The sequence below is a fragment of the Lates calcarifer genome, linkage group LG6 (genome assembly GCF_001640805.2).
Source record: "Lates calcarifer isolate ASB-BC8 linkage group LG6, TLL_Latcal_v3, whole genome shotgun sequence".
Taxonomy (NCBI): domain Eukaryota; kingdom Metazoa; phylum Chordata; class Actinopteri; family Centropomidae; genus Lates; species Lates calcarifer.
In genome coordinates this window covers 26,869,941-26,939,912 of record NC_066838.1, presented here as the reverse complement: position 1 = coordinate 26,939,912, position 69,972 = coordinate 26,869,941, and the positions used below count along the sequence as shown (strand labels likewise).

At 40.1% G+C, this 69,972-nt stretch overlaps 6 protein-coding genes and 1 long non-coding RNA gene across 13 annotated transcripts in view; all 7 read left to right on the top strand.

Moving 5' to 3' along the window:
• Positions 1-1,463, top strand: part of LOC108879741 (uncharacterized) — a 3,138-nt gene extending 1,675 nt beyond the window's left edge. The window contains exons 2-3 of the long non-coding RNA XR_001960389.2: positions 1-75; positions 622-1,463. The exon at positions 1-75 is cut by the window's left edge and continues 186 nt beyond it. This is a non-coding gene — a long non-coding RNA (uncharacterized LOC108879741). The remainder of the gene's footprint in view (positions 76-621) is intronic.
• Positions 1,464-3,310: 1,847 nt separating this feature from the next.
• LOC108879739 (uncharacterized) lies at positions 3,311-10,490 on the top strand. Its single transcript, XM_018671133.2, has 7 exons — positions 3,311-4,421; positions 6,666-6,914; positions 7,283-7,318; positions 7,420-7,455; positions 9,512-9,547; positions 9,628-9,672; positions 9,970-10,490. Exons 1-6 carry the CDS (start codon positions 3,918-3,920, stop codon positions 9,649-9,651), a joined length of 885 nt encoding a protein of 294 aa, XP_018526649.1. The 5' UTR covers positions 3,311-3,917; the 3' UTR covers positions 9,652-9,672; positions 9,970-10,490.
• A 2,617-nt stretch (positions 10,491-13,107) lies between these two features.
• On the top strand, positions 13,108-22,288 carry LOC108879742 (polymeric immunoglobulin receptor). Of its 3 annotated transcripts, none has more exons than XM_051071507.1 (9): positions 13,108-13,213; positions 13,998-14,336; positions 15,004-15,321; positions 15,545-15,655; positions 16,029-16,127; positions 16,584-16,621; positions 16,705-16,848; positions 17,437-21,015; positions 21,132-22,288. In XM_051071507.1, exons 1-8 carry the CDS (start codon positions 13,174-13,176, stop codon positions 17,620-17,622), a joined length of 1,275 nt encoding a protein of 424 aa, XP_050927464.1. In that variant the 5' UTR covers positions 13,108-13,173; the 3' UTR covers positions 17,623-21,015; positions 21,132-22,288. The 3 variants fall into 3 exon arrangements, with proteins under 3 accessions (XP_050927464.1, XP_018526651.1, XP_050927463.1); XM_018671135.2 differs by having other exon boundaries at positions 13,110-13,213; positions 13,995-14,336; positions 15,545-15,649; XM_051071506.1 differs by having other exon boundaries at positions 13,110-13,213; positions 13,995-14,336.
• A 3,914-nt stretch (positions 22,289-26,202) lies between these two features.
• LOC108879745 (uncharacterized) lies at positions 26,203-29,838 on the top strand. Its single transcript, XM_018671140.2, has 3 exons — positions 26,203-27,857; positions 28,708-28,749; positions 29,148-29,838. The coding sequence occupies exons 1-3, from the start codon at positions 27,012-27,014 to the stop codon at positions 29,196-29,198; spliced, it is 939 nt and encodes a 312-aa protein (XP_018526656.1). The 5' UTR covers positions 26,203-27,011; the 3' UTR covers positions 29,199-29,838.
• Positions 29,839-39,442: 9,604 nt separating this feature from the next.
• LOC108879743 (uncharacterized) lies at positions 39,443-44,412 on the top strand. Of its 3 annotated transcripts, none has more exons than XM_018671139.2 (5): positions 39,443-39,657; positions 41,009-41,185; positions 42,223-42,498; positions 44,002-44,043; positions 44,216-44,412. In XM_018671139.2, exons 1-5 carry the CDS (start codon positions 39,619-39,621, stop codon positions 44,321-44,323), a joined length of 642 nt encoding a protein of 213 aa, XP_018526655.1. In that variant the 5' UTR covers positions 39,443-39,618; the 3' UTR covers positions 44,324-44,412. The 3 variants fall into 3 exon arrangements, with proteins under 3 accessions (XP_018526655.1, XP_018526654.1, XP_018526653.1); XM_018671138.2 differs by having other exon boundaries at positions 40,931-41,185; XM_018671137.2 differs by lacking the exon at positions 39,443-39,657 and having other exon boundaries at positions 40,678-41,185.
• A 4,034-nt stretch (positions 44,413-48,446) lies between these two features.
• LOC108879746 (protein tyrosine phosphatase non-receptor type 7) lies at positions 48,447-64,185 on the top strand. Of its 3 annotated transcripts, none has more exons than XM_018671143.2 (11): positions 48,447-48,610; positions 55,704-55,862; positions 56,269-56,449; positions 56,620-56,704; positions 56,799-56,878; positions 59,872-60,009; positions 60,469-60,663; positions 61,600-61,793; positions 62,511-62,624; positions 62,702-62,786; positions 63,690-64,185. In XM_018671143.2, the coding sequence occupies exons 2-11, from the start codon at positions 55,756-55,758 to the stop codon at positions 63,780-63,782; spliced, it is 1,272 nt and encodes a 423-aa protein (XP_018526659.1). In that variant the 5' UTR covers positions 48,447-48,610; positions 55,704-55,755; the 3' UTR covers positions 63,783-64,185. The 3 variants fall into 3 exon arrangements, with proteins under 3 accessions (XP_018526659.1, XP_018526660.1, XP_018526658.1); XM_018671144.2 differs by lacking the exon at positions 48,447-48,610 and adding an exon at positions 52,889-53,120; XM_018671142.2 differs by lacking the exon at positions 48,447-48,610 and adding an exon at positions 54,935-55,305.
• Positions 64,186-65,198: 1,013 nt separating this feature from the next.
• LOC108879747 (ADP-ribosylation factor-like protein 8A) overlaps positions 65,199-69,972 on the top strand; it is a 12,255-nt gene continuing 7,481 nt past the window's right edge. Inside the window, exons 1-5 of the mRNA XM_018671146.2 lie at positions 65,199-66,003; positions 68,178-68,258; positions 68,466-68,539; positions 69,112-69,205; positions 69,797-69,864. Of these exons, the coding sequence (XP_018526662.1) occupies positions 65,881-66,003; positions 68,178-68,258; positions 68,466-68,539; positions 69,112-69,205; positions 69,797-69,864 (440 nt within the window). The 5' untranslated portion in view covers positions 65,199-65,880. The remainder of the gene's footprint in view (positions 66,004-68,177; positions 68,259-68,465; positions 68,540-69,111; positions 69,206-69,796; positions 69,865-69,972) is intronic.

Sequence of the window (69,972 nt, the reverse complement as noted above, 5' to 3'; positions counted from 1 at the left end):
AGTGACAAAAATTGGAAAGAATGTTTTGGTGCTGCTGATAAGCTGATTAAAGAAGTTGTAAAGGCAGAAAACCAGGTAAAGAATCGGCACCTGTTTGGTCCATGTTGAGTTTCATGAGTCATTTCCATGTTATCATCACATTCATGTTCTCCTGATGATGAATCATGTTGAGTCCTCTGAGCTCCTCTGTAGCACCATCAGTAGGAAAACTAATGACATTCTCACAAACCTCAGCTGTGTTTTCATCAGTGGTAATCAGCTCAAGTTACGATCTTAAAGAGCCAAACTATTTCTCAAACCTAACTGATATTAACATGCTGGAATTATCACTGTGAGACTGTTGGTGTTCTGCTGCTGATGTTAGCATTTAGCTCACTAGCTAGGAATGTTAGGAAAAACCAAAACACAGAGAGAGGATTCTGTTTGTTCCTTTACCTTTCTACCTTCAAGGTGTTCCTCAGTTTCTCTTTATGTCACCAGTATGTATGAATTTCAAAAACAGTTCATTGTCTAGTAACTTATTATTGTCAACTTCATGTGTTATTGTCTCCAAATATTAACGCTGTATTTATTCTGTTCAATGTGAGATTCTGTCTGACTGATGTTGTGTTTTTCTGACAGACACAATCTGCAGCCACCGGGAATACTGATGAAGATTTAGAAATGCAGGCCCTATCAACATAATGAGCCGAGGACATCAAATACTGTGCAGTAACAAGCAGCATTTGATAGTTTCATTTCCACAACATACTGTTGAGAAATGTTGGATGACTATAATTCACCTGTACATATATGAAGCTTTAATCTGTAATGATGCTGTTTCTCATTGGACACTGACTGTGGAAAATTACCAGTTTAAAGAAATGTTTCCATCCTGGTTCATGTTTTCATGACCTTCAGCTCCCAGTTTTCTACCAGTCAGTTTAATGCTGTGAATAAAGGCTTAATGTTCATCATATTATCATCCAACAATGAAAAGCTCTGAAGCTCTCTGTGATAACTTGGTACAACAGCAACTCTGTGAACAGGAAGGTGAGAATCTGCAGCTGTCAGTGTCTGAACAGTGAGCGCTCCCTGCTGTTTAAAAATCTTCATCACAGGTGAAGAACTGTCCAGGAATTTTAAGTTAAATGCTGTAATACATTTTATAGTGGGCACAACTACACTGGTAAAAATTCAAAGTTGATATTTCTACCATTACGTTTTTTTACCATTACATTACAAGAGTTTTATTGATGTTGTTTGCAAACTGATCCATAAATATTACAGAGTGAAAAAACCATGAGCTGTGTGTTTTTAGCTTGAGGAACTTGAAGAACTCTTTTTAATTTCTATTGTAATGATTTTAAAACTTTGTCTTATGTTACTTTTACATTTACTTTACATTTTTATTCTATACTTTTACATTTTATCTAATATTATATGTAAAGTGTGTTACACCAATAAACTCACCTTGATTTTAATGTGTAGTTTAACATTTTCACTCTAGAGTTTAGTGACAATTACTGATTAAACTGTTTATTAAAATCTAATTTTAATGTGATGAGAGCAGAGTCTGGAGGCCTGGCTGCCTGATGAGAAAAGATTTCTGAAACCAAACTGAAACAAAATCCAAAACCACAAAAACCAAAGTAAAGTTGAGATGAGAACAAACTCATTGAAATGCTGGACAGGTCACAGTCTCAGTTTCTTTTGGAGGACAAGGAGAGTCAGGTTTCTGCTGCTGTTTAAGCTATCACTGGTATTTCAATACATGATATATGTGATGAATGTGAGTCAGTTTGTTTGGTGGAAGAGTTTTAAGGTTCACTCTCTGAAAGTCGACCTTCTCCTCCAGAGGTGTATCAGCTGATGTGTTCAGTGGAAAGACTGGTACAGACATTTCAGCCTGAACCTTTAATCACTGATGTTATTCCTCTAAATTACTCAGTAACATCCGGCACACTCCCTGATCACCCACAGCTGTACACAGGTGTGCCTACAAACATCCTCAACAGAAAATATTCTAATCACTGTGAAAAGCCACAATATAAACTTCACTTACACATCAGCTGTCACTCTACAGCTGCTACACACTTTGTGACAGTGTAAATGTATCTTCATGTACAGCCTCAAAATGTCCAGAAATGGTCATAATAAAACTGTTAGCTGTTAACAATCCCACAATGCAATGATCACTGACAGATAACAAAGTACAGTAAACCCCACTTGCCTGCCCTCAGTAATTAAGTGATGTTTTTTATCCTGACTGACTTTAGGAGGTTCTGCAGCTCCTCAGAACTCAGTCACAAGTTCATCCAAAGCTTTAGGTCAGATCAGGTGGTTTTCCTTCAGAGTTACAACCTGTTTAGTGTCAAATGGACTGTTTGTGTTTTCCTGTTGAGTAGCAGGTGAAGGATGGTAGTAAAAAGAAGGAAAGTATCCTCCTGATCTGACTGATGTGGAGAGGTGAAGCCTGATATTAACTTCAATACACATTTGACAGAAGGACTGAGGGTTTCATCTCCATCACTTCTGTTAAAAGCACTTTAGGATTTTTCAATGGTCAGTCTGAACAGGAGGCAGCCATGTAATTTATAGAAATGTTATTTGAAAATATGACACAGGCCATTTTCACCGTGGGAACTTTCCAGAGACCAAGAATGTTTCGAGTAACTCAGGAATTAAACCTGTGTTTCAACCACAGGAACCAGGAACTACATTTGGTTCCTGTGAGGTTCCTGGCTTGATTAAGAAAAGATCTGAGGCCTTCTAACCCTGACTGCCATATTCTTCTTCTTCTTTTTCTTCTTCTTCTTCTTCTTTTCAGAGCATTAAAACAACCGGCTGTTTTCTGTATGAACAATCAGTCTGAACAACAGGCTCAGTTAGCCTGTAAATCTGCAGGGAGCATCACTGACGAGGACAGAGCTAACATCACTGAACTGAAAAACAGGTCATGGGTGAGTGTTATTCCTTCTCTAACCTGTAGAAATGTCAGAAGAACACAGTGATGTGATGATATAACCATTTCAATGTTTTTTCTTTCTGCTCTTTGGTATCATTTGTGTGCTGCTGCTGTTCTTTTGCTTTTCTTTTACAACTTGTGCATCAGCATTTCATCTTACCAAGCTTCAAACCAACTAGGCCATTACTTTCAAGGAAACCAAGCAAGCAAACAAAAAGCTGTTCACACTGTGTGCACTTCAGAGTGGGAGGTGTCAGCACCTGCAAGATGTGACAGTGTTCAGCCGGTTGACCACAATCATTTGTGGTCTATTCTGTCACGTCAGTGAGAGAGAGTAAGAGTAAGAAGTCAAGTCAAATTTTATTTATATAGCGCCAATTTACAACAGAAGTTATCTTGAGGCACTGTACATATAGAGCAGGTCTAGACCGTACTCTTTATCTTATAAAATTTACAGAGAGAAACCCAACAGATCCACCATGAGCAGCATTAGGAGACTGTGGCAAGGAAAAACTTCCTTTAAGAGGCAGAAACCTCGAGCAGAACCGGACTCAGGGTGGGCGGCCATCTGCCTCAACCGGTTGGGTTTAGTAGTGGCTGCTCTCTTGGTTTAGTTTAGTTTTTAAATTAGGTCACTAGTAGAAAAAACCTTTGCAGTTTATTTTCTAGACCAGTGCTAGAACCAGAGCCATTCAGTTGTTGCATTGCATTTGTGTTCATGGGAGAACATTTTCAGAAGAGAGAAGAAGCAAAACTATCACAGGAAAGAGAGGATTTCCAGTCCTTCATGTGTAGAGAGAACGTGACAACAAGCAAGTAGAAATGAAAAAAAAAACTCCACACTACTTACAGTTCAAACTCCACCCTCCAGCTCTCTGCTATAAACTGAAATAGTATAGTTTCCTCTCAGTACATGTAGAGATTAGATTACAAGCAGCAGCTCTCAACAGGTATTGACTTGGCTCCAGAGATGTCATCGTTTCCTTCAAATTTAGATGCCAAACAGCTCAGCACCTATGTTGCAGTTATAGTGATTTTTGTTTACAATAATGTGCTTCATCAGGATATAGAGTGCGCTTGCAACAGGCAAAAACAAACTCTTGACTGTTGGTTATATGTGACTCTGCCATTTTTTATTTTATCTGTTTTACAACTCTGGATGAAAAAGTCATTTAGTAGAATCTGGAAATATATATGCACCAGTCAGCGCACCGGTCCGTGCACCTGTAAAACGGAATGTATACAGGGATGCAGAAAGAGATTTAGCAGATTTTTCTGGCTTTTATCGTATGACATGTTCAGGGCAATTTTCATAGGTATGCTGTGGGTTATGTCTTTGCTCATCGATGGAGACTGGTATGTTTGCTGTTACAACGATCAGTCAGAAAAATATCCACAGTTAGCCTGCAAAGAGAAGAACAACAGAACAGCTGTGGAACAAGAAATCATTGCTAGACTGAAGAACAAGTCCAGGGTGAGTTTTTCTTTCTTTATAAACATCATTCCAGTCTGTGTTATTTCACTGTTACTGTTAACATCAGATTAGCCTGTTTATCTGGGACATAAATGTTCTGTTTCAAGGAAGCTGCTGTGATGATTAATAAATCATTGATGTATTGAAGCCCATTTAGACAGAGCCTGGGGCATAGGGAGTATAGGCAAATGCTAATGGCGCCGTCCATCCAGGGGGCGCCACAAATGGGGGAAGAAAAAAAGTGTAACTTTCACTGTTCTTACACTCAAACTCAGTCGTGGCCCTAACCAATCTGGTGCCCTAGGCAAGATTTTAGGTGGCGCCCCCCTTACATCAGTAAATTCCACTGCCAATTTACATTCACTCACATGAGAAACTGATTTGTAGAGGGACCACTAACTAGTACTAACTAGCACTAACTAGTTTTAACAGAGCTGGCCTGGGGCATAGGCAGTATAGGCAAATGCTAAGGGCATCGTCCATCCAGGGGGCACCACAAATGGGAGAAAAAAGTCTAACTTTTACTATTCTTATCCTGAAACTAGTTGGTGCAATTATTTCCTAAGATGAAAAAATAAGTCCATATTAATTTAACTGAACGGCAAAGACTATTAAATAATAGTAATAATAATAATACTTTCATAAGCCTCCTCCCTTGGGCTGATTAGACTGTGCCTGCTCTCTGGTTGAGTTTTCTGACATGACCCTAGAAAGTGTTATCAACAAAAGAGGAGGATAAACGTAACAGAGAGAGAGTTAACAGAGACAAAGATAATGTGATGAAATGATTTGTCTGTTGCATTGCATTAGTTATCTAGCAGAGTGTAGCGTTAGCTTGCTAACTTGCTTTTGAACAATAGTAACCTTTAGCCTAACATGCTATACTTGCTAATCAATGAATAGCTAGTTTTAATGTCACTTAATGTTACTGCAGCTGAGCGTTATGGAAAATAGTAATGTAGGTTACTTCTCCCACCTTACATTCCTCAGGGAAATTTGTAAAGAGTAGATGTATTCAGCAGGTGTACATTTGTCTACATTTTATTGACATCTGGTTAGCTAATGTTTGCCCTGCTTGTAATAGTCAATCAAAATGCTACTCCTTTTCCACCCTTTTATATCATAGTTGTTAGCCTAGTTCAATTCAATTCAATTCAATTTTATTTATATAGCGCCATATCACAACAACAGTCATCTCAAGGCACTTTTCATATAGAGCAGGTCTAGACCGTACTCTTTAAAATAGGTATTTACAGAGAGAGACCCAACAAATCCCACCAAGAGCAAGCACTAGGCGACAGTGGCAAGGAAAAACTTCCTTTAAGAGGCAGAAACCTCGAGCAGAACCGGACTCAGGGTGGGCGGCCATCTGCCTCGACCGGTTGGGTTAAGAAGGAGAGAGAGAGGGGGAGAGGGGGGAGAGGGGGTTGTTTGCTGTTACAGTTCATTCTGTCTTAGGTGTGTTTATAGTGTTAAACTTTACATCAGTGTTAAAGTGCACATCATTAATGTTAATACTTCATCACTTAGCATTCCCATATGCAATAATATACTGCAGTTTACTTCTTCTTTGCATTTTGCTAATCAGCATTTCACTGTAATGACAATAACATTGAATCTAATCTAATTTGCATCAGAAGAAAATCCATTGTATATTATCCATGTACAGTACAGTGAACATCATGCATCTCTTAGGTTTTTCATTTTTATTCTTGGAATCATCTTTTTAATTATTAGACTGTAACACCCAATGGTGTCACACACTCCTCTTCTCTCTTCAGATGTTTAGATATTTAAATCCCACTCCTGGTCCATCTACAAATATTAGTTTCTTGTGTGAGTGAATGTAAATTGGCAGTGGAATTTAAGGGGGGCACCAACTAGAATCTTGCCTAGGGCGCCAGATTGGTTAGGGCCGGGACTGCATTAAAGCCAATATGATAAGAAAAAGTGTGTGAAAAAGACACTGCTAAGTGATTATATCTTTTCATTTTCATTTTTTCATCACATTGGCAGAGATGGGTTTCCACATTAATGAATAATAGATCTATTAATAGGAACAACCATTTGGTTTCCAGGTTGAGGAAACTCAACCTTCAACTAAAAAGCTCAAACTGAGTCCAGTGTTCTTGGAGAGGTGTTACATGAAATTCTCCTGGATCTTAATCTCAAGATGACAGAAAAAAATGACTGAAATCAACTTCTGTGCTGACAATAAAACCATCTTTGTTTCCTCTTTTTCAGCGTATTGGCATGTCTATGCTCCTCTGTTCCATCATAGTGGTTGCTTTCATGGCATGTGTATGGAAAACATGTCGCAACAGAAAAGTTCTTTATTACAAAAATATTTTGAAGGAGGGGGAAAAGAAACTGAAAGCTCATTTGGTAAAAAAAGCAACTGAAAAACTGGACCAATTGAATGACGGAGAGTGGGAAAATTATTTTAATAATGGCATGGACCTGATTGAAGAAATTGAAAAGAAAGAAAACCAGGTAAAGAGAAAGCACATGAGCTTAATAAGTCTTTGTCATTTTCTTTTCACTTTGATTCATTGACATGAAATACTCAAACATTCATGTTACCCTGGTGATGAATGGACATTCCCAGAAACCTTAGCTGTATTTTCATCAGTGGTAAATAAGTTGCCATGTCAAAGTGCCAAACTAAGATGGTGATCATACCTGAGAAATAGGATGCTGGAATAATCACTGTGAGACTGTTGGTGTTCTGCTGCTAATGTTAGCATTTAGCTCACTAAACAGGAATGACAGAGGAAAAACCAAAACACAGAGAGGATTCTGTTTGTTCCTTTACCTTTCTGAGAATAAAACCATCACTCACTGTGTGACTTTGTTTGCAGAACACTGAAGGTACTAATAATGGTGGGCAATCAGGGGTAAGTCTATCCATCCATCCATCCATTCACGCATCCATCCATATGGACTGAGGACATTTCTGAGAGTGAAAACATCACTCACTGTGTGACTTTGTTTGCAGAACACTGGAGGTGCTAATAATGATGGACAATCAGGGGTAAGTCTATCCATCGATCCATCTATCCATATGGACTGAGGATATTTCTGAGAGTAAAAACATCACTCACTGTGTGACTTTGTTTTCAGGAGGCCACTAAAAAAAAAGGAAAAAAAAAGAAAAAAAAATGGCTTGTGTTCTCCTTATATACCTCTCTGGACTGTGGTATTCCACACTTATTTGATCTTTTCATTGGCTTGTAATATCACCCCATTAGAACATTGTTTAAGCTTATATGCCATCCTTGGTCATCTTATCACATTACACCATTAGCTCTTCCCTAAAATGCTACTGTTGCTGGAAAGGCCCTAAAAACATGTTTTGGACACAGTCCTGCTTTTCTTTAACACAGTCTCTCTGTATTTTACACCATTATTTCCCAGTTCTTCCTTGTAATATTTATTTTTAATTATATGTTTTCCTTCACACATACGAGGGTCATTCAATAAAAAAGGTGACTTTTTCGGTATAAGGACTTCTAATACAGATAGAAGCTTACTTTTTTTTATTTTTCAACGTAGTCTCCCAGCACTGTCACACACTTTTCCCATCTGTGCACAAGCTTCCGTATTCCCTCAGCGTAAAAATCTTTGGACTGATGTCTCAGCCAGTCGCTCACAACACTTTTGACTTCATCGTCACTTACAAACTTTGTGCCTCTCGTGAACGCTTTGAAGGGAACAAACAGGTGAAAGTCTGAAGGGGCAAGGTCTGGGCTATAAGGGGGATGAGGGAGCAGTTCCCAGCCCAGCTCATTGATGGTCTGCACCGTTTGGGCTGCTGTGTGAGGCCTTGCATTGTCATGATGCAAGATGACACTTTTTGACTGATGACCCCTGCGTTTGTTCTTTATGTCTTTCTTGACCTGCCTCAGCAGTTCACAGTAGTTAGCACTGTTCACAGTGCTTCCTTTTTCAAGGAATGAAATGGTGATTGGGCCTTGCATATCCCAAAAAACGGTGAGCATCACCTTCCTAGTGGACCGCTGGGACTTGAACTTCTTCTTCACTGGAGAGCCTACGTGCTTCCACTCCATGGACTGCCGTTTAGACTCAGGCTCATAGTGCCAAACCCATGTCTCGTCACATGTGACCACCTTCTTCAGAAACTCATCATCATCCTTCTCATAGCGGGAAAGACACTGCTGGGACAACTCGACCCTCCTCCGTTTGTGCTCTGCAGTAAGCATCTTTGGCACCCACCGGCAGCTGACCTTCGAGTAGCCAAGGTCATCATGGACAATTTTGTGTGCTGTCCCAACAGATAAGCTCAAAGTCCTTGCAATGTCATCCACTGTCACCCTTCTGTCAGACTGAATGAGGTCATTGACTGATTCAATCACCTCAGGAGACCTCACTTCTGTAGGTCTCCCAGGCCTGCCTTCATCCTCAACACTGCTCCGTCCTTCTTTAAACAATTTAGCCCACTTGTAGACATTTTTTTGGCTGAAACACGTGGCACCATACACAGTTGACATTCTCCTATGAACTTCAACGGGTTTGCACCCTTCAGCAACCAAAAACTTGATAACTGACCGCTGTTCAATCCTGGAGCATGCTTTTTGGTCGGCCATCTTTGTTAATCGCCAAAACACTCAAAGTTTTTTTTAATCTGCAAAAGAAATTAAATCCATGTGAAAAAAAAGTAAAACAAAAAAAAATTTAAAAAAGTAAGCCTCTATCTGTATTAAAAGTCCTTATACTGAAAAATTCACCTTATTTGTTAAATGACCCTCGTACATATGCTTATTCCATACATGATATACATTGCATGCAGTGAACACTATCAACTATTAAATGTGGCGACTTTTAACATACATCATTATTACTTCAAATCAAATCACATGATGACTAATAATGTCATATTCATACAGCATATTCTTAATTCTATTCATCTGCAGCATTGCTCAGTTAATTCAATATATCTCCTCATTCTTTCTGCTCATCACATATCTGTTGAAAAATTATACTATACCATCCATCCATCCATCCATCCATATGGACTGAGGAAATTTATGAAAATAAAAAAATCACTCACTGTGTGACTTTGTTTGCAGGATACAGGAAGCTCTCTTAATGAAGGGGGACAGGAGGTAAGTCCATCCATCCATCCATGTGAATTGAGGAAGTTTCTGAAAATGAAAAATCATTAATTGTGTGACTTTGTTTGCAGGAGACTGGAAATCCTTATCAGTGATTTTCATGGTTTAGACAAAAGGTAGATCCATCCATCCCTATCCATTCATCTAAGTATCTATGATTCCAGACCAACCTGTGGTCTGTGCAACACTTACAAGTTCAATTTCTATATGAAAAAAACAATGATAGAAAAAAGGAGAATTGAATTCAATTAAATAAAATTGTATTCTTAATTTATCAGATCATATATAAATATATCATAATAAAATAACAATGTGTATGAATTTAAAAAAAGTTTACACCTCTGTAAATTAATATTGTCAACTTAATGTGTTATTGTCGCCAAATATTAACTCTGTATTTATTCTGTGATCAGTTGCAGTTCTCACAATCTACACCAGAAAAAGAGGAGATGCAACCACTACTAAAAAGGAACAGTTTCCTTTCATTTACCCATCCACAGCATCACCTGTACGAAGCTTTAAAGTGTGATGATGCTGTTTCACTGACTGTAGAAAACTGTTGTGATGACTGATTTAAAGGTTTCTGTTTTCTCGGCTGAGCCTGTGACCTTCAGCTCCCAGTTTATTTTTAAGTCAGTCTAATGCTGTGAATAAAGGCTTAACTTTCATCAAATTATCATCCAAAGGTGAGAAGATCTGAAGCTCTCTGTGATAACTTGGACACAAAGATTTTTTTTACCATAAAACAGAGAGTTTTGTTGACCATGATCTTGTTTTCCAACATTAAAGAGAGCACAAAAGAACTCTCCACAAAACAGTTTTTTTTTAAACTTTTATAGTATTTTTCTTTTTTTGTTATTTTCCATTGAACTCTTTTTAATTTCTTTCTCTGTTACTTTTATATTTTGTTTTGATGCATTTTATATTCTAAGTAAAGCACAGTGAAATTTGAGAAACAAATAACTGTGTCTTGCCTTTAATGTAAAATAGGTTTTGTCTTTTTAACTTTACTAGAGCAATTACTACTGATTAAAAGTTGATTTTGATAGAAATTCTTTGTGTGATAAGAGCAGAGTCTGGAGAAAAAACTAAGAGACCTGGCTGCCCAGTGAGAAAAGATTTCAACAAGGTTGAAAACTTAAACAAAAACCAAATTAAGGTCTCTGTGCGGCAGGTTGTCATTATAATGCTGTCATGGTTTGAGTTTCTCTTGGAGGACAGGGGGAGTCAGGTTTCTGCTGGTGTTTGGGCTGTCATTGGTGTTTCAATATATGATTTAAATCATCTTGTTATCATAGACATTTTTCATTCACTTCATTAAATTAGTGGCATGATTTTTCTGTAGATGGAAACGTGATGAATGTAAGTCAGTTTTGAGATTTGAGTCTGTGGTGGAAGACTTTTAGTTTAAGCTTTGCTCTCTGAAAGGCTTCAGCTGGTAAACCACACTCTGCTCTACACAGACAGCTTCTAAGAAAGGTTATACTAAGTTCAGAAGTTCATGACCTTAACAGCATCCTGCTCTCTAAAGGGAAACATGAACTAAATCTATGCATAGAAGATAATAGGTACTATATTAGACATATGTCTAATACCTGGAACTGAAATGCATATATCTCACTTATAAACATAAAGTATGTTTAAAGGTGAATAATGCAATGATAAAACTTAAAAACGTCTAAATTTATTTTATTCATATCCATATGCCTCAAAATATCCTGTAATGGTAAGAATACAGCACATTCAGAAAGTATTCAGATCCCTTCAATTTTCTCATATTTTGTTAAGTTGTAGCCTCATGCTAAAGTTAAAAAAAAAAAAACAACAACATTTCTTTCCTTCATCATTCTACACTCAATGCCACAATCACAAAAAGAAAACAAGAGGATTTTTGCAAAAGGAAAAACTGAAATATCACATTGACATAAGTCTTCAAACCCTTTGCTTTGACACTTGAAATTCAGCTCAGGTTCCTCCCATTCCTCCTCTTGATCATCTTTGAGATGTTGCTACACCTTGACTGGAGTCCACCTGTGGTAAATTTAATTGATTGGACATGATTTTGAAAGATACACACCTGTTTCTATAAAGTCTCACAGCTGATGATGCATATCATAAGGAGGTGCACATGATGGAGGGTGGGGATCTGGCTCTTCTCAGTTTGCAGAGGAAGTAGAGGCGCTGCTGAGCTTTCTTGGCCAGTGATGCTGTGTTGATCGTCCAGATCGTCCTCTGTGATGTGCACACCCAGGAACCGGGTGCTGCTCACCATCTCCACAGTAGCACTGTTGATGGTCAGAGGGGCATGCTGGGTGTGCTCTCCTGAAGTCCACAACAATCTCCTTCGTCTTCTCCACGTTCAGAGAGAGATTGTTGTCTTTGCAATTAACATGAAACCACAACATAACTAAATGTTTTTAAAAGGCGTCTGAATAATTTCCAAATGCATTGTAAAATTGGCTGCTAACAATCCCATTTGACTCTGTGAAAAAGCCGTGAAAAATCAACTCCATCCAACCACATTATATACAGTATATATTATATGAGCACATACTGTGGTTCACCACCAGAGGTCACTGCTCCATCAGTTTTGATGCAGTTGTCTCACCAGGAGCTGCTGACTGAGGGTTGGAGGAGACTCTGCAGCAGCTGCAGGCCTGAGGTCTGCTGATCAGCCAGATTCATGAATTTAATCAGGGACCAAATAAATCAATGATATTTAAATGAACCAAAATCTTCCAGCCACAGACCCGTGTCTCCTCTGATAGGTTGGAGAATCAGTCCATGTCTTGACCTCTGCTGTGTCTTTACAGTCAAATCTACTGTTTGACTTCATTTCAACATTTCCTCTGACCTCTGACGTTGAGCTGAGTGAAGTGTAGTAGAGTTTCTTCTTTTTCTGAGTTTCTCCTTTTCTGGACTGTACTGATCCACTCCTGAGGGGATTTCGTATAAGAGGGTTGTCATATGAAATTTAATTCTGGCGATGATCAGACAGTTGATTTTCTGTATTGATGCTAATGTTTTTTCCTGTATTTAACAAAATAAGTCATTTATCAAGTGCCTCGTTTCTTTGCCAGAAATTGGATTAAAATAGTTTAAAATCAATTATTTCATATTTGTGTTATAATTTTCCGCGGTCCATCTTCACATCCTCAGTTTCCTTGTTTAATTTGACCAACAGTCCCACACTCAAATATATTTAGTCTTGAACTCAGAAGCTTAGATCGAGAATTTTATTCAACAGAAGATTTTCCATGATGGTGAGAAAGAAAACAAGAATTTAAAAAAATCTTCATTTCATCACATTCTGTGTAATGCTTCAATGAATGACCTTTGACCTTTGACCAATAAATCTAATCAGTTCATCTTTGAGTTGAAATGATTGCACCAAATCTGAAGAAATTCCCTCAAAGTGTTTGTGAGAGACTGTGTTCATGAGAATTGGATGACCTGAAAACATAATGACCACAGTTGGACTGTGGGGAGGAGAGTATGATGGAGGGGGAGGAGCTGTGTGTGGTGCTGGGAGGAGGGACTCCATCATTTAGAGAAGTGAGAGCTTCCTGTTGAGTCAGTGAAGAAAGAAGAGAGGCAGCAGTGAACCATCAACCAACATGAAAGTCTGTCCCACTCTGATCTGCTTCCTCCTCCTCTGTGAGTACAGTTTGAGTGCTTTCTATCATTCAACATGATGATCACAGCTGGGAGTCACTTTAAAGGACACGTTCACAGTTTTCCAAGTGTGTCCTGAAACATGAGCCTCACATCAGCTTAGGATGGATTTTTCCTCTGAACCAGGACGGTGGACTTAGTCTCTGACTTTAAGAAGGAATCTGTTTCAACAGTTAGAGAGAAGGAAAACTCAGTCAGTCAACATGTGGACCTGTCAGTGCTGTTTCAGGACAGACTTTAAAGAATGTGAACAGGTCCTTTAAACAACAGACTGTATGTCAGGAAGGAAAATGAAGGACTCAGACTCACTGAGTCCTTTCACTTATCTTACTATAACTGCTCAGAGAGAAGTTTAGTTCTATTTTTTATCAACGATGGTTTTATTGGTTTTATTCAGCCACTGATCTAAATCCTCAAAATGTTCTGTTCACTGTCATATGATAAAGAAAAGGGCAGATTTCTGTCTTTGAGAAGCTGGAACCAGCAGATGTTTGGCTTTTTTCTAGAGAAGCAGTTAATTGATGATCAGAGTAACTGCTATTCATTAGTTTTTTGAAGGACTAACAGCAGTTTGCTTTTCGTTGTAATTTGACTCTAACAGAGTTCATGTGTTCTGTAGCTTCACACTGACTGTTGCTGTAGTTTGTAACAGCTTCATAAAATTGTAAATACATCCAACCAGCTCTCATGGCTGCTCATGTTCTTCACTTCACCTGTCAGTGGTGCTCATCAGTTTCTAACTACTGACTCTTGATCTTCTCAGCAGCTCTGCTGGATGGAAACACTGGTCTCATCAATGGAAAAGTCTACTCAGGAATTAAAGGAGAAGACGTCACAGTTAAATGCTCCTTGTCTTCATCTGGACATTTAAAGATCTTCTGTAAGGACAAATGTGAAGCAGACGACGTCCTCATTCAAACAACTGGTAACAGAGCAGAGACAGGCAGATACAGCATCAGATATGAAGGTGGATTTGTTTCAGGAGGAGATCTGTCTGTGACCATCACTCAGCTGACCTCGTCTGACTCAGGACAGTACAGGTGTGGTCTGGGTGAATTTCTATCAACAGCTTCATATGAAGACGTAGAAATCATGGTTGCAGACGGTGAGTTTGATGAAAATGTCTCTGTCTCGTCTCTGAAGAAAAGTTTCACTGTTCACTGACAGCTGCTTGACATGTTTTATCACTGTGAGCTCTGATAAATATTCATTTAACTCCAGCTGATGAATATTAGTGGAACACAGTTTGTGCCTCTGTGTTTTAGACGATCAACAGGTCAAAGGAAAAACTAAGTTTCAGTTGTTGCCAAATAAAAGGAGATCTTCTTGTTTGATCAGTCATTTACTTTTCATGATCAACATGTGTAAAGCTGATTGTTCTGTGTCTGTGTTACAGTGAATGAAATCTGTGTGTGAAGGGTCAGACTGTGATGCACTGAATCTTTGCTGGAAGAATCCACTTAACATCATTGTTGGATTCATTCAGTTCAGTTTCATTTGTTCAGCTTCAAATCACAACCTACATTATCTCATGGTGCTTTACTTTAGATGGAGTGAGGTCAATACTATAGAGAGCAGCTGGACACACTGTTGTATTTCAGACTGGTTGTTAGAATGACGGGTGTAATGGTGTTACTGATAATAACCTACTGATAATAGTAATAATGATTATAATGATAATAGGCTAATAACAGTTATAAATTTTGAGATTGTAATTATTGTGATCAGACTGCATCGTGTTACTAACATGTGACTGTTTGTGTTTCCAACAGCACTGCTGAATGATCCTGCAGAGAAACCTCTCCTCTTTACAAGAACTGGAGGAAACCTCAGAGTTGCATGTTCATTTGCTTTAACTGGAAGTTTTAAGTTCCTCTGTAAGAACAAATGTGAAGGAAAGAACATTCTGGTTGTGACACATGAAGACAAAGCTCAGAAAGACAAATACAGCATCAGATATTTAGAAATATCTGCTACCAAAGTATTTCTTTTGGTGACCATCACCCAGCTGACTGAGTCTGACTCAGGACTGTACAGGTGTAGTCTGGACAGATCATCACACAGAGACTTTACCATCTCTGTCACAGACGGTGAGTTTCTACTGAAATGAAAGAAAATGTTCCTGAAAGTCTTTTTAGGTCTGAGAGAATATTCTGACAGTTCACTGAATATTTCTGACCCAGACACACTGATGATTCAATCAGCAGCTTTTTAGACACAAAACTGATGTTTATAGTTTATACTGTCGTCATGTTTAAGCATCATCTTATTTCTCTTTGTATCAGCATGTTCCTGTGTTTCCATCATTCACAGCTCCGTCCACCTCAGAACCGATCCTGGCTGTCCAACCTGTAACATCAGCACCATCAGCTTTAACTCAAACCACCGACCAGTCTGATGGACAGACTCAGAGACCAGGTGGATGTACATCCACACACTGTGTTTAACAGATGAAGCTCCATCACTGATATAAACAGCACAGATTCTGGTGTACAAACTGTACGTCCTGAGGTCTGACCACACAGGTTTCTAATGTTTGTAATGTAAAGATAAGAGAGTCTCCACTCTATCACGTGTACTTGTTTGCATAGTACAGGGGTTTTGGCACATTCACACTCTCCTGTTGAAATGTCAGAATCATTTCCTCACAGCTATTTTCAGACTTCACTTTTTCTGAGTTCTGTAACAGCTGTAATTCCTGAATGACAGATTTTCTTCCTGGTTCATTTCTGCAGTAAAGACATCAGGAGATGATATGAACCTGTTTTCACTCTACTTTTTAAATCCTAATTTTCAGACAAAACTCTGGTCATCACTCTGACTCTGGTCGTCATCATCATCCTGCTGTCAGTTGCTGTGCTGATATTGTGCAGGAAGAGGGCGTCTAAATCAAAGGGTGAAGCAACAGGAAACACACACACACACACACACACACACACACACAGAGGCAACCATATAAGGAAAACTTCCCCCATTTCAAACAGTTTGTCGTCTCTTTGTATAAAATTAACGTTTGAGACAGACATTAAAAGTTTGTAGCACAAAATGCTACCATGCCCCTCAGAGTCATCACTGTTGAGTCAGCTCACTCCTTATAGCGTCAAAGTTCACAAAAGCACTTGATACTGATGTAAAGAAAACTCTTGATTACACCGTCTTTGCTTGATTACTGAACCAAACAGAGGTCATCGTGTGCTTCAGGTTCTGAAGAACTTTAACTGCCTCCATCAGCTGCTGTAGCTCCAGCTGATGACCGTGCTGACATGTGGTCAAACTACAGTAACTGACTTCCCCTGCAGCTCTGTAGTGGCCTCACAGTGTGATGGTTTAAACTTACTGTTGTATGTTTCAGAACCTCCTGTGGAAACAGAGTACGCTTCAGTCACCGAGGTCAGTTTAAGGAAATTTGAGACATCTGACTGTTTGATAGACCAGCTGATTTTAATACAAACCAAACCTCTCTTCTCCTGCAGCCCGGTCGAGTGTACGAGGAAATCAGAGAGGAGGACAGACAGGGTGTATCTTCAGTTTACAGTTATGCCAAGTACACCCAACCAAACAGAGTGGAAAACAACGATGAGTACAGCCTCGCTACTGTTCCCACCTCTGAGCACAAGGTAAGAAAAAACTGTAACTTCATGGAGCAGCAGCGCCCTCTGCAGCCATGGGTGGTCATTACTCCTGTTGAGCTCTGTGTCTGAGCAGTTCAGTGGTTTTCATGCATAGAAAACACAGAGTATCAATCTCCTGACCAGAACTCAGACTGCCTGAAACACAGCCCAGTGGTATCTATTACCCATGATCCTCTTCTCCCTCTGTAGCAGGAAGTGCTGTGGCTGTAACAAACACACCAATCTCTGTTTCTAACTCTTGATCTTTCCGTCAGTTTCCTGGATATCAGAGATGAACTCTGGTTTTTAACTGATCTACAGTTCAGCTTCACTCTGAACTCTCTGGTCTGATTCCAGCAGTTTAAGCTGCTGACTCTCACTCAGTTAGAGGGAGATCCAACCTGAACAACCACAGTTACACAGAGACTCAACAGGGGTTAAGTCAGAGTACTCGACTATCTAAAAGTCTGAGAGTCTTCTAGCTCATAAACATGGATGCAAGTGATGAATGAATTAACGTTTCATGTAGGAGGAAACTTGTGCTGAAATGTGGCTGCTGACACACTTTAACCTCTGTTCATTTTCTTTTTCCAGGCTGAAGATGACTCCAGTCATCTCAGCTACACTGAGGTGGATTTCTCCAACGGGACCACTGAGTCGTCCAGCAGCGCCCCTCGAGGTAACACCAGTGACGTAGTCTACTCTGAGCCTAAAGAGAGCTCTGATGGCAGCCTCACCAAAGACAATCCTCTGTACTCTGCTGTTACTGCTCATCAGTGATGACTTCAACACTGCTGCTGCTGCATTTACTGCCTCAGTGACCAACAGGAATCTGGCTGAATGAGCAACTGTGAAATGAATGAATGTATATCTCCACGTGTGCTGTTTTTAGCTGTTTACCTCTGCTTTTGCCAAGCTTATCTTATCGCAGTTATTTAAGTATTATTATCACAGTAAGTTATTTTTGTTGAGGTTAAGAAAAATCATTTATGTTTAAAGTTATTGGAGGGGTCGTAGGAGTTCCAGCCTTTCAGTCCTTATAACTGGACTTAGACTTGTGTCTGTACTCTTGGCAAGAGGTCAAACACATTTCCAGTTGGTGTTGGGTTGTCCCTTGTCACAGATCGTGTTTGTGATTTTCATGAACAGAATCTCAAGGTGCAGTCAGGGGGTAAGGTGCAGTTCGGCAACTTCCTTCTCTGCTTTTTGCAGATGATGAGGTTCTGAGGCCATGGTTCTCTGTCAGAAAATGGCAAATTTGTTCCCTTTGTGTTTGGAGCCAGTTTCTGCCTCAGGTGAAGGAGTTTAAGTATCTCAGGGTCTTGCTCATAGTGAGGATAAAATGGAGCTTGAGGCAGACTGGTGCAGCATCTGTAATAATGTGGATATTGTGCTGGAACATTGTAGTGAAGAGGGAGCTGAGCCTGAAGAAAAAGCTTTCAGTTCACTTGTTGATCTACGTTTCAACCCTCTCCTGTGGTCATGAACTCTGGGTAGTGACAGAAAGCAGCTCAGACATCCGGAGGGGGCACATTCAGTCTAAAATAAAATAATGGACTCTACATTGAAGTGCCACATCTCAGTTTTAATTTGAGCAGGTTTATATTAGTATAGCCAGTATTATTTTGGTTGCGGTTATAATAATATAAAGAGTACGGTCTAGACCTGCTCTATATGAAAAGTGCCTTTAGATCATTTCTGTTGTGATTCGGTGATATGTAAATAAAACTGAATTGAATTGAAGTTAAGAACAATTATTTATGTTTAAAGTTACTGGAGGGTTTGCCCATGCAGCCTTCCTGGAGTTAGAGTTGTGTTCATATTCTCAGCAGTCAAACATGCCTCCAGTTGGAGTTGGTCTCCATCAGGGTTGTCCATTGTCACTGAGCCTGTTTGTGATTTTCATTGGCAGAATCTCAAGGTGCTGTCAGAGTGTTCGATTTGGCTTCAGACTCACTTTTGAAGCTACAGTATTTGAAGATGATGTAGTTCTGTTCGTTCCATCAGACCTTCAGCAGGGAGATATCACCCTTCTAACACAGTGTCCTTCTACACATCCCAGTGGTTGTTTAATGAGTGAAACTTACATGTTACTTTAACTAGCAATCAGTCAGAGTTTTATTGCTTCCTGATTGATGTGAATCTCACTGACCTGTGATCTGCAGAGGAGCCACTAGAGGTCACTGCTGGACTGACTGAGGACTGAAGCCATGACTTTCACTGAGGTTTGTATATGAACCAGTTGACTGATCCTTCTTTGATAAAGCATAAATACATGTTGTGGTCCATGCTGATGTGGAAACAGAAGCTTTGTGGTGTATTTTACTAAACCTTTGTTGCTTCTAACTTTTCCTGTACTTTTGTTCATTTTGTTTGATGATGCTTTGATCATATAAGATCAAATAATGATTGTATTTACTGCTCAACAGATTAGCAATGAAAAGGATGGCATGGCGGTGCAGTGGTTAGCACAAGGTTCTTGTTCTGTTTCTGGGTTTGAAGCTTTCTGTATGGAGTTTGTATCTCCCTGTGTCTGAAGGGAATAGATTTGTGTCATATATTGCTGCCCAGCCAGGTTTGGCTTTTTTTTTCTTGTATGATAAGACACAGCTGACTATACCTCTGTAAGTTGTGTGTAGAACTGTAGTATTGTGTGTAGTACTGTATAACTGTAGTGAAAGAGTGTGAATAATTGTCTACACTCATTCCTTCGTGCATTCATATTTTATCTGTGAAATGAACAAAAATAGTTCAGATTTCACAGTAAATGGATGAAATTTACCACAAGGCATCAAACACATTTTCACATCTTCACACTGAAGACCACAGTGCCACAATAATCTCCTGTACATTGCATATCTGAGTGTGGGGTGACACTGTAAGAGGAAGAAGGAGAACAATGAAAGAAGAAGAGAAAACTGCAGCAGAAGCAGGAAAGTATGAGTTCTTGAGCTCCGGTTGAATTATGAGAAAAGAGGATCTTTCAACAAAAATGAAGGCAGACATACAAAAAATCTAAGGAAATTAATCAGACATTTGTGTTTTTCAAATGAATTGCCTTCATTCTTCTTCAGCTTTGGCTAAAAACAAATAAACTTAAACCTAATTCTAACCTGAACCCTACAACCAAGTCTCAACCCTCAAAAATCACTAGGTACCAGCTGAAATGTCCTCACAGTGATGGTTTAAAACTAAAATTTGTCTACATAACCATAGAAAAAGTGTCACACATAAATTCAGTTTTCAGTTTATTAGAAACGCCTAGCTAAAATAAATGCAGTCGTGGGTACAGTTTCAGTTTCTTTTAATCTAAATTTATTTGATGGAAAATTTCCCCACAGACTGCTAACAGCTCAGCTCTCATATGATCCATTTTACAGCCAACAGTGAAGGAGTTACTCAAATCTGTGTTAAGGCTGAAAATACTTGACAACAGTTGATTTTGGTTTTGAGTAAATCAGAGCAGAGACTTTTAGGATCAGTGATTGAGAAACAAAAAAACAAAACAAAACACAAAACCCCAAAATTAAGGTACTGGCAGTTTCAAGTATATATATATATGTGATTTCCCATGCAGTACCACTTCAGCACACACAGCAGATTTCTTTACATACATGCACAAAAAAACCCCCAAAAAAACCAGGAAATGGTTTCGGGGGGTATATATTCAGAGGGTATAAACAGCAGACAGATGCTAACTACACATCAGAGATGGAAAAAGTACTGACAAAATGTACTCCTCGGCACCTCAGCACCTACGCTGCCATCATTGTGATGTTCACGTACAGTATTTTGCTTGACAGGGACTTTGAATGCACTTGCAAACCATTACACTCTGACTGTAATTTATACATGGCTCTGCCGGTGTTCATCATATTTGTCTTAATACTCTGTACAGATAAGTCATTTCAGGCAATCTTTAGATACACATGCTGCTGCGGCTGTCGAGACTGTTGTCACTTCTGGAGGTTTTTTGCGTCTATCCTCTTCCACATTTTCAAGGCAGCTCTTGTTGGTGGACTGTGGACTGCCTTTGTGCTCCTTGATGGAGACTGGTATGTTTGCTGTATGAATGATCACTCTGAAAAACAGGCACAGTTAGCCTGTAAAGCAGTGAGGAACATCACTGATGAGGACCGAATTATCATCGCTGAACTGAAAAATGAGTCCAGGGTGAGTGTTTTTCTGTTCTTTTAACATGTCTTAACCTGTGGGAAAGAACTAAAGAACGCAGTGAAGGTGTAATACTATAATCATTTTTGTTTTTTGTTCTGTGTTTCCTTTTTCAGTTTATTGGCTCCTTTGTGCTCTTTGGTATCACACTTGCAGTGGGCATGGCAGCATTGTTTGGAGGGTGGAAATGCTGTTACCAAGAATTTCTGTTTGACAGTCTGATTTTGGAAGAGGAGGGAGAAGTCATTGAAGAGATTTTGAGGACATCAGCAAAAGAAAAGTTGACTGAAGGAGTTAAGAACAGAATTCGTGCTGGCCAGTGGACAAAGAGTTACTTTGTTGCCAAAGATCTGATTAAAAATGCTGCTACACCAACAATTTCTGAACAATGAGGAGCAACAACAACAGCAAGTGGCCTGAGCAACATAGAGCCAGGTAATGAATCAACAGCTGCAAATGAGTTTTTACCTTCAGTTTCTTTTGTTTGCCTCAAGGTCTAAAGGACAGAAAGACATATGTATTAGATTCTGGCTGGCAGTAGTTGTTTTTTTTTTATCAGCAGTTTCTTAGACATTTTGTAGCATCACTCTATTGTTGTTATGTATTTCAGCAAAAAGAGGTGCTCTGACTCTGTTATTGTAACAATAGAAGCCATGTAAAGCATAGAGCTGCAGCATGAACTGATTAACTGACACCAGATCTAAGATATTTGATGACTATGGCTACATTGCTGTACAAGAAACGTACTGTTTGTTTAAAGCTGGTATTACGAAGTAAAGGTAATAATGTGACCATCTATTCTTTATAGTCATAGGAGACAGAACAACCTCAACATTTTGTCTTTACCCTCCTATCTATACAGGAATAATGTCTCACGTGTAGATAGACATCTGCTGCTTCAGATACATCAAAATTCATTGTTTCTTTGGTCACATTTTAACAGAATTAAGGTGATTTGAGATGAAGATGAGTTTCCAGCTCTACATATACTGAACAAGCTGATCATATGAAATTATTTCATTTTTAACCTTTGAATGTAATCATTTAATTATCATAATAATTAAAGAGACAGCATTAAGAATTAGTAATCTATTCTTATGTTCAAGCTTAATTTTTTTTTCTGTGGTAATAACTCAATTGTATTATTGTGTTTGAATTTGTTTTGTATACCCATTCAGGTTTGTAAAGATTTATTATGTTACTTCTATGTTGCAACAGTCACGGCTGCACTTGTTGAAAATTAATTAATTCTGCAAATAAAACTTTGATTTCAGTCAGGCCTTATCTGATTTTATGATTATTGTGAAATATGGTAACACAGTTATCCCCTCTGTGTAGGGGCCAAAGTAAGATGGCTTCTACCTGTGTCTCATGCTCAAGGTCTAACAAAGACCTGAAAAAGTGACAGACATAATAGTATAAAACCTCTCACAGTAATTACAGTATGTTGAGAAAAAAGGCTGAAATATTCACCTGAGATGGACAGATGATTACTTAAATCTGTTTGATTGCTGATTGTTGGACAATGTCTCACTGTGTCTCTGATCACCATGGACTTTGTGAGTCAAGGCATGCTCACCTGCTAATACTGTACCCTCAGTACACTTTTATTGAGGGTTAGCCTCCGTTTAGCTTCGGGTTTGCATATTGCCAAAGCAACTTACATCACATAACTGAGTTATTGTAACAGTCCACTTGATTTTATTTTGTCTGAGACAAAAGTCAGGATAAACTCTATAATAATTTTGAATTATTATAACTTCAGACACTTTGCACGTCATATGATTTTAAAACAAGTTTTATAGACTATACTTTAATGTTCAACAGTTTATACTCAGTCATGACAGTAATTCTTATCAGTTTCTGCTTCATTAGAAAGTTTTCAAAACCACAGCACATAAGGTGATTATTTAAATCAATTTATCATCAAACCTAAGATCTCAGAGCTGGAACTACAAAATTTAAAAAAGACATAAAATGTAATTCAGGCCTGATTGATGATGAGTACAGTCTAGACCTGCTCTTTATGAAAAGTGCCTTGAGATGACTTCTGTTGTTTGTTGTTGGCACTATATAAATAAATTGAATTGAATTGAATTGAATTGAATTGAATTGAATTGAACAGGATCAGAATCAGAAACAGACTTGTTGTCAGTGGGAAAAGTGCTGCTGCAGCACATTTTCGTGTGTTATATTCCATCACATTATCAAGGCAGTTTTAGTTGCACTGCTGTGGGTTGTATCTGTGTTACTGGATGGAGACTGGTTTGTTTGCTGTGGGAATGATGGGTCAAGAAAAACCTCACAGATGAGGAGCGAGTGATCATCGGTGATCTGAAAAACTGTTCAAAGGTGAGTCTGTTTCCACCTTTATTTCACTGTGGTCTTATTCTACAGATCAGTCTGTGTTTTATCATGAAGAACACAGTACTGCTGTGATAATGGTCTTTTTCCCTTCTTTTTCAGGTTATTGGCTGTATTTCGTTCTTTGTTATAATTATTGTGGCGGCCGTAATTACATTGTTTGGACAGAGGGCGTACTGTAAAAAAGAAATGACTCCCTGTAAAAAAAAAGAGGAGAAAAATGAACTAAAAGAGATTATGAGGAGATCTGCAAAAAAAACAGCTGACTGAAGAAATCAAGAACAAACTAAAAGGTGAACAGTGGGAGGAGTGTTTTAATGTTGCTGAAACACTGATTAAAGATTCGACCAAACCAGAATATTGTGGTGAACAACAGCCAACGAATCAACAAGGAGAGCAACAACCAAGTGAACAAACTGCAGGTCCATCAGGAGTCCAGGTAAAGAATCCCATCAGTTCCATGTTAACTTTTGAAACACCACCTCCAGTCAACAGCTGATTAACTGATTCATCACAAATATTGAGCTTTAATCAGAGACTGGAGAATGTCTTGTATCACTGCTGTTTGTTTGTTCACATTTAAATTTACCACATTTCCACTTTCTCTGTCTGTAACATTAGTGAGTTTAATTCTGTGTTCATTCATCTCTGTATTAAATGTATTCATTTAACTCTTAGATATTGAACATGATAATCACTGTTATAAAGACTCCATGAGGGTAAATCCTCAGGAAACTTGATCCAGAGTTTTTCTCAGTGTAAATCTCTCTTTACATTGACATCCACTCTGTGTAAATCATGTGGAGGAGGATTCATGTTAGAGGTGTGCGTGTGTCCTGATGACACAGCTCACTGATGATTCCTGATTAATTTCTAATCATATATTTCTGATATTTTTTGTTTTTTTTTCTCAGTGTGCAGAATAAAGTTTAAAGACAAACTGTGTGTGTGTGTGTGTGTGTGTGTGTGTGTGTGTGTGTGTGTGTGCGTGTGTGTGACTCTTCCTCAGCAGCAGTGATGGAGACTCTGTTCACTCACTTCAGTTTAGAGGCTCTGACTCTGTAACAGAGGCTGTTCACATGTTTCCACGTCCTGAGCTCCGATGCTCATCAGATCACATGATACTCATCTCTATACTGCCCCCTCGTGGCCTAAGGTTAGAAATGTGAGGTTGTATTTCCTCCAGGTTTCCTGTAATGACTGTGGATAAGAAACCAAGGTGGTGAAGTGTCAGTGAATTATTTTCTGTAGTTTCTGTAGTGAAACACTCTGCAACCTGAGTTTTGATATAAATAAATTCTTTCTTATCACCGCCCGGTGTGGACGTTAAGTGACCCAAATCGAACGCACCCAGATGTTCGGTCGACAGGTGCATGCTGGGTGACGGTGGAGCGTTCAGCGGTGGTGTGTGTGTGGGTTCTGACTGTGTAAACTCAGGGTCTAAGCGGGACCAGAGAGTCTGAGCTGGATCACATTCTCCTGAGAGGATGAAGCAGAGCGGGAAGCTGCAGGTACCGGTCACACAGGTGAGTCACTGACGCTCTCAGCTCAGCAGCACGTGCACTGCACCGCGAGTAACAACTGAGGACACTGACTCTGTCTGTGTGTTTATGTTGATTTATTTAGTTGTATATGTGGTTGGACGTGTTTCAGCCTTATACTTCACAACTATTTACCAGTTACATCAAATTTAACTTCAGCAGAATGAAAAGCACAAGGAGCAGTGGTGGTGTTCAGCTGAGTGTGAAGCAGCTGGGATCAGAGTCAGCATCTTCACGTTTGAGGACATGGTTCTCTGCCAGAAAACGGTGACAAAACTTTTCATTTACTGGTTGATCTACGAACAGAACAGAACAGGAGGTCCGTGGTTCGATCCCCGGCTCCTCCAGTCCATGTCATTTTCCAGGTATATCTGGACTCCTTAGTGTTGTCTTTACAGTGCGTTAGAGTTCAAATTAGATTTCACTATTTGAAAGGCTCAATTTACACAAATATAACAACATAAATATGTAAGACGTGGACATTTTCATTCATGCTGAAACTAACAAACTAATATTACAGAATTGAAATCATTAAAATCAATTAAAAGCTTCAGCACATTCAATCTGAAATAAAACAGTGGGTTCTACTTTAAAGAGCAGAGTCTCTGCTTTAATTTTAGCCAGTTTACATCAGTATAGCAATTCATATAATCAGTCAGGATTTTATTGGTTCCTGATTCATGAGTCTCACTGACCTGTGATCTACAGAGGAGCCACTAGAGGTCACTGCTCTGGTTTGTAGATGAAGCAGCTGATTGATTCTTCTTTGTTCAAGCGTAAACACTTTACAGCTCATCTTGATGAGGTCAGACATGACGTCAAGTGAGATCTGCATATGAACCAATTCTTTTATACCAATGCTAATCAACAGTCTTGCTTACTTATGAGTAAGATGAACTATGATGAGTAGATGTAAACCCTCCTTGACTGTCATTATGGTAACAGATGGATGGTTGTGTTCCACTCTGAAAAGAGTTGACCACATGTTGTATTAAGTGTCAGATATAAAAGCTTTTATTGATTAAGAGAAGCTGGTGACACTACACAGTTGTGCTGTTTCCACTGTACACTTGATTTTATTTGTATCTGATCATCAGCCCATAAAGCTCCATCATCCAGGTCTGATCCACCAATGGAAAAAGACCTCAGCATGATGGAAAAACAGCAGGTGTTCAGCGGTGTGTTCAGGTGTTTGTGTATCGCGTGCAGGTTCAGATTTCTGGTGATAACGCTGTGCAGCTTGTGCAGTTGTGCAAAGGAGGAAAGGCAAGTCATCAGGAAATTTTTATATTTCAACCTTCAGCTCTCAGCAGATGCAAACTGGCAGCCAAAGATGCCGGGAATCTTCCCTCTCATTGTGATTTTTAGTTACAGTGTACTACACTGTGCTTACAAAGAACAAATCACTGACTGCATGTCAAGTCACTGGATTTGGATTTTAAATGTCTTCAAGTGTATTAATTGCAGTGTCAAGTGAACAAACTAAGTAGTCACAAAACAAATTTAGTAGGATAGTTTACCCAATTTTTGGCATTAATTGACTGTGCATTGATAAATATGGTTGCACTCAGTGCATCTTCACACTTATAACCTTCAAACAGCTTCTGTCTCAGTATCTGAGGCTGATCTTAGACACATCTGATCACCAACCAATGTCGTGGAATTCTGTGAGAAAAAGATAGATAGATAGATAGATAGATAGATAAGAACTTCATTGATCCTTTAGGGAGGTTCTGTTCAGGAAATTCAAATATGCTGATTATTTAAATGAATTTACCATCAGGACTAAGACCTCACAGCTACAACCAGTCTCCATTTTTGAGTTTTGGATTTATGATCAAAAGTTTTAAACAGGAACAAAGAAAGAGGAAATTAAAACCATTTGAGGCCTGATTGACCAATGAAACAAGAACTCAGTGTGATGGGAAACCAATAAGATTTCAGGTTTTGATGTATCACCTGCAGGTCGAGATTTCTGGTGATAACACTTTGCAGTTGATTTCCAGCCAAGCAGGAGAGGCGTGGTGACTCCTCAACGCATGTTTAACTTTCACAGTCTGACTCTCAGCAGATACAAACTGTCCACCAAAGATGAGGGAGTACCTGGGGAATTTTCCCTCTACAAACTTCAGCATCTGCGCCACAGTCATTCTGATTTTTACTTATAATGTTTTGCTTGAGAGAGACATGGAATGCACTTGTGAAAAACAAACCCTCGACTGCGGTTTATACATGGGTCTGCCTTGTTTCATCATATTGGTTTTAATACTCTGGATGGACAAGACATTTCAGAGAACCTGCAGATATTCATGTACCTCTCAGAGCCAGAATCAGGATTGGAGGCAGTGCTGTAAAGGTTGCTGCTCTTGCACATTTTGTTGTGTTATTGTTCATCACATTATCAAGGCAGTTTTTGTTGGTGCTCTGTGGGTTGTATTTGTGTTTTTAGATGGAGACTGGTTTGTTTGTTGTGGGAATTATGGGTCTGATCAACAGTTAGCGTGTAAAGACAAGAAAAACCTCACAGCTGAGGAACGAGTGATCATCGCTGAACTGAAAAACTCTTCAAAGGTTATTGGCTCCACTTTACTCGTTGTTATCATTATATTAGCAGCCATTATACCATTGTTGAAGTGGAAGAAATGCTGTGAAAAAATATCAACCCATTGTGACAGAAGAACTCTGTACAACAAACTGATTTTAGAGGAGGAGGAAAATGAAATGACAGAGATTTTGAGGAGATCTGCAAAAAAACAGCTGACTGAAGGAATTGAGAACCAACTAAAAGGTGAACAGTGGGAGGAGTGTTTTAATGTTGCTGCAACACTGATTAAAGACTCGACCAAACCAGAATATTGTGGTGAACAACAGCAGCCAACAGGTCCACAAGGAGAGCAACAACAACATGAACCAACTGCAGGTCCATCAGGAGTCCAGGTAAAGAATCAGCACCTGTCAGTTCCATGTTAAACTTCCTGAATCTTCTTCTGTCTTTTTCATCAGGATTTTAAAGAGCACTGTGAGTTATTCAGACTGTCAGATGTTACAGTTTCTGTCTCTACAGACATGAACAGCTGGGACTAGTTCTTGATCAGTTTCTGTCAGTCAGACACCAAAATATCTGCTCATTTACTGACTCAGTTTCCTAAAACTTGGAGGGAAACCAAAACTCTGACCAGTGTATCATATGTTGTTATCACATCAGTTTTATTTAAATTTCATTCTTGGTATGAGAACACATTTGTGGTTAGTATCAGAACAGACCACTGACTTTAACACAGACTAACTACAGGAGGAGTTAGTCTCTAGGAGTCCTAGAGGAAAAATCCAGGGCTGAATTTCAGTATTCTGAGGTTCTCTCTTGTTTTACTATGGTTTCTGTTACTCTCTACACTATGCACTCAACATTTACTTCATACTGAGAAGTTAAAGTTGTTATTGTCAGATATGTATCTGTGCATGACCTTTAGTCAAATATTCCAGTTATTTTCATTTTATTCTAATTAAATAACAAGACGTAGATCAAGACCACTGTGAGCAGTCACCTATGCTAAGCTAGCTGTAGATAGATCATTCTGCCTGTGTGAAATACAGAATGTGGAAAAAACAAGTACTGAGTGGAAAGTCACAGTTGAAGCAGCTGGACAGAGTGATGAAAGTGAAGTAAGGAATGCTCTTAATTACTTCTGTTGTTCAGTAAAGTAATGTGATTACTTTGTCAGTGAGTAATTGATTAGAATTATGGAGTTTCTAAACTTTTTAATCACAGTGTGAAATGTCTCTGCAGGAAGGAGCAGAGGGAGTAGGAGGCAGTTCCAGTGAGGAACAGGTAAATACATCCACTGATCTCTCTGGTTCAAGTTAAAGCAGCTTTAAATTTTACTTGTCTTACTGAACTGTTTTTAAAAATCAAACATCATTCAGTCCATCAAACAATGTCTTTAATCTTCTTCATGTTTCTAGTCACTGCTGTTCAGTGCCAAATCTGAAAACATTATAGTCATTTAATAAACTGATTAAAAATTAAAAGTCATTGTCATTTCATTTATTTGGATTTATATCGAAAAGAATAGAACAATAATGTATTTAAAATACATTATTTTATTTGTTATTTATGTATCTGTTGTTTTATATTGACCACTTTGAGCCCCCGTACTTTAGTCGTGAACAAAAGTCTGTATACAGAGTTTGACAGTTTCTTCCTTTGTATTTTTTTTCTTTAAACAGAGTCTCCTGAGGAACAAACAGAGGTTAAGAAACGATGATTCTAATGTTTAAACTTTAACATAATTCCACCTCCAGTCAACAGCTGTTTAACTGATTCATCACAAATATCACTGCTGTTTGTTTGTTCACATTTAAAACTGTTTCCACTTTCTCTGTCTGTAACATTAGTGAAGAGTTTAATTTTGTTGTTATTCATTTCTATATTAAGACTTTGTTCATTTAACTCTTAGATACTGAACATGATAATCACTGTTATAAAGACTCCATGAGGGTAAATCCTCAGGAAACTTGATCCAGAGTTAGTTTTTCTCAGTGTAAATCTCTCTTTATATTGACATCCACTCTGTGTAAATCATGTGGAGGAGGCTTCATGTTAGAGGTGTGTGTGTGTCCTAATGACACAGCTCAGTCCTCATCATCATGTCTGTCTACGTCTGTGACTGAGGATCAGTAGCTCTGTGATGGAGACGCTATTTCTAAATGAGCTCAGAAAGAACTCGGACTTGTTCCTGAACAGCCACAAACACTGATGATTTTTCTATGAGCTGAAAACAACAGATTCACTGTTAAAACTGTAGAAACAGACTGATGATAGTTAGCTAGTTTCCTGTAGCTTTGATTAATTTGTAATCATATATTTCTGATTGTGATGTTTTTCTCTCGGTGTGCAGAATAAAGTTTAAAGACAAACTGTGTGTGTGTGTGTGTGTGTGTGTGTGTGACTCTTCCTCAGCAGCAGCAGTGATGGAGAGTAACTCTGTTCATTGATTCACTTCAGTTTAGAGGCTCTGACTCTGTAACAGAGGCTGTTCACATGTTTCCACGTCCTGGTTTAAGATGAGAGGAGTTTTAAAAAGTGAGATGTAAATAAATTGACTTTCTTACTCACCGCCCAGTGGGCACATTAAGTGACGTTTATACATGAAGTGACGTGTGTAACAACTATGCAAACTATCTCTGTGTGAATGCATGTGTTTATATTGATTTATTTACTTGTGCAGGTTTTGGATGCAATGAAAAGTTGAAAGAACTGAATTTTGCAGACATCTAAATCACACGTGATTTAACCACATCTCAATAGTTAATATTGGACACGTTTCAAATTAATTACACCATGTTTACCATGCTGAACATCCTCAGCAGAATGACAAATGAACACAAGTGACAAAAACTAAAGGCATCATTTACAACAGTCAGAAATAAGTCAAATACCCTGAATCTGACACCTGGAGTTGTTCTTAATAGACTATGGACCAGGGGAAAGTCCTCTAGATTGATGGAACACCACTTTTACAGTGTCTGCTTTAAACCATACATTTTGTGGATTGTACCATGGAGCGAGTCATCTCTGATTGTCTACATTCTTTTTCAGAGATGTTGAGTGTTCTCATGATGGGAATTGTTGGGTCTCTCTCTGTGAAAATTATAAAGAGTATAAAGAGAACAGTCTAGACCTGCTGTATATTAAAATGCCTAGAGATAACTTCTGTTGTCATTTTATTGACTTGACTTGCAGTGTTTGCAGTGAGGCTGAGGATCTGAGATAGAAAGTGAGATTCACAATAAACCAGTTGGTCTACATTCCAACTTTCACCTATTGTTATTACCCAAAGGAAAGGTTGCAGGTTTTTACCCACAAACGCCGGTAAAAACATAACCTCCTTGGTGGAGGTAATAAACAGACTCCACCCTGTGGCCACAAAATTCTTCAGAACAGAAAATGAAAGTATTCTAAAATGGGAGAGGACAGCATGTTCTCTTCCAAGCTTGAGCAAACACTTTATCACTCCTTTTCAAAGTGTAATGCAGAGTCATGTAAAGTCTGTATGTAAAGGCACATGCCTGTGTAATATATTTGTTGGGTCTGTTTCTGCATTTCTCCTTTTCTGAACAGCATTTGCTGTCACACCTAATGAATATGGAAATTTGCCACTTTCCTTTCCCCCACATGTAACAGAAAACAGTAAAAGTAAAACACAACTGGTGAGGTCGAGGCTACTCTATACTAGCAAATAATTCCTATATCTAAATCAGTATTATAGCCTTGTAGTTGAGTTTCTTTCCCATCTTTAGTCAAAAGTGTGCTCTGTAAGTTTGAGTTGAGTACAGAAAGGGTCCTTTATGTACATATGTGGATATGCTCGACTTCACTTCTCTAGCATTTATTCAAAATATCATAGCTTCTTGTTTTCAACTGTCTTAATGTGTTAACTAGTTACTTTTGCTGTTGGTAATTTTCCCTTTAACACTGAAATGTGGACAACAAAGAAACAAGGGTTAACAGTAACTGTCCCTAAGCGATAGAAAGTGAGATTCACAATAAACCAGTTGGTCTACATTCCAACTTTCACCTATTGTTATTACCCAAAGGAAAGGTTGCAGGTATGACCAAATGGAGAGTTCAGAAAACACTGAATAGAATTTCTGTAACATCTTTTCACATCTCTCAGATTTTCCTGCAAATATTGTGAAACTCTGTACATGTTATTGCAATTTCCATATTGAATTTTACATTTTTACCTGTGTTCATACTGGTCCATAGATTGGGAGCATGTCAGACAAATAGGCTGCTGCAAGACCAGGAAGTGGTTCAAAGACAAGGGAAAGAATTTAAGAGAATAATCCAATATTGATGTTCTTATCTGGTGAGAGCATTTGATTTACAAATGTTATCTTGTATTGTGTATCATGTAGAAGTTTAGAATTCAAATCACTCACCGCGCAGAGCTGTTACTGACTGGAAACAGAGTCTGTCTGAGGCTGAACATGAAGTTTCAGCAGCTTCAATATGGCGAGCAAAAATTTTCCACTGTGTGTCTTGCAGGGTCATAAGGACATTTAATATTCAGAACATTTTAAACTATGCTCCTGTGGTATGTTTTACATAAAGGAACAGTGGCATTAGTAATTAAACCTACTCTGGCCACAAAACTCTTCAGAACAGAAAATGAAAATATTCTAAATTGGTAATGACAACGTGATCTCTTCCAAGACTCTATGATAATAATTTCATAGGAGAGTTTCTGTCATCTGCTAAAATCATTCAGATTCAGACACTGCAATTTAGAAATCAAGAACAAAATACGTGGTTTAAATGGTGAAGAATGGGAGGAATGTTTTAATGTTGCTGCAACACTGATTAAAGATTTGACCAAACCAAAAGTTTATGAAAAACAAGAACAAAAGCAAAGGGGTCAGCAAGGAGAGCAACAAGAAACACTGCAACATTTGGCACAACAACATGAACTAAGTGCAGGTCCATCAGGAGCCCAGGTAAGGATTGAGCACCATTTTAAACTTTTGAAATCTTCCTTTTAAAGAGCACTGGGAGTTATTCAGAGCTCAACCCTGATAATAATATCTGTGCATCAGACCATCACTGTCTTCATTAAGTCAGTTTCCTAAAACTCTGGAGAAAAACCAAAACTCTTAACTATTCATAACACGTTGTAAAGATTCACCAAAGTCATCTGTTTTATTTGAATTTCATTCTCAATGTGAAAAGATTTTTGTCAGTAACAGAACAGAGCACAGTAAAAAAAAAAAAAAAAAAAAAAAAAAAAAATGTCTTAAAGATCCTCAGTCTCTTCATTTGTGTGACTGACATATGATCTACACAGTCACCACTAGAGGTCACTGCTCCTTCAGTTTTCACACACTCACAGGGCAGTTTCGTCTCATCAGACCGAGCTGACTTTGACCCAGTTCCACTGTCAGAGCTGTTTTTAATGTCATGCGGCTAAGCATTGTGGGTAATACCCCTCAAAGTCTGCACTGACCATGGTGCAGATGATGAATATTATTACTGAAGCATTAAGACACAAGCAAGATGTTGATGATAAAATCATCTTAAATACATTGTAGTTTACATTGATCATATTTTGTGTGAAAAAACATACAACAGATGTTGTTATTATTATTGTGACTCACTAATCTCTTTATCTGTTGAGCTTCATGTCTCCTTTTGGGGAGCGACTGAGTCAGAGTCTCAACACCAAATATCAGCTCTGCACAGTATTCTGTGTTCACAGACAGAAATCTGTTTCACTCACCTTTACTGCAGCACTATTGACGGAAACAAATTAAACAAACAAGGAAAAAAAGAGGAAAAAGGTGAGTAAGATTACGGTGATACTTTACACAATATACCACGGATTGAGCTTTAATCTGTGATTATTCTGTGTGTCACTGGACAGACTGTGGAAGATCCTGTTTCTTTGCTTTGCCTATATAATGGGTGTAATGACAGTTTCCAAGAAATGTTGTTAATTTAGTTTATATTCTCTGTGTGGAGACTGCAGTCTTCTAATAATCCAGGAATGAAAAGTCTCTGATAAGTTGACACATTAATAAGACAGCAGTCTCTTCAGACACAGACAGATCTGTTTTCACTCTGACAGGCTCAAATCACATCAGTTAGCTCAGCTGCATGTTTTGGGCTTACTTCACATACTTCATGTACTTCTCTCTCACACACTGCACATAAGAGCAATATGACAAATCACAAACACATCAGCAACACATTATTGTCCTGTCCACTGTTACCTCAAAGGAAATAAAGTGGCCAATCACTGATGTCTTCCTCAAGCTAAATCAAAAACTGTATTCTGTCAGTCAGTTTATTAGTGTCTGGCAGCTAAGGCTAATGCTAACTATACAGATAGTCTACTGTTCTCAAAACATGCTGGAAAACCTGGATCCAGTTCCAGCTAATGATGCTAATTCCACACAGAGATCAGACTCTACAGCTTCAGAGGCAGAAATACCTGCAGAAAGAGACAGAAGAGGAGAGAGAGATGAAAGAGCACAAAACTACAAGAACTACAGTAATGCATTTATGGGATATGAATATGTGCAGATAGAGAAAGAAAGAAGTGGTTCAGGCCTGATCCAGACCTAACTGTGTTTCTGCCTCCTGGACCCAAACTGGGAGAAGGTTCCACAGTAGAGGAGCCTGATAGCTGAAGGCTCTGCCTCCCATTCTAATGCAACTGGGAACCACCTGTAAACCAGCATTCTGGGAGCACAATGTCCTGGTGGGATTGTAGGGAACTGTAAGGTCTTTAAGATACGTAGGATGGGGCCTGACCATTAGGAGCTTTGTAGGTGAGGAGGAGGATTTGATATTCTATTGTTATATGCAGACTCTATGCAGGCTTTTGATTAGATTTTGGGAATGATCCGGATCGTTGTCTGGATCCAGGAATTTAAAGAATTCTTTACAAAATTCCAGGATCCAAACAATGATCTGGATCACTCCCAAAATCTAATCAATTGGTCCTTGTGTCATTTCTGACCTTCCCTGAAAATTTCATCAAAATCTGTTCAGAACTTTTTGTGTAAAGTTGCTAACAGACAAACAAACAAACAAACAAACAAACAAACCCACAAACGCCGGTAAAAACATAACCTCCTTGGTGGAGGTAATAAACAGACTCCACCCTGTGGCCACAAAATTCTTCAGAACAGAAAATGAAAGTATTCTAAAATGGGAGAGGACAGCATGTTCTCTTCCAAGCTTGAGCAAACACTTTATCACTCCTTTTCAAAGTGTAATGCAGAGTCATGTAAAGTCTGTATGTAAAGGCACATGCCTGTGTAATATATTTGTTGGGTCTGTTTCTGCATTTCTCCTTTTCTGAACAGCATTTGCTGTCACACCTAATGAATATGGAAATTTGCCACTTTCCTTTCCCCCACATGTAACAGAAAACAGTAAAAGTAAAACACAACTGGTGAGGTCGAGGCTACTCTATACTAGCAAATAATTCCTATATCTAAATCAGTATTATAGCCTTGTAGTTGAGTTTCTTTCCCATCTTTAGTCAAAAGTGTGCTCTGTAAGTTTGAGTTGAGTACAGAAAGGGTCCTTTATGTACATATGTGGATATGCTCGACTTCACTTCTCTAGCATTTATTCAAAATATCATAGCTTCTTGTTTTCAACTGTCTTAATGTGTTAACTAGTTACTTTTGCTGTTGGTAATTTTCCCTTTAACACTGAAATGTGGACAACAAAGAAACAAGGGTTAACAGTAACTGTCCCTAAGCGACGCTGTAAGAAGTAAAGTGATCAGACCCACAAGGAGACAGTGAGGATTTCATTGGTCAGCGTCATACCTGGAATTCTATTGATTGGTCGTTTCAGACATGTTAAAGCTTCAGAATAACTCTTTTAAAAAGGTTCTTGGAGAACAAGAATGATCCAGTGCTAGTGTTGATCAGACACTTGGTTTTTTGTATTAATTACTGGTGTACAAGTTAAGTTGCATCAGTGGTGTAACTTTATCAGATAGTCACAGACATTCTTGTTAATAGGGCCGGTCCTGCTGTTGGTTTCATATCAGGCTCAGCAACTACTCTCTCAGACTTGGATTGGGTTCAGAAAGACTTTTGTGGTTCATGTGAAAAACACATTGTCATTTCATGTTTGAAAAGAAGTGGGAAGAAGTCTACACTCGTATATTCCCACCCCCTTTCCATATTTCAGTATAATTCATCTATTTGTGTATTCAGCTTCCTGATAAAATGCAATATTATATATATATATATATATATATATATATAGGTATGTGAACATACAAAATACGAACATGGAAAATCTGTGACAAGATACCAGTGAACAGCTGGTGATCTTAAACACAGTCTTTTATACTAAAGATAAACCATTTCTTTATATTTCAATTTAAATTGTTTCATGTTTGTGCATTATTTTTTGCTTTAAACATTACTTGTGCAGATTGACATGCCACTAGTGACTTAGTGTGATCTTGACATCCAGCCTTATGAATGTATCATATTGCTCTCTTTTGAAGTGTGATCAATGAGTGTAAACCAGTTTTATAATTATTGCCCCAAACCTGTGCAAAGTGAGATATGGAAGAACTAGTGAACAGTATAGAATGTGTAGTGCTCTGTGATCCAAATCCAGTTTTGCTCTGTTTAGTACTGCAATTCTCTTTGAAACTATTTTTGTTCATGTTTAATGTGAGATTTCCAACTAATTTAATCATCCATTATGACCCCAAGAATTCTGATTTCCCTGACTTTTTCAGTATCCATGCCATCAAATAAAACTGATTTTAACTTTTGATACTTGGCATAAGTCATTAATGTGAAGAATGAATAATTTAAGTCTCTCACAATTGTTTTCCTTCCATCCCTCAGGTGTTTGTGTATCAGGTATTTTACCTCCTAAATTAGGTCCAACATTCACAAAGAATTCATTGAGATTGTTAACAACATCATTCATATTATAGTTTTCTTTATCGTCCACATAAAAAACAGGGGTAACTATCTTGTCTTACTCCATTTTTACCACCTTATTCAGTATTCTCCATATTTCTTTCATGTTATTTTTGTTATTATCCAATAGTTTACTATAGTATTCTCTCCTACTTGCCATTTTTAAATATTAAACATTGTTTTCTTCTTAATCTTTCATACAGAACAATTTTTATCATATAAATCTTTAAATATCTGCAAGAATGTATCATATGCACTGTTGACATTGTTATCGTTATGTATAATGTCCACATTTTGCACCAATAAATCACTTTTGAGTGCACTTAGTGACTCCTCTGATTTCACTTTTATGTACTCTGTTTTTTGTTACATCTGGTTGATGAGTTCTGTAGTTTGTATCATACACTGTAAATACAGGCAGATGGTCACTGATGTCACTGAGTAATGCTAACTGTCTTCACTAAAATGTCATTTGTGATGATATTATCGATAAGAGTTTCACAGTGGGAAGTTATTCTGGTGGGTCTGGTCATAGCTGGGTACAAGTTCATACTGTGTATTGTATTGATAAAATCATTAGTCATGCTATGATTATTTGGTTTGAGCAAATCCATGTTGAAGACTCCACATATAAAAATCGTTTTATGACTTCTTGTTGTGAACATTCCCTCCATCCAGTCCTTAAACAATTCAATACTGGACCCTGGTATCCTATATAGACAGCATTTTATTTTTGTCATTAAAGTTTTCTGTTGTTATGCTCTCCAATATGCTATCAACAGTAAGTGACAGTTTGTCCAACACCCTGAATTTCAAGTTTTTGTCCACATATACAGCTACACCTCCTCCACCTTTGTTTTTCCAATCAAGACAGTCAAGACATTAATTCTCTTCAGTTTCTGAAATGTTCACAGTGTAATGTCTCAGTGTTCCTGACACTGAAGCACAGCACAAAATAATGATAATAATACTAAAGTGAAAACATGGTCACACCATGATAAGTCAAAGAATTTCGTCTTTAACGATCCTTCCTCCTGTTCAGCACAGTTCTGTTAGCTGGAGCTCTGGTTCAGTCATTTTGATTATGCTGCCATCTCCTGGTTCATCACAAGACCTCAAACTAAAGGTTAAAAAGAAAAAAACAGATAAGGGTTTTATTGCAGGACCATCTACGAACTCATCTGGATCCTGCTAATTTGATACATTAAGATGTTACTCACGTATGAAATTGTTTAAAATATAAAAATAAAATTCATTATCTTTCCCTGCTAAGAGACAATCAGAGCTGATTAACAAGAGGCAGCTCTACACATTTCAGATGTTTGTGATACTTCAAATCTGAAACTGAGTGTTTGACAGAAAACATTTAAAGAGTGTTTGGTAGCATATTCAATCAGAAGTTTTTATGACCCAGCATTACAACAGAGGTTCTCACAGATGTGTTGCAGCTGTTGCTTTGCTTTCACCTTCTGTTCAGTTCCTCCTGAACCAGCTCCATGAGGTTTCAGTCTGGAGACTGAGCTGCTCATCATCATGTGAAGCCTTCGTCTGCTTCTGTTCTTCTACTATTTCAGTTCATTATCCTGCTGTAGGACAAACCTCTGACCAGCCGGTCTGTCTTCCTCTGTCACAGGAAACAAACCACTGGCTGTGTTTTATACACGTGTGTGCCGGCTGTTATTATATTTGTCCTGATTCTCTGCATGGACAGAGGGTTTCAGAGAACCTGGAAGTATTTGTGTTTGTCTCTGTGTGACACTCAGAAGGTTAAAGGTCGTGGCTCTTGTATATTTTTGTGGGTTATAATCCGTCAAAACACCAAGGCAGTTGTAGTTGGTCTGCTGTGGGTTATCTCTCTGTTACTGGATGGAGACTGGTTTGTTTGTTGTGAGAATGATGGGTCTGAACAACAGGCACAGTTAGCCTGCAAAGACAAGGAAGACATCACTGCTGAGGAACGAGTGATCATCACTGAACTGAAAAACTATTCAAAGGTGAGTCAGTCTGTTTCCACCTTTATTTCACTGTGGTCTTATTCTACAGATCAGTCTGTAGATCATCATGAAATTATGTCATAATATAATGGTCTTTGATTCTTCTTTTTCAGGTTTCAGGTTGCTCTTTGGTATCATTGTAGTCGTCGCTCTAATGTCATCGTTCGGATGGTGTGAACGAAAAGCAAGCGACAGAAGAATTCAGTTCGACAAACTGATCTTAAAAGAGGAGGAAGGTGTACTGGAAGAGATCTTGACTCAATCTGCAAGAGAAAAGTTGGCTGAAGAAGTCAAGAGTAAATTACATGGTGAACACTGGGAGGAGTGTTTTAACACTGATTAAAAGTTCAGTCAAACCAACAGTTTGTGAGCAACAAGAGCAACAGGAACATCAGCTGGAAGAACAAGAGGATCGCAACTAGATCAACCAGAGGCAGGTCCATCAGGATCCTCACCATCAGGCTGAACCCTGACAGACTCCAACATCAGGGTCTGAGGCTGAGCTAAACGCTAACATCAGCATGCTAACATGTTGATGTCTGACAGGTATAATGTTACCATGCTCACCATCCTAATGCAGGATGTCAGCATTAGCTTAAATATGAATGCCCTTGGTTCTGCAGGTCTTTGGCTATAAACCAAAGTAATGGGTGAATTAAAGTGTCGACCACATGATGGCGCCAGATGAACAGTTAGAGGAACTGAAGACACAACAACAAATATACAATTAAAACTGAGTAGAAAAAAATAGTTTTACATGATTTTGATTTTGATGTGTTGATTTGCATTTTTTTCTCATTGTGCAGAATAAACTTTAAAGACAAACTGTGTGTCTGACTCTTCCTCAGCAGCAGCAGCTCTGATGGAGGTCACTGTTCTGTTCTGTTGAAGGTTCTGGTTCTGTGATGGAGTGACAGACTGTGGATCCGGTGTTGTTGCTTTGTGGAATCTGAGCTTTGAAACGTGTGATATAAATAAATTCTTTCTTATCACCGCCCGGTGGGGACGTTAAGTGACACAAATCGAACACACCCAGATGTTTGGCCGACAGGTGCATGCTGGGTGACGGTGGAGCGTTCAGCTGTGGTGTGTGTGTGTGTGTGTGTGTGTGTGTGTGTGTGTGTGTGTGTGTGTGTGTGTGTGTGTGTGTTGGGGGGGTCTGCTTGTGTAAACTCAGGGTCTGAGCGGGACCAGAGAGGAGAGTCTGAGCTGGGTCACATTCTCCTGAGAGGATGAAGCAGAGCGGGAAACTGCAGGTACCGGTCACACAGGTGAGTCACTGACGCTCTCAGCTCAGCGGCACGTGCACTGCACCGCGAGTAACAACTGAGGACACTGACTCTGTCTGTGTGTTTATGTTGATTTATTTACCTGTATATGTTTTCTTCTTCTCTGAGTGTTTCTGGCTGCAATGAAAAGCTGAATTTTACAGACACATGAACACGCAAGAATCCTGAATCTGACACCGTATGGAGTATTTTATTTTGAAAGCCATCTGTCTGACTTTATGTGATCCCAATTCTTTGTTTTGACAATAAGACATTTTTTAAAACTAGATTTTTTAGGGTTCACAGATTGATAGAAATTGACTGGTGGGGAGACCAGTTATTAACCTCTTGTGGGATTGTTAACATCTTTAAAGTTGTTGACGTCACATGTGGGTCATTGACTCGTGGTGTGAATGGGTGTTAAGCTGCCTGAGGAGGCATCTTCAGGCTGTGTTCTTCAGATGTAGGTGGACTGCTGAGTCCTGACCTGAGGAGTCGGTTCTCCTCTGTTTGGTTCCTCCGGTGTCCCTAAGGTCTTAAAGGTGGACCAGCTTCTGTCCGACAGTGTGAGAGGGATGTTGGGTTTGTTTAAGATCCTCCTTGGTTTTTCAAACACTCCATGCAACACAGGGAATGAAAATGTTTGATCCAGACACATCCAGACCACTTCTACTGTCTCATGTTGGTCTACTGTATTCTGTTCCCAGACGATTCTCAAGAACGATACTTACCAACATACTTAATTGCATCTGTTCATCTCACATCTGTTTAGATTAATCTTCACTACCTGTTTTACTGTCATGACTAAATCTTTCTGGCATCGTCATCACATGTATCTCAGATTGCTGCATTTTCTCAGAAGCATTTTGTGTCTGATACAGAACCAGAGTTTAACCACTTAGCCACATCAGCTGCAGTGCATTTTACCTAATGTACTTCCCGTTTGCTTAATGCACTTCCCAGCCTCTTTCGTAATAAAAAAAAGAGGACTGCGTGGTTTCATGTCGATATATATTTCATAGGCTGTTGGCTGCAAGTCACTGCAGACAAAAACTTTCCTCCAAAGATGCTGGCCCTCGCCGGACCACTGCAGAAGCTCATCGGCCAGGTCAAAGACAACGCCAACGCCTTTGTTTTCAGCACTCTGATTTTTTCTTACCACATATTTGAGAATGAATTTCCATGCTCCTGTAAACCACAGAGTGATTACTGCATGGTCTATATGATCATGCCGTGTCTTATCATCGTTATCCTGATGCTTGCAACCGACTTGCAGTTTCAGAGAGCGTGGAAATACACAACGTCGAAGGGCTCGTGTCACTTTGGTTGTGTTTTGTTCCGTCGCACTGTCAAGGCTTTCTGTGTGGGACTGCTGTGGGTTGCGTCTGTGCTCATCGATGCAGAGTGGTACGTTTGCTGTCACAACCACAATCCCAGAGAGGATGCAGAATTACAGTGTAAAACCAAGGCTGAGATCACATCTGGACTGAGACCTGTCTTCACCATCGCTGAGATGAAGACCAATTCAAGGGTAAGAGACTTTTGTACTTAATACTGTAGAGGAGAGATCGTTTTACAGTGCTCTTATCCCACTGTCTTGGAGAGCCAAAGTAATGATGTCATTTCCTGTCTTCCAGTATCTTCTGTAACTCAATGCAGTCTCTCATTAAGTATTTCTTTACCGTCCCTTTTCTGAGGCTCCACTACAGCACCGGTTATCAAGTCTATCAAATTAATGGTGAATACTCTGAGCATGTTTTATTTACAGTATTAGATCTGTATGTATCATATCATCAGAGAAAAACTGTTGAAAGTTTTCATTTAGGATTTTCATATTGTTCATTGTATCAAAATGCTTTATTTGTCTTTTTCTTTATTTGTCTTTTACTGGAAAATGTAAAGAATGTGACACATAAGTGCACAACAACTCATTTCACACCTAAAAACAAATCTAAAAATTGACCAGAAACATCTCTATATATCATTACCAGACTCCATTGACAAAAACAGCAATTTTACTGGGAGCTGCTGGAATACCACTGCCTCCATCTGTTAGTGTGTCTGTGTTACTGTGTGACTCTCGGTGGTAAAAGAAGTAATCCCATACTTTACTGAAGTAAAAGTACCACACTGTAACACAAACACACTAACAGATGGAGGCAGTGGTATTCCAGCAGCTCCCAGTAAAATACCTGTCAGTGTAGTCTGGTAGTGATATATAGAAATGTTTCTATTTAAACTAGAAGGATCTGACTGTTTCATTCTGTAGGAATCCTGTCCATAATGCTGTCAGACACTTGAATAAATGAAGAATAACAAATAAGGCCCAGGTTCAAAAGTACTATTTTGTCTTGTCATTTTACGTTGCAACAGTGAGTTGAAGTAAAACCAGAAGTTGTGGATTCCGTTACCGAAGATCACGGAGGCTAGACAGGAAGTGACATCATGACTATCCATAGAAGTGAATGGGAAGTGAATGGGAGACAGATCAAATACTGGAGGGCTGTAAATGTAATGTGTCTTTACCTTGTTGCAGTGATAACCTGCCCTTTAATGCTTGTTTTTCAGATGTATGGCATTTCTTTACTCTTCGGCATCACGTTTGTTGGTACCTTTTTGTTGTCGACCTGGACAATCTGCGCTGATAGCTGCTGTCTGAAATGTTGCAAGAGAGAGATTCTGGTGCACGAGCTGATGCTGGAAGTGGGCGATGATGCTGTGTCAGAGACTATAAAAGAAAAACAAAAAGAGATCATAACTAGAAAAGTCAAAGACCACATAGATGATGGGAAGTGGGAAGAATGTTTGGATCTGGTTGAAGACTTAATTGACCCGATAAACCAGGTAATTCAAAAACCTCTTCATCATTGTTGTGATTTTCAGCTTTAATTAATGGACTTATTTGCAGTTTTTGAAGCCAGGTGCCACAGTCACTGTCTACCAACTGCAAAACCTCATCACACCTCGCCAAAACCAGTGTTTCTATTGAAAAGTACTTGAGTGATTCAAGGCCATTGGCTCAGTGTCAGGAGAGCTATTTCTGCCTAAGTGCCAGCTGTGCCTGATCAATTTTTTATGACCCTGATCTCAGATTTACCATCTGTAGCAGTCTACATTCAGAACACCAAATTTTTCAAGAGCAACTTATCCAAATTCTGAAGGCTCTGATCAAAAGCTATAAAGTGAATGGACTTCAATTAATGATCTGATGTGAATGAAGGTTTAACTGGAGGATGTGACTCCTGAAATGGACATAACATGATCCTCTAGAGAGAAGACGTCTCACTCTGTTGGACTTTTATCAACCTCCACGCTATTTCTTGTATCAACTATTGTCATGATGCAACATATATATGATTTGTATTTATTTAATGCAAAAAAGCATCAACACAGTGGAAACACTTATTGATTTCATAAATTTCAGGCTCATGTGGCCTGCAGCTTTTTGAAGGACAATAACACATATTGTTTCATTTCCAGTTGATTCCAGGGTATCACGCCCTCATGTGGCCCAACAGGTGCACTACACCCAATACATTAGACTTAGAAAGACTTTATTATTGATCCCTTTGGGATGACTCCCTCAGGGAAATTATGTTTCCAGCAGCTTATACAGACAGACACATGTAAAAAATTAGAGAGCTACTGGAGAGGCAGCCGTCTCCAACAGCGCCAGACTATGTACTTACAATACATTTAGTGGTCTGCCCCTGGTCTTTACAGGGGAAAAAGGGCACTTGAACATCCCAGCATTATATGTGTGTGTGATGTAAAATCTTGTATAAAATTGTTTTTAACTGCAATCAGCATAACTACCAGTATTAGTTAGGAGCTAAAACAATGAAAGTTTGACTTAAATCAGAAAAAAAGAAAATGTCTGAAACTGAAAACTTTGTGTTTTACAGAGTAGATATGGCTCCGGTAGAGCAACTGGGAATCCTTCTACAACTGTAATTGAAAGTCTGAATGTGTCAGTCTCATGTGTTTGTTTAAAGTGATATGATATGAATGATAATTTATCACTTATCTTAACATGGAAATGTCAGAAATGACTTATAAATCACCTGAGCAAGGATCGTGACATGTAGTGTAAAGTGTAAACTGCAGACAACAGTCTCACTGTTTCCACTGTGACTGTAATCTACACAGAGGGCACTAGAGGTCACTGCTGCATTAGTTTTTACTCTAACCTGCCTCCAGTGACACCTAAACCTCCTCAGTGTGTTTCTCCTCCTGATCTACAGTGGTTCTGTTCACACTTGTTTCTGGACTGTTCTTCACATTTCATTTTATATCTTTTTTTACTCCACAACATGTATCTGACTGGATTCACTTGTTATCTTACAGGTTCACAGTTCAACATCTACAGGATATCAGAGCACTCGGGAGGTATGCCTCAACTTTAAAAATCTTCTCAGCAGATACAGTAATATGATTTTTAACAGACAGGATCCATTTTCTACTACCAGCACCTTTACCGTTAATACTTAACATCTGGATTTGAAGGAAGGGTTTTAGGAATGTTGTATGAAAATACCTCTGTTTTTCCCCCCAAACACAGAGCCAGTACAAGGACAGCAGCCAGCAAAGGGAGCAAGAACAAATTCCATTGTCTCCAATCCAGCCACAAAATGACATTTTACCTGAACCAGCCGGTCACGGAGAATGATTGAATGATTGTCAACGCTGATGTAAATGTTCACGTGTCAAAAAGAGTCATTAAGTATCACAACATCATATTAACATCATATTTTCAAACCTGTACGTTTGTCTTTTATTCATTGAATTGAATTATTTAGTTTGACCACACTGAAAAATAAACTTGATTGTAGCTTCTGCTAACTCACGAAAGAAGATCATTGACTGCTTGGGGCCCAACCAAAAAAGATGCAAACCAGAAAACCACATAATAGAGGAAGATCTTTAGGATGGTCACGATTTCATGAAAAACTTCATATAAGAACATGCATTTATGTCCAAAAGTTGTAGTACTTTGAGAAATTAAAGTCTTAAATCACAGATTCCCAGAGCCAAAGATGAAGCCTTCACAACAAAAAGGTGTCATGCGATACACAGAAAAGCAGCAAACATTCACATTTAAGAAGCTGAAAACAAATTTCTGTCATATTATCGTTTATCATCACACTGCATGAAGATCTGATTAAAATGATTTTGACAACTATTGCTGATTAATTTTTTATCAATAGACTAATGGATAAAACAAGTAATAGAATTCAGTCACTGCAATTCAACACAATTCCTCCAAAAAGTCGTCTTTGGCGACACCCTGTGGCCAAAACCGTGAACTACATGAAAAAAACTATAAAATTCTCCTGTTTTCAGTAAGTTTATTCCTACTGTCTCTAAATCTGTGGTGTAAACTGACATTTTATTTCTCTGCTTCTGTTAGGAGAAAACTTTTTAGAACAAATCAGTCTTTATTTGAGTGTGATGCTTATTAACTCTAAAATTACTGACTTAAATCTAAAAGATCTAAATACCCAATTGAGATCCTCCGTTCACTGGTGGTGCCGTTTTTTATGTTCATAAAAACCTCGTGCGATTTGAAGATTGACTAGTTTCAGGCCAGAAACTGTTCCCTAACCCTACCCCCCTCCACACAAACCCATTGTTTCCACAGCAACGATCGATAACACCAGCTGACAAGTGACAAGAAGACGAAAACAACTCAATTTGTGGTTTGTCAACATTGTTGTGTCAGTCAGAAACAAGAGGGGAAATAGTCTCTACAGACCACAGTAAACCTCTGATTTCATCACTGAAATTTCTGAAACAACTGCTACAATCTAAAACGTAAACAATATTATTTTTTAAATATTAAAAATACAGGAAAGAAAAGCTGTTGCCCACGTAGACCATAAATAAGTGATGCATAGAAAACATATATGAAAAGATATTGACATGTTGGTGCAGGCTTAAGTACAACAGTAATGCAGATAATTATGCTCTGATCATAAACGTGCAGTATCGCTCTAAAATCACTAAAAAAATGAGTGGACTCAGGTGCAGATCCAGTACTTGAGACACTGGTTCTAATCCAAGTTCTTTATCTCCTCTTCACTCTCATTCACTTCACCTCTCACTCGCTCTTTCATCAGATTTTTTCATCATCACCCTCTCCGTTATCTCTTCTTTTCTCTCTCTTATCTCTCTCCCCTCTGACTTCCTGTCTGCTCACAGCTGCCAACCACTCTTCCTCTTTTCTGCATCCCCACTCTTTTCTTCTCTCTCTCCATCCTCACTCCGCGTCCCATTATCACACAGTTGACGGTATAAACGTTCCCTTTGTCATTAGTGGATGAATTAAAGTATTTCAGTAGTGAGTCTACAGTGAATTGTTTTCCATCCTGGTGCTGAATTACCATAGAAACTAATGAAACAACTTCACAGGGAGCCACTGAAGTCAACAGCACTGCGTCTGCTGCAGCTCACTCAGACTCCCCAGTCTAATTCATTCAGTCATTTCGCCTTTATTGTTCATGAGGGAAATTTGGTTTGCAGACAGAGTTTTAGAGTAAAACCACACACTGAAAATACACAGCGGTTAATCGCACAACGTACAGAATATCATACAGGTAAATGATGGTGAATAAGAGCAGACAGGGAGTGTAGAGCAATAAAAAGTCACTCATAAATGCAAAACAGAAAGTAGTTATCGAGACACGAGAGGCTGTGTAATTTCATGTGCAAATGAAGCTGAGTAATTGCAGTGGGGATAAACGAGTCCCTGCTTCTTTTACTGAACAACATTCATGTTTTCAGTCTTTGTGAAGGAAAAACTCATTTTCTGAAGGGAAGTGGACAGTGGAAGGATAGAGGGTTCATATGCTGCACAGGCAGTGATGCTATAGAAGGCATACCTGACCTCTGTTTACACATCGAGCATCTGTACGACCTGCTGAATATTGTGTACCCTCATCCCGCCAAAACAACTCTGACCTGTCAGGGCATTGATTGTAGACCACTGAGGTTGTCCTGTGGTGTCTGGCACCAGGCCTTTGGGTGGGGCCTCCATGGACCTGGCCTGTTCTGGATCATCCCACAGATGCTGGGTCAGATTGGGATCTTGGGGAGTTTAAAGGCCTGGTCAACACCGTGGGCTCTTTGTCGTGTTCCTCAAGGCATTTCTGCAGTTTCTGTGGTGTGGTGGGAGCGTCCTGCTGGGGGAGGCCCCTGCCATTGGGGAGTGCTGTTGCCATGGGAGGGGGCTTCTTCTTTCCAGACAAATGAAGGACCCAAGGTTTAGCAGCAGAACAATGTTATTCACTTCACCTGTCAGTGTATAAATATGGTCACACACTGTATATTCCCTCCTTCCTTTGTATGTTTTCCTCTCTTTCAGGTATGTACCCACAGTGATTGTGGCTCTGAGCGCTGCTGGGTGACCTGAACGCTGTTAACGTCCTGCTCAAGCTCCGTCACAGGAGCTTATTGTGGTGAGGCAACTTGCAGGTGAGTACTGGTGACAAAAAATCTGTAATAATGTTCTGTATTTATAAAAACAAAAAATATTAATAGAGATGAAAACATATGAACCACAAGTACATGACAAATTAAAATCCTAAAGTCAATTAGAAACATTCTGAACTGTCCAAAAGTCTTTTCGAGTCTTTCAACAAGCCGACCTTTGACTTCCCCCACTTGGCTCATGTTATGTCTGTACAAACCTTTAGGAAGGACAGATGGCATCAGGAGAGAACTGGTTGGATACTACAGGTATGGACAAAACAAGTGTATGATGACACAGGTACGCTGTTGTTTTGTCAATGCTAACAAATTCATTGTTGGTTAAAAACACAAAGGTTCTAAGTGCTGTGTGGATTGCAAACTTTGTGTCTTGCTAGCTCTTTGTTGCTAGCATCACAAAGCTACAAGCAGCTAGAATGTTAATGTTACCATAAAACTTGACTTAACAGTTAACCATTCACAAAGACGTAGTTATGAAGACATGATGGTATAACAACATATACTAGACACAACATGTTAAATGTGAAGTCTGAGGTTAATTACATAAGTTGTCATTGTGTCATCCTGGTCTGCCATCTTGTGTAATCCTTACTGTCTTTGTTCTCCTTCAAAGAGCAGCGTGTCGTCCACTTTGATTTGAAAAACATTAGATTTTAACCTCATATGAACATACTGATGTCTTAAGGGTTGGGAAATCAACAAAACACTACATAAAGAACAAAGTGGCTAACAGGCGCTAACAGGCCCAAACACCAACAGCAGTTTTTTAATCAGTTTTTCAGCAGCACAGAAATGGTGCCTCACAGCTTTCAACAATCACCTAAAGTTCCCCACGGTGTCATTATCCTCTCATCTGATACAGAGCAAGAGTGCTGTGGTGAACAGTGGTGCCTGTTCTATTAATTTTATTTCTATGGTGACTGCTAATAACGCTAGCAGGTTAGCCTTCCTGACTACGTCCCGGTAGGATTGAATCCTGCTGCTGTTCATCTGACAGCTGCAGAGAAAAAGACGTGGAAAATCAGTTTATACAGCCCCACTGTGAAACACTGCTGATGGCTCAACACACACACACACACACACACACAAACACACACAGACACACATAAACACACACCAACACAGCAGAATAAATACACAGATACACAGTGTCGAAGCCCGTGGCGTGCAGTCTAAAGGGGACCCATAACCTTGGATGAGGGGAATAGAAAGTGTATGTGTGCGCGAAAAAGAGTGTGTGTGTGTGTGTGTTTGTGTGATAATGAGAGAGTGGGTGGGTGCAGAGAAGGAAGTGGCGGAGAAGGTAGAAGTAAAGACAGAGCGACAGAAAGCAACAGCAACAGATGAGAGAAAAGGAAGAAGAGAAGAGAGACGAGGACCAGAAAGAAGAAAAGAGGAAGAGGAGGAGGCCGAAAACGAAGAAGGGAAAGACGGGAGGAAGGATCGAGGGAGCCAAACACAAAAGAAGGTGAGGAAGAGGGGTGATGAAAACTTGAGAGATAAGTTTGAATGAATGAGTGGATCAGTTGACAGACGGAGAGGGAGACGTTTATCACAGCTCTCTGTGATGAACATGATCATAATGTGATGTTAATGTTGTTCAATGAGTTGTTTTTACAACAGACAAGTTTTCATTTTTACTCTCCAGAAGGTCATCACCACTTCATCATCACCCCTTCATCATTATGGAAAATGATAGTGTTTTATAATGATGACGGTGATAAAAGAGATTCTTTACCACAGCAGTTCTTTAAAGTACAAACTGTAAATAACAGTCTAACTTTTAGAGATCATGTGAGATACAGTGGTGTGATGCAACTTGGTACATTTACTCAAATACTGTACTTAAATACAGTTTAAAGGTAGTTGCACCTGAGTGTTTCCCTTTCAGGTTACTTTATTCCTCTTCTCTGACTGAAAGTAACTTTTTAGAATAAGATTTTTCTACACAAAATAATTCTTATATGATCGTCTTATATGTGAAATGGTTTTTTAATATTTCAAATTTCATCTTGAAATATTAAAATACTGCTCACGTGTTAACAGATGAGTAAACTGATAATCCAGTAATAGATAGATAATATGCCCTGATGTTTTGTATATTGAGTACTTTTACCTTTGATACTTTAAGTTGATGTTGCTAATACTACAAGTAAACTGTACGTTTACTTAAAACCTTGAATCCAGGACCTTTACTTGGAATGGAGTATTTTTATGCTGCTAGTTTTCCTTAAGTATGAGATTTGAATACTTCTACCACTGATTACAGCTTGTAAATTACAGTATAACTATTACTACGCATCAGTGAAATACCTGTTGGGTAGCTCTGCTCAGAGTAATATGTTAGTACAGGGGTTGAGACTGAGAGGGAAACAACTTTGAAATGAATTACACTGAATATTTAATGACAGATATTTAATATAAAACAGAACAGTAACGTTACTGAGCAACAAGACAGGAAAACAACAACATTAGTTATTGTTTCATTCATATGAAAATTATGAAATAAAAAAAATACTTTGGCAAATTACAATGTAAAAAGTTTATTTGAAAAAATGTGACACACTTATTTTTATCTTTCTGTAGTGTGGAGACATAGGAATCTTTTCTTTCTTTTGAACAGTGTGCATGAGTAATACCAGCCGAGGTTTGGGAATTATTGAAGATGTGTTCAGTGCAGGTCCAGAGTTTACAGGCTGTTTAATGAACTACTCTTCTAAGTAATTATATTTCATATATTGGGAGTGCGTTCTGTAGCATTTAAATATTTACTTACATGCTAAAGACCTCATTATGCAGCAGAATGAACCTGCTCTGTGTTATATTATTCTATATTATGTTGTCTGATAATTATTACTGATGCATTGACTTGTTAAGCGGCTTTTTATGTTCTGGATGATCCAAGTGGAGCTAATTTCAATGACTTTATATAATGTGTTTGATACTGTAACTTCTGCTGATCAGCTGATCATTCGTGTGGTGAGTAAAATATTCATCTATAAAGTTAGCCGTTACTACAGTGGGAAAAGAAATGTCAAAGTAAAGGATTTCCATCAGAATTTAGAATAAAGTACAAACAACTCAGAACTGCGCTTCAGTACGATACATGGGAAATGTCCTGAGTAACTTTCCACCACTGATAATAACTGCAGCTGCTTTTCATAGTGTCTGTACGTCTTCACTGCAGAGGTGAAATATCAATCCAGTGCTAAATAATCAGATCAGTATTTGGACCAAATAATTCTTATTTCAGGGTTTTTATTTGTGGTTAAATGCTCTCTCAAAGTTCTGATGGAGACAGATCATGTCCATCCATCCATCAGAGTTAAACATGGCCTAATATGAAACCTTGAAGCCTGTTTTACATGCAGAGTTGTCTGTGACATGTTGTATCCACTGGTTAAACTTTGGAAACTCAGTGTAACTGCAGAAATGTCATTTTAAGAATAAATAACCAGGTGATTGAACTTTGTTGAGGAAAAACATGTCTGAAGAGGAACGTCAGGTGAAATTAAAATGAGTTGTTTGCTTCTAGATTTCTAGCTGATTTGATGAAGATGTGGCTGCAGGTTTACTCTGACAAACATCTTCATCGTGCATCAACATCTGGATGAAACGTGGGCAGGATTTCTGCTTACTGACGTCTTTCTATGGCTCATTTTTTTATTTCTTCCATTTCCTGTTTTTTCTTGTCCACATTTTTGCAGAGGTCATGTGACCTGACACCCCCTCAGGTATCAGATTAAAAATGTGATCTTTGGCACAGAGTTGTGTTTGGCATTAGCTAGCATACCGCTAGCTCAGTTAGCTTTGTGTGTGTTGCAGCAGTGATGAACTCATCAGTACGATGATGCAGGTTAGTGAGTTAGTGACAGTGTTGTGTGTTGATTAATAATAGAACTGTGAATAATCAGCTTGTTACACAACAATAAGCCCACAGTGAGTCTCCACTGTGACTCTGTCATGGGAAAAGAAATCCTGCATGAACAGACGTTTTAAACGTTCAGACGACTCATTCTGTTGTGATATGAGTTTCTCATAAACACGTAAGAAAACACACCAGTCACCATGACAGAAACATGACCAGCTGATCCCAGAGCTGTGCAGGAGAACTGATCTAATCAGCCGTTGTGTGAATAGTAGATGATGTTTGTCAGACTGCTGCAGCAGAAAACCTCATCTCCCTCCAGCTCTGTCAGTCCTTCACGCTGCACGATTATAAAACTGCTCAGGTATTTGATGAAATACAGGTACAAGGTGCTCACAAGCAGCAACATATTCCTCCCTCCAGTGTAGACAGGGACTGAAAAGACAAAATAACAGTTGGAACACCAGATGTTTAAAGTGTATAAGTTTATCTCACAGTCCATAGCATGTCACTACTCTCTGCAAACAATCCCACAATGCAATGCAAATATTAGCATTGAGGAACTCTACAGCTTTCAGTGATGACACAGTCAAAAAGACACAAACCACCACAAAGACATAAAACAACCACAAAACAGCTACACCTCCATCACAACGTGGTCGTTTCGTTTGTGCTCATTTTGAGTCTTTTTCAGTCGGTGAGTCTTGTTCCTGTGGAGGAGGGTTTGGGGCCTTTTACACTGAACGATCGAGTTCCTTTGAATGATTCTGTATTGTAATAACATAGGGAACTGAGTCGTATTGGAGAGTTGCATTTTTTGTTGTTGTGCCCAAATTTCACTTCCTGTCCTAAATCAACTCCCCTTTACACAGGAAGTGAAATTCATTCAATCATTCATTCCTTGGATTTATCCGTGGGTACTGACTCAGGTTGTGATTGGTCGATGAGTCTGACTGACTGATATATTATTTGCTAACTCTTGAGTCATGCTAACATTAGCAGCTAATGTTAGAGGAGATAAACGCAGATCCATTTGATCCATTTCTTGGATTTTGGAAAGGCTAAAAAACGACCAGAGTATCTGTCTGAGTCCAGCTCTGTGTGCACATGTGGGGAACTGAACACTGGCCAACCTCATGCTTAGCTACTGTTGCTAAGCTATGATTTGACGTTTGCTGTTCAGGGAGTTTTGCAAATGGCCAGTCTCAGTACTGGTTGGCGCTACCAGTCTCATTTAAGAAGACTGTAAAACAAAGTCAGAAGTTTGTGGTTCAAAGTTCAAAAGGACAGAATTTTCCGTTGTGGACCGATGAGTGAAAAACATTGTGGAGGTGTGAGGTTGAGTCACTGTTTGCTCATAAAAAAGGTCGATTTTCTTTTTTCATATTTCCTCGGTGGTAAATAGCCGTAACTGTCGGGGGGCAGAATTATATTAATGTCTGTTATTTTGTTATATGAATGTGTGTTCTGCATGTTTTTGTTTCTGCTGGTGTTAGTGGGGTGTTGTATGATTTGACATGAATGATTCATGAGCAGCTGTTCTTGGTGTGTTAATAATCAACGCCTGGAGCATCTCTCTTCCTCTCTTTCATTATCTCTCTATCTTTTCATTCGCTCTGACTCATTTTCTCTCTCTCTTTCTCTCTTCCCTCAGGTCTCTCTCTCTCTCTCTACCTGAACACTTTGAATCAGGGTAATAACGGCCAGAAAAACAGGACATGTCTATTCCTGCTGCTTTTTCTCTCTCCTTTTTCTCTCTCCTTCACCTCACATACTGTTGTTCTCTCCTTTACTATCACTTTCTCTCTCACTCCCTTTTTCTCTGCGTTCACTTGTTTCTTCTTGCCCCTGGTTTGTCAGTAAGTCATTTATTTCATATGAAGAGGGTGAGGAAGAAACTCCTTTCTTTTCACTGCTCAGTTAGTTAGTTACCAGCTCGGTTAGGCAGCTGGTTAGCTGGTGAATCCATCAGATGTGTGAACAGATCAGGGTTCAGTCAGGTCAGTTATGTTGCTGTTGTAAGTGAACTGGAGAAAGTCAGGAAAGGAGGATTCACACCTTACTGGCCTGAATTAAACAAAAACAGAACACCATGGCTGTCAAGTAACTGGTAAGCCTGATCAATATATTCACTAACACTTACTGAAAGACATATAGGTATCATTACCTTATTCCTTTCGTCTGATCTCTTGAAAACTCTCCGTAACTATTCCAGTTTGTCTCAGATGACCTGTTGCATGTAAGTAATCCAGTGCAATTAGCAAAACTAAAATATTTATTATCATTACAATGATTATTTAATGTGTTTAGAAGCTGTTACAAAATAGAAATAAAGCTCTACAGCTCCCCAAGAGGAGACAGTGTCCATTACAGCCATGATATAAAAGTGTTGGAAAGCACAAAACAGCATACTGACAATTTATTAGTTTGTAGAGTGTTAGCAGAAGTGGAGTTAACACTATGAAGCTCTTAAGATGGTGCTAGAATAAAGGTCATAGGATCATCAAGATCTAAATAGTTCATCCTCTGGGGAGCAGGACAAGAGTAGAACGTTTGCCCTGACCACGTGGCTGTAGGAAATGTAACAATGTCACTAAAACCATTATGTTAAAGACCCACTGAATGCATGGGATGTGAAGGAGTCACCTCTGAAAGCCAACAACTGTTCATTAAGATGGATGACGCGTCTCCTCTTCCTCCTACTGAACAAAAATGAAGCCACAGTATCCTGGACATGGCAGCCGCCATCTTGCATTGGTGACATGATTTGGACCCGAACTGAGCAATCTACTGTTTTCCAGTTTAGTACCACAGTATGGCCTCAGACTTGGAGCTGCTGACTCTCACCTCTGCTGCAAACTGACCCGGTGAGTGCTGGGGGTTAAAGTCAGAAGAAACAAAAACACCCACATCATCTGCAAAAAGAAGGACCCTATCCACACCTCGTCTGCCCTTTGACAATGGATGACTCTGGACAACATCCAAAAAACACTGGACGGATAAACTCCCAGAAACCCCACAGTGTCATTCAAGGATAAAGGTCCAGTCTATTGTATGTGGCCAGAACAGAATCCACATTGTTTTCATTTATTTACAGTTTACAGTAGTTATTAATTTTTAATGCGGTGTGGTCAGATCTGCAGCTGTTACTTGAACGTCAAACTTTCCAACAAAAACATGAAGCTTAACTTTACCTTCAGGCAAATTATTGCGGCAACAACAAATATTAGACCGAAGTTTTCTGTCCTCTGTTTAAAATCTGTAGCACTGCTGAGATCAAACCTGCGAAAATGAACACTGATGCTAGCTGAAAGGCCTGATCCAACCTGCAGCTTCTCCCATTTTGGAAAAAACTGCAAATTTTTCAGTAAACAAAATATTCTGATTAATCATCTGTATATTTAATAACTTAACAGTTAATTTGACAACTGAAAACTGTAGAACAAAACTTAAATCACTTATGAGTCTCCACCATGTTAAAGCTGGGTAAATTGGGCAATAATCAGACGGTTCTTGTGTAAATGTGGAGTTGAATCGGAGCCGCGCTCAGGACATGGTGCATGATGTTTCATAAGAAAACAAGAGCAGACAAGAACAGACTGAAAGAGGCTTCATATCTCTAATTATTTGTCATATTCAGTAACAGTAGTCACTCCTGGCTGCAGTTTTTCTTACACAGAAACACATAAAACAGCTTCCTCCGCTCATTGAGCCTCTTTCATGTGGAATTTGACTCATTAATCAACAAGAAAAAATAATAAAATTTGTCAGTTTGGTCTTTATGTTTGAGTATATTGACTGTGTTGTGTGTTGAGTCAGTGTGGGCGTACTGACTTCCTGATATGAGGAAACTCTCTTCCGATGGAGACACACTGAAACGTTTCACATCCAAACTGATGTGGAAACACACTGAATGACACAAACACACACAACACACACAGAAAGAGAGAGTTTACTCATTTTTTATCTCTTCATCAGGCTTCAGGCAGGTTGAGTTTTCAGGAGAGCATGTGCTCTGTTCGTCTGTGATGTTACTGATGACTGATCTGTGGAGTCTGACAGCGGCTTCGTCTCGTCATCACATTAATAATTCACTTGTCATGTCAAACTTCCTTTATTGAGGCTGGTGACAACAACAAAACTGATTCAGTTGCGAGAGCTGACAGAAGTAACACGTGGAGTCGGAGCTTAACGTCTCGTTTTTTTGCAAGGGAACTCCCTCAATGGCAGACACATCGAGTGAGTGCAGAGCAGATGGGTTTTTGAGTTGAAGAGACTTGAGAAAGGACAGAATGGTGAGTGTGATCAGTAGCTTTGTTTTCGGAGAACTGACTGTGCCAACAGGCTGCTGAAAACACTGAGGCTGAACCAAACAGGAAATCTGCCGTAAAAACCAAAACTAGGATCTAAACGAGGCTGAAAAGTCAGTGGAATTGCAGAGTTGATCTGTTACATCAACACTGGTGGTGACACCTTTAGACAACATGTAGTCTTTTGATTAATGCTGATATAAAGAGAAGATTAGTGGTGCTTTAATTTTGTCTTTAACAAAAGCTCTAGGGACTCTTAGGGACAGTTCTGTGGCTCTACTGTCACTTGGTCGAAAAACTTTTCAAAAACTGTTTCAGACTGAAATATCTCAACAACTGTTGGATGGATTGTGATGATATGTGTGTCTCTCTCACTTCCACAGCATGGTGTTGTGATTAACACCTAGGACCGAGTCAAACACACACAAACACACTATGAGTATGTCAGCAGTGCGCTCAGCCTCCCCTCCCTCTGAGGACCCCATCACACCTCCACCGATGACCACGCCTCCTCGCAAAGCCTCAGTCCGCCTGCAGGAGAGGTGGGTATCATATCACAATATCTGAAATGTCCACCTTCCCAAAGAATCCTGACTGTCCTGACCGCTTCCTGATTCTTTAAGAAAGTCATTGGTTTTCAAAAAATGTGTTCCCACCTTCTAAAAATGTCTTCACTTTGCAGAAATTTCTTGACTTTCAGATATGTCTTTACCTTCCTAAAACTTCCTCGCTTTCCAAACATCTCTTCATTTTCCAAAAATATCGTCACTTTGTTCTCAGAAAATGTGCTCATTCACAAAAAATATCCTCACTTTCTAAAAATGTCTTGCTCTCCTAATATCTCCTCATTTTCCAAAATGTCCTCTTTTTTAAAAAAGCATGCTCACTTACAAAAATGTGTGTGCTTTGTAGGTAGTCATCATCTTATTTTGTGGTCGTTTCTTGTAGGCGGGGCTCCAACCTGTCGCTGCTATTGGACGTGAGCAGCCTGGGGGCGGAGCCTGTCTGCTCTGTCTCCACTCCAAAGGAGGTGTGGCTTCAGCTGCTTCACACCTCCACCCGACCGCTCACACACACACTGCTGCAGCAGGCTGCCAAGGACACAAACACACTGAATGTAGAGTACCAGGTAAAGCTGATGTTTATAACTGTGATACCCATACTGAAGACTCAGTCAGAATCCCCTGCAGTCACACTTAGTTCAGCATTTCCTGTTCATATGAAACGGTTAAGTGTGTTGATTCTTTGTGTACTAAGTGTAAAGTTTTTAACACCGGCCCGTCCCTGTCTCCCCCACAGAAGATCCCTCCGAACTTTGTGAGCACTGCAGAGCTCGACGTTCCAGGACACAACATGAAAGACAGATATAAAACCATCCTACCCAGTCAGTGACTCAGCTGTCCTTCTGCATGCAGTAGAAACACAGTAGACACTGTTTTCACTCGTTAATCATTGTTGTTTTGTTGTTTGCTGTTCAGACCCTGAGAGCCGGGTGATCCTGAGGAGCCCAGAGGAGGAGGCAGGACCAGATCGCTACATCAATGCCAACTACATCAGGGTCAGAGTCTCATGTTATTTTATACTGAGTCAAGTCAACTGTCTGGATGGTATGTGGACACCTGAATGTGCCACCTGTTTGTCCCACCTCATAAAGTATCTCCAAGTTCAGGGTGCATAATATGAGAATGCAGTTTTCGGATCTGATCAGCCTGTAGGGCACTGACGGTTATCCATGCTGATGATCTGGTCTGATAACTGTTGGAACATTTCTCTAAAGTAAACAGGAAGTTTAGCGGGGATGGCTTTACAGATATTAACTTTTTCTCTGAATTTAAAAAATACTGCTCTGTTGGCGTTCCAACGTTAAAATAAATAATAGAAATAACAGACAGGGTCAAACCTACAACTGATGCCTGCAGGGTCACCATCATCTAAAATCGTCCAAAAATATGGACTGGACACATTTTTTTCTTACTGCAAAAGAAAAGTGTTTCTTAAAACAAAAACAAAAAACCTTACTTGTGAGTACAGGAGGATCGTCTGTAGAGACGTCCTGACAGCAGCTGTGACGGACGTCGACCCGAATTTCTGAGCTGCCAGAAATCCATCTGATCATCCCAGAGTCAGATTGTTGGTTGTTGAGTCGGAGGCAACTGGATCAAGGAGACAGAGGTGAACTGAAACCTGAGCTGAGTCAGTCAGGTCATCTGGCAGGAAGGACAGATAGAGCTCAGTATCATCGGCATAGAAGTGGTTAGAAAAACCATGCGTGGAGATAATCAGACCGAGGCAGGTTAGCACAGATCCTTGTGGTGCCCCAGTGGAGAGAATGTGACCCCTGGACACAGACCTGAACCCAAGTCCAGTTCAGACAGGGTGGACAGAAGGATTTGGAGGCCTGGTTGTTGTAGAACTGAACCACATGTTGCGTGCATTCAACAGGTTTATACGCACTTCAAAATGATTTTTACTTGGTACAAACACTGCAGATAAAAACCTCTTTGACAAACGGCTGCTGAGACCAGGAGATCACTGGTCTGATAACAGGAGTCTCATCATCTCTTCTTTTAGTTTGAGCTGAGTTATTTCATTATTTAGTCCCTGATTAATTGAGTTTAGTGACAGTGAAGAAAATATGTTTCCTTCAGTGTTTTATTAAAAAGAAAACAAGCTGATCGAGTGTGACACCGCTGTCACTCAGCGTGGGCGTCTTCTCGGTTTGCGTGTGTGTGTGTGTGTACGTGCATGTGTGTGTGTGTATATGTGTGTGTGTTGGACAGCTAAACAAACAGAAACTCAGAAATGAGCTGTCGGTTTGTCAGCGTGGGAGTCTGACAACCAGGAAAACCACAGGAAGTGAGGGAGGAAGTGACACGTTCCTAACTCAACCCCCATCCCCCCACCACCCCACCCCCCCGTCTCCCCCCCGGCCCACGCATCCCTCTAACTCTGCAGCCTCAGCTCTGTGTGTTGTTAATCTGCTGACACTCTGACAGTGTTTGTTACACAGACACCTGCTGTGTGACAACATGTACACTTAGTTTAATACAGTAGGAAACTACACACTCTCATCTACATTTACTACACTTATTTATTTATGATATTTTAATGCATGGGAAATACATTCCCACTGTGACTTGCTGCAGCGACACTCAACAGTTGTTATTGATGAGCAGAACAGTCTTAATCATTCACTTCCTGTCTTATGAGGTCCAAGATGTCGGGTAGTTTCAGAGGCAGAGGGGACATGATGAAGGTCTCAGTTTCTTGATTCAGTTAAAAATAAAACAGTGATTTCCTGCTTTTACAAACATTTATATCAAACTCCAGCTTCAGTTTCAGTACCAGCCTCTAAAAAGCTATTTTTCGTTGTTTTCTGTGATTTTAAACTGAACATCTTTGGGTTTCATCAGGATATCTGACCCTGGGTTTCAGGGGAAAATGATGCATCTTTCGATATTTGCAGACAGTCTGCAGCCTGACAGTACCACTGTGATACAGGCTTGTCTTCAGTGTTCTGCAAACTAATGACTGTATGCAAAGAAAAAACAAGAACAATATGTTATATAAAAAATATATTACATTTAAAAAACAATAAAACAATGAGCTCATATGAACTAAAACAACTGAAGTCTTTAAATTGATATAGAGTGAACTGGGGGCCCCTGTGGCCCCTGTGCAGTTGGTGAGCAGCCTTGTGTCTTTGAGATGAAGTGTCCGAGGTTACATCGAAGATTTTGCACAGAAGAAGTAAAATAATTTCCAATAAGCACAAGAGTAAAATGGGACCTGGGTCAGTGGGTAGTGTATAAATAATATATTCTTTTCCTCAAGTCCCAAACCTCTACAACAGAGGTGGAGAGTGCAAAGTTAGCACAATGCTCAGACTCCTCAAACACACACAGAGGAGGCAGAGCTTCATTCAGAACCACTGAACAGTTCAAGCCTGAAAATACTCTCCATGTTTTTCTGTCATTTGCTGCTGAAACATAATTTCTGCCTGTTGCACGTTCACTGATGTTTTTTCCAGTTCACGACGTGTTGTGTTGATTCGGTCCGTGTCCTCAGGCAGGATTGTAGTTGTGGTTAAATAGCAACAACATCCTGTGTTGTACCTGAAGTCATTGTGTTCCTGTTTAATATTCAACCACAATAACCATTTTTCACAAACTTTAATAAAAGAACTGTAAAAATGTGTGTGCTGCTGCTGTCAGGAAACATTTCAAATACTTTAAATATTTAAATATTTAAATACTACAGTTAGCAGACACAGTACGTTCAGTATGTTGTACCTCTGCTGATACAGTTTATTTCTTCACAGATCATTAGCAAAGCTCAAAGTTTGAAGCCTGTTTTGTTCTCGTTCATGTTGACGCCTCAGTCTCCGTCTTCACTGCCTGTGTTGGCTCGTTGTTACCGGCACCTGTAGATCAGTGAGACGGTGTGAAACTGAATCACCTCACCTATAAAACACAGAGCTCAGAAACTCCACACACAGGATTTAAATATGACAGTGAGTCCGGCTCGAACTCCTCTCTCTCTGTGCTGCAGGGCTACAAAGGGGCTCCGAGGGCCTACATCGCCACCCAGGGGCCGATGGTGCACACTGTGGGCGACTTCTGGGACATGGTGTGGCAGGAGAGGAGCAGCATCATCGTCATGGTTACCAGACTCAAGGAGAACAACGAGGTGAGGAGACGTGACTCCTCCTCTCTCCCTCCTCCTGTCTGCCTCTCATCATGTCGTCTTTTAATGACTTCTGACTGTGTGCTGCTGTTTGAACTGAACTGAACTGGAGAGTAACTAAGTACATTTACTCAAGTACTGGACATGAGTCTAGACCTTACACTTGTAGTACTTGAGTATTTTGTGTTATACTTCTACTTCACTACATTTCAGAGGGAAATGTAATTTGTATTCCACTGCCTGATGAAGGGAAGGATCCTGCTCTGGTTACAAACAGGAAAATGAACGACAACGGTTTCCTCTGAAGTGTAATGGAGTAAATTACAAGTACAAGTACCTCTGAACTGTACTTTAGTGCAGAACTTGAATAAATGTACTCAGTTACTTTCCATCTGAATAAGGAACAGAAAGATTGTTAGATACAAAGTTTGGACGTCCAGAGTCTTTGTCTGGTTTGTTCAGAAATGTGAGCTGTACTGGCCGCAGCCGACGGCGAGGACGAAGAGGGTGAAGGAGGAGGAGGAGGACGAGGACAAGGAGGGGCAGGGGAAAGAGGACGAAGACGAAGGAGAGACAAGTCGATTGGGCAGATTCCTCCTCAGAGTGAGAGACAGCCGAGAGAAAGACGGCTTCACTGTCACCGACATGGAGATCCAGGTACACCTGTAGAAAGAAGAAGTGGTTTGACCTGAAGCTAGATGCAAAAACATTTTCATTTTTATTATAGTTGATTTTGTGACATTAAACTCCAAATTCATTGAGGCAATAACTGTAATTATCATTATTTCCACTGTGGAGAAAGGTGTTTGTAACATAGACGACAGGTCGTGTTCCTGAGGGAAAATTCAGAACATGAGGAAACTGGTAAATGAAAGTTTTTATTGGATCATAAAGCATCAGAGAACGTCTTTACTCTGAGTCTCTGTTCAGGGAGAGGTTTTCACACTCGTTCAGACTCATCAGTGACTGAGCAGCGTGTGTTCACATAAACTGTGAAGCTCAGAGGAGCAGATGTTATCAGCTGATCGCAGATAAGCAGCACACTCTGACACACACACACACACAGAACCACACTAACTACACCTTCATCCTACCTGCACAGGTGGGTTTAAAAACGCTCCATCTGCTGTTAATGTCAAAGGAGTCAAATAAAACACTGATGCAGCACCTTTATCTGCTTTTAAAGTCACATGACCTGTGACCTGCGCTCTCCACCTCTGCAGACTGACGACTTGTGTTCATCCAGCCAATCAGATCGGTGCATTTTAAACCATATTTTCAGTGTTTTTAAGCCGTTTAGCCGTTTTGTCTCTGTCCTTTAACAATAATGCAGCTTTCACAGCGGCTCTGCAGACCACAGCCAGTATCAGCTGATACAGGTCTCATCACCTGATACAGAGTCCTGTGTTGTGTGCGTTGGTCCAGGTTTGAAGCTGCTCTGCAGACCTGACCTCCTGACGTCACCTGAACGCAACATTAAACTGGCTCCCTGGCTGTCTGTGTCAGTGTTGGCCCTCACTGATGCTCTGATGTGAGCCCAGCAGAGTGGAGGCTGTAGTCACATGTTGACCTGTCACGTGCTTCTGTCTGCAGCTGTGCTCCGAGCGTCGTCCCGTCAGACACTACTGGTTCACCTCCTGGCCCGACCACCACATCCCACAATGCACCGCTCTCCTGCTGCGGCTGGTGGAGGAGGTGGAGACGTACAGCAGGTCCCTCCTCCCGCCCGGCTCTCAGCCAATCACAGACCCCGCCCCCGGGCCTGGACCAATCATCGTCCACTGCAGGTTGGTCCCTCATCGAAATGTGGCGTTTTTGGAGCTTTCATGAGCTCGGCCTCAGCAGAAAAGGATTGTGGGAGATGTGTGAACATTCACAGCTGAGGGGAGAAAACTCAGAGTGTGTGTTGAACCTTTTATGATTTACAGACTGATGCAGATCAGACACAGCTGGTCCAGAGGACGCATCACTGAGACATTAGGAACGTCTCAAAAATATAACCGAGTGTAACTGTGGTTTCATGTTTTGTTATTCTCCTCTCTGTGAACATTAACAGGCTGTTTCTAAAATACAGCAGGAGCTCAGTGAAGAGGAAAAGCAGCTGGTCTCAGATCAGAGCAGCAGATGTGCTGAGAGCTGTTTTTCCTGTGTGAGAGCGTGGATGGTCTCAGCTGAGCAGCCAAGCACAGCTCAGAGGACAGATGAAAGAGTGTCAGTGGGTTACGGTGTAGATCTGACCTGCAGTTGTTCTTCTAATGCAAATAACCTGCTGCATGTGTGTGTGTGTGTGTGTGTGTGTGTGTGTGTGTGTGTCTCTAAACAAACAGCTGGAAACAGGAAGTAGATGAATCTTTGACGACGCTGCTTCAATTCAACAGTTTTCGTCTTTTATTGACAAACTTTGTCTCTCACACCTCCCCTCCTCCTCCTCCTCCTCCTCCTCTTCCTCTCCTCCTCTTCCTCCCCTCCTCCTCCTCCTCCTCCTCCTCCTCTCCCCCCCTCAGTGCAGGTATAGGGAGGACAGGTTGTTTCATAGCCAGCAGTATCGGCTGTCAGCAGCTCAGAGAAACCGGTCAGGTTGACATCCTGGAGACGGTGTGTCAGCTCCGACTCGACAGGTAAACCTCTCCTCTGTCTGAGTTGTATCTCTCTCTGTAGCCTGTGTAACCTGTGGTCTCCTCCTGGTCCTGTGCAGGGGGGGTATGATCCAAACCACAGAGCAGTACCAGTTCCTGTACTCCACTCTGGCCCAGTACAGCTCCCAGCTACAACACAGCCAGGTACCAAAGACTGATGCTCTCTTCTCAGACAGAAAAAACCCTTCAACCAGACACAGTCACTGTCTGTCTGACCTCCCATTGGTTCCCACTGAAGAGATCATCTTTACAAACAGCTACTTGTGTTCAAATATCAACACTCACACCTCACATTCTGCATCAAGAACGTCTTAAACTCACATCAGTGTCAGTTTTTGTGTTAAACTTGTACACAGACATGAGACACATATTTTTAGATTCAGTGTGACTGTGTGGGGGCGACCTGATGCCTGAACGGTTAGGGTGCATACCATGTGGGTGCATATGCTTTACAGACCTTTTAGTAGACCTTTCGCTGCATGTCCTTCCCCTGCTCTCTTTACCTGCGTTTCCTGTCTCTGTCAAATAAAGGCTTAAAATGCCCCCAAAATCATTTTTAAAAAGAGTACAATTATGTCTGGTGTCCATTGCAAATGAATGTCCTTAAATCTGCAGAGAGGAAAAACAAAACTCCCTTCACCTTCAAAGCTTCACATTTAAAGTTTTCCTCAGTATCCCAGTGATCCAGTGAGAGTCAGAGTCAGTACATCCAGTGGGACACAGCAAACAGAAACATACTTCATTTTCCAAACTGTAAACAAACAGAGTAAAAAAGAAAAGAAACAGGGCTCATGTTCCCACAGTCAAATCTGTGCCAACACATTTCCTGTTTGTTGGCAAAGTACAGTCTATATTTCTTGATATAGGACAGGTGTTGATGAGGTGAGCAAATAGTTTGAGTAAACTTTCCTCTAACCTGAACCTGAGGAGGCAGCTCGGGAAAACTCATATGGGTCTGTTCTATGGTTTAGATATGAGCAGCTGCTGTGTCTTTGGTTCCTCTGGGTAACAACACACTGACTGTTAATGAGAATCTTTTCTCTTCAGGAGCAGAATCAGAACCAGCAGAGCCCAGAGGACCAGGTCAGCATACAGCTTCAAAACCTCCAGCTGGACAACACACAGAACCAGAGGCACTGATACCACACAGAACCTCCAGAGGCTTAGCCAGACACACACCTGAAGAAACCCAGGACACCTCAGAACCAACAGAACCAGAGACGGACAGGAAATGACACCAGCAGCAGAACCCAAAGACCTGATGCAGCGATGGAGGGAGAGCTGGGGAACCAGCAGTTTCAGACGAGTCAGGATCCCAAAAGAAAAAGATAGTTTGTCCCAACTCAGCGTTAGACTGAACATCAAGAGGACCTGAAGAGAACCCAGAGTGTCGTGTTCATCCTGGACTGAGAATCTCAGAAAACGGACCTGAACCGAGAAGCTCGAACCAAAAGAACCAAGTAGAAAAAACACGCCTGTTCAGGAAATGTCCTTCCAGATATTAATATTAAAATCAAATCAAATAAAACCCATTCTTCTTTGACATGTTCATGGTGTGTTTTTAAGATATGAACAGGATTTCAGCAGAGAACCACAGACATGTTCAGTCACCTCCGATGACCTCTGACCCTGCGGCTGTAGCTGCAGGCAGGTTCATCAGTTTGCAGTGATGGAGACAGAGACATAAAATCATTGGTGTGATGTCGTTTCTGAATCGTTGATACCAGTTGTATTCAGTCTAAACTGAAAGTACAGTGACTGACGTCAGCTCACTGGGGGAGCAGGAGACCACCGACACAGCTTGTGTCAAATTTGGTTTCACCATGAGTTTGTGTTTCCGCTCCTCTCAATCTGAACCCAGTGCAGCTCCAACCTGCGAAGGTTAACCAAAACTTTACCTATAAACCCAAACCCCAACCACAGATAGCAGCGCAATAAGAAACACACGTAGGACGTAAAACAAGTTCAGGTGAGGTTCAGGTCGAAAGCTCCAGAAAAAGCTCCGCATGTGGTCCCTGAGTTTGTCTCCAGTTCGTCCTCTAACTCAAACACCACCAGGATCTGACCTGATGCCAGCAGAGGGTAGTGAATGTAGGTGAACTGACCCTTTAAAGTCTGCAGGCAGAACAGTGGGTGGAGTTTTACTTTGAAATATGAGTAAAAGGTCATTTCAGCAGGTGACAGTGAACTGATGGTTCTATAATAAACGGTGGTTAACGACTGACGTCCAGTCAGTTTCACTTCTTGTATTGTTCTCAGTCACATATTCACAAAAAAAAACCATGATGAGTGTCATCTTTTTAAAGATATATGTACACAAAGACACAAAATAAATACACTTTCACATGCATATAGAAATACATGAATCTAGTGGTAAGTAGTAAGTAAGTAAACACACTCAAAAAATTCATAAAAATATAAACAGAATTACACTGAAAGAAAGAACATGAAGGAGGAAAGAAAATGAGCACTTTTACTTTTAATACTGTGAGTAAATTAAGCTGATAATTACTCTGTACTGAATTATTTTACATGCAGGACCTTTACTTGTCATGGAGTATTTTTAATCATGGCTGTATTGGTACAAGTGAAGGATCTGAGTGCTCCCTGTTTATTCAGGGTGTAAATCCATGTGTCTACACCAGAGGGCAGAGTTTCATTCACACAGAGGTATTTGTCTTCTCTTTCCTCTGCTCTCCTCTGCTTCATATATCAACCCCACCCAAACAGGAAGCTGCACAGACAGCCTGCTGAAAGAGCAAACCATATCTAACCACATGACCAATAAAAAGGAAACGTTAGGTTAAAAGCCCTAAATTATATTATATTACTGCTTACAAGATAAATTTATGCCAATTTTGAGCCTTTATAAACTATACGTTTCGGAGAATGCGTTTCAGTGCGAGGTTTATTTTGAAGGGCTGCACCGGATGTCATGTGATGTATTAAATCTGTCTTGACTGCACTGTGGGAAAAGGCGTAGCTAGTAAACATCACGGAAAGCACACAGCGGATATTAACGCCTGAAAATACCGACTTCTTAGGTCTCCTCTTCGGTTCATTTGAAGCCAGTCGGTGTCGTCGGTTTCCCCGTTACCGTCCGTGGTCGTCTCAGTGGCTGTCAACGTCTCAGCAAGAAAGACTGTCGGGGCGTTAGCCAGCTAGCTAGCTAGCATAGCCACCTAGCCGTAGCAGCAGAAGCAGCAGCTAGCATTAGCATTAGTGTCAGACGACAAAGATGATAGCGCTAATCAACAAACTGCTGGACTGGTTCAAGGCGCTCTTCTGGAAGGAGGAGATGGAGCTGACCCTGGTGGGGCTGCAGTACTCCGGGAAAACGACCTTCGTCAATGTGATAGCGGTAAGACTCGGGGCTAATTCAGTCGCTAACAGATGCGCTAACGCCAGCTGCCAGTTAGCATCTGGCTCCATCTATTGTTGTCCCGCGGCGATGAGGTCAGCTAGCTGTCGGTGTTCGATTCCAACGAGACGGTGAACGAGTCAAGGAGCTTTTTGTACATTTACGGTGACTTTTAGTTTTGTTAGTCAGAGTCAGGGTTTGTGTTTTCTCTGAGTGGAGATGCTTCTGAAGCTCTGCTCACTGCTAACCCGGCTGTTAGGAGATGTGGAAATGAGCACAGCTGCTTTCACATCCTCACCGGTGGATGGTTTTAACCTCCGCTGTAAATGTAGAGATCTTTATCAGAGCTGAAGGCCGTTTTGGGACTGGACCCCCACTCCCGCCGCCGGTCCTGGTAACAGGTCCGGAGGCAGGATTTACAGGTCCAGTATTAGAGGGTCGACCCCCCCTCACCCCCTCCTGTCAGCGTGACCTTCTCTCTCCGGTCACACATCATCAGCTGAGAGCCCCTCCCTGACATCAGCCTCCTCTGCCTCTCATGAACTAATTTAATTTTTAAGGTGACCCACTAACATAGATTTGCCTTCACCCACTGAGAATGAGCAGCAAGTTTTTAATGCACTGTCACTTTTTACTTTGTGGAATAAAAAATAGGAAAAGTTAAACAGTAGTTGTAATATGTGCAAAAGTTTAGGCACCGTCCAAGGTCAATATTTGGTGACCCCCCCCCCCACCTCCCTCTTTGCTGATAGCACAGTTTGTTAACCCTCTGTAGCAGCTCAGGCTCTTTCTGTTCCTGATGAATATTCACAGACTCTTCCTGCAGATCAGAGTCTGAGATATTTCAGTCTGTTTTCAGTGATGTTCAGGTCAGGAGACTGTGGGGGCTGTTCCCTAATGTTTAACAGTTGGTAAAGGGAGTGGGGGGTTTACGGAGATCTGACCAAATGTTTGAGTTTCTGAAATAAAGAGTGACAGTGCATTATCAGTCGAATAAAGGCTCCTCTTTACGGTCTGTTCCTTTCACTTCAAAAATCAACAAACGTTTGTGTACAGCTGTCAATAAATAACACAGATCAGGAGGCACAGATCAATGTTTCTCTCCTGAAGCTCAGATGATCTGCTCATAAAAAGGACAGATCCAACACCAGTGCTCTTTCTTCTAATTTACAACGTCTCTACCTCAGTGTTTGGAGCTCATTAGAGTAGTAATTATGTGAGGGAACATGAGGTCAGAGATGCTGTGACACTGAGTTAACAGCCCTGAGTGAACATGACTGAGTGACTGTGATATAAAGGCAGAGACACTGTATTTTCTAATGACATTAATGAAGAAATGAATGTAAAGTGCAGAGAAGAGGCTCACCAGTAAAGGATTGTTTGACTCATATTGATATCAAAATGTGACTTTAAAAATATTCTAATGGTGAATTTGTCTTATGCACAACAACAAACATTGTTATAAAGATCTGTTCAGTTTAGTTCTTAGAGCTTTATGGCCGAGATATCAATCTAACAGGACTTATTTTAAAAATGAAGCTTGCCAGTGCAAAACACTAGAGAGGGTCATTTACTTCCTTTATTGGAGAATTGAAAGTAGAGATGGGACAGTGTGCAGTAAAGGTTCCCAGATGGACTCCAGCAGGAGGTGGCTGACTGGACAGATATAGTAGGTCAGGGCTGGTTGGTTTTTAGGGCCCATTTCTGTCATTTTATTTACTTTATTTAATTATCAGTTTCTCTGTGAATTCAACTAAATAAAACACAAATCAAAGCCTGTACTAACAGGAACTGACAGTTGGAGTTGGTCGTATTATTCATGTTGCACTGATTTCCCTGTGACACAAACAGAACAGTGACTAAATGATAATTAAGCCGCCTGTAATGGTTGCTGTTAATTCATAAATCATATTTGAGAACTAGACCAAAAGCCGTGTGTGTGTGTGTACACACCCTGATCATTTGAGAACATGTGTTCTCTCCACCTGTTTGTGGAGGGAGCGGAGGTGTCCTCCATCTGACGCCTGATCTCAAGGTGCAGAAATATTCACAGTCGCTGGTTGTTGACTTTAACAACCTGAACTCAAAGCCAGGTTCATGGTCAGTGCTTTGGATGAATCCTGAAAGTCACCGGGACGCTCCTGTGTGTGTGTGTGTGTGTGTGTGTGTTTCAGTCTGGGCAGTTCAGTGAAGACATGATTCCCACAGTTGGATTCAACATGAGGAAGATCACTAAAGGCAACGTCACCATCAAGGTTGGTAGTCCAGTTCCCTGCAGTAATCTTTGTTTACACATATTCACTGTATGTGTGTGTATTTAGAATTTTAGAATCATCCAGTTAATTTGTTGTTTAATCAATAGAATCAGTTTCTCAGTTTTTAATTTATTCTTTTCTAATGTTCTCAGCTGATCGTGTTTTGACTGTGTAAACTCTAACTGTGTCCTCTCCCTGTGTCTGCAGTTATGGGATATTGGAGGTCAGCCTCGCTTCAGGAGCATGTGGGAGCGTTACTGTCGAGGAGTCAGTGCTATCGTGTAAGTCCTGGTTTCCTAAACTGTGGTTACTGTCACGTAAACGGGCCGCTTGGACGTCTCTGCAGGGCCCAAACACGACAGGAGCCCTGAGAGACACTAATAAGACGAGAGGGACAGAGGAAAGTCACACAAGGTTGTCCATCAACAGCTGACAGTTTATCAGCCAAAAGCAGATATTCAGGAATAAAGTTCATATGTGGAAACTGCTGCTGACAAGAGTTTGGTGAAGTCACAGTATAGATCTTTAAAAATCTAAATCGTTGACTGTGATCCTGAGGAACGTCCTCGGGTCTTGTGCTGTGTCGTTGTGTCGTATTAACCCAGTTGTCTTGGTGAGACGGGGCAGGAAAGCTGCGGGGCAAATGGGTCTGATTTACGTAACAAAGAGCAACAAAGTTGTTCTGCATGCACAGTTTGGATGTAGTAAAAGTGATACTGATGGGTTGTGCCAGCTTTTTCTTTAACCTCTGTGGGGGACAGCACGACATGGTTTTACTTCAACTGTGTAAACATTAAGTATTAACATTGTTGAGTGAATGTACAGATGTTAAATGATCATTTTTCTCTGTTAGTTACATGGTGGACGCAGCAGACCCAGAGAAAATTGAAGCCTCCAAGAACGAGCTCCACAACCTGCTGGACAAACCACAGCTGCAGGGAATTCCTGTAAGAACGACACCACAACAGATTTACCAGGACAAACGAGACCAGACCAGACTGACCCACAACCCTGACTGAACCAGATGATCCCAACTGACCCTGATAAACCCGACTGACACTGACTCAACAAAGCGGAGTGAACCAGAATAAACTGGCTGCGTTTTACTGAGCAGTTTGGAGCCAACTGTTATTTCCCTGTTATTTTTTGGGTGTAAAGTTGGTCCACTAAAGTTCCTGTTTTTGTCACTGACAGACTCAGATTGTTCTTCTCAGTGTCAGACAACATGATGAGAGGATTCCTACAGAGACAGAGCTTTTTATTAGAGTCAGATCCTTTAATTTAACCACAAACATCTCTATATATCTCTACCAGACTCCATTGACAAAAAGAGCAGAGTGTATCTGTTTGTTTGTGTGACTTTCAGTGGTGGAAGAAGTATTCAGATGCTTTACTGAAGTGAAACTAGACAAACCAAAACACTTTTTTTCTGTTTCTTCACTGGACATTTGTGAAATTCAGATGGTGCAGTTTGGGAAAATATTACGTTTACCACTGAGTGTGTTGAGCTGATGTGTTTTCTGTCTCTGTGTTTTCAGGTTTTGGTTCTGGGCAATAAGAGGGACCTACCAGGAGCTCTGGATGAGAAGGAGCTCATAGAGAGGATGTAAGTCCACACCAACACACCAACACACTGCCTCAGGTTTAGTATGTGTCAGAGTTTGTACACACTGGTTTCTGATCACATGTTTTTGTCCCATGTTTTTTTTTATCA

Coding starts and splice junctions, on each gene's coding strand:
- LOC108879745 (XM_018671140.2), top strand. CDS start 27,012: ATGAGGGAGTACCTGGGGAATTTTCCCTCTACAAACTTCAGCATCTGC. Junction 27,858..28,707: donor CAGGTCCATCAGGAGTCCAG/GTAAAGAATCAG, acceptor ATGTCTCTGCAG/GAAGGAGCAGAGGGAGTAGG. Junction 28,750..29,147: donor GCAGTTCCAGTGAGGAACAG/GTAAATACATCC, acceptor TTCTTTAAACAG/AGTCTCCTGAGGAACAAACA.
- LOC108879746 (XM_018671143.2), top strand. CDS start 55,756: ATGAGTATGTCAGCAGTGCGCTCAGCCTCCCCTCCCTCTGAGGACCCC. Junction 56,705..56,798: donor ATATAAAACCATCCTACCCA/GTCAGTGACTCA, acceptor TTTGCTGTTCAG/ACCCTGAGAGCCGGGTGATC. Junction 61,794..62,510: donor CCAATCATCGTCCACTGCAG/GTTGGTCCCTCA, acceptor TCCCCCCCTCAG/TGCAGGTATAGGGAGGACAG.
- LOC108879742 (XM_051071506.1), top strand. CDS start 13,174: ATGAAAGTCTGTCCCACTCTGATCTGCTTCCTCCTCCTCT. Junction 15,656..16,028: donor GACTCAGAGACCAGGTGGAT/GTACATCCACAC, acceptor CCTAATTTTCAG/ACAAAACTCTGGTCATCACT. Junction 16,128..16,583: donor GAGGGCGTCTAAATCAAAGG/GTGAAGCAACAG, acceptor TGTATGTTTCAG/AACCTCCTGTGGAAACAGAG.
- LOC108879739 (XM_018671133.2), top strand. CDS start 3,918: ATGTCATCGTTTCCTTCAAATTTAGATGCCAAACAGCTCAGCACCTAT. Junction 7,319..7,419: donor ATAATGGTGGGCAATCAGGG/GTAAGTCTATCC, acceptor CTTTGTTTGCAG/AACACTGGAGGTGCTAATAA. Junction 7,456..9,511: donor ATAATGATGGACAATCAGGG/GTAAGTCTATCC, acceptor CTTTGTTTGCAG/GATACAGGAAGCTCTCTTAA.
- LOC108879743 (XM_018671137.2), top strand. CDS start 40,721: ATGCTGGCCCTCGCCGGACCACTGCAGAAGCTCATCGGCCAGGTCAAA. Junction 41,186..42,222: donor AGATGAAGACCAATTCAAGG/GTAAGAGACTTT, acceptor CTTGTTTTTCAG/ATGTATGGCATTTCTTTACT. Junction 44,044..44,215: donor GATATCAGAGCACTCGGGAG/GTATGCCTCAAC, acceptor CCCCAAACACAG/AGCCAGTACAAGGACAGCAG.